Here is a 72,089-nt window from a genome sequence, read left to right as displayed (position 1 = left end):
TATTTTTACTTGGATTTTCTTTAAGTTAAAGGAGTTTTCTGCTGATTTTACGCATGACGTTTAGTTTACTTGCCACGAGGAGCTCTACTCAGCCAGTTAGTTGAATAATGAGTTGAATAATGTCTGTGTTTATATAAAGTATTGTAGAAGTATAAAGTATCATAAAATAGAGACAGGGTTTCAAAGTGTTACTCTGATGATGTCATTAGGGTCATACTGCAGGATCCAGTGTTTTTTAAACTTAACTCCTGCCATGGACTAAAAGGCAGGATTTCTTGGCCACTGCTGCATCAATTTTGACAGTTCTTTAAAAAAATCTGTCTAATCTGAGTGCCCCAACTTTATAAATGTGCAGCATAAAATCACTTATTGAAGCCCTTTAAGTTTCTCTCAGTAATATGTAAATATGTAAATGTCTACCTCTCTGCTGCTCTGAGACTTTTTTACTACCAAACCTGAAATATAAAAGCTTCATGAACTTGATTGAATGTATTTATAAAAGTAAGTAAACCGATACTGTTACATGCACATAAAAGTGCTTTGATTTATCTTCCAAGGATTCCATTTACACTCTCATCCGTCACATGTCAGACTTTAATAAAGAGTTTGATCTTTCTGTGCAGACAACATCTGTAGTGAGAACCAGTCTGGCAGGAACTTGTTTTCGAGCAGAAGTGTCGAATTGTACGAACCTGCATGACAACAGTATCACATAGCCTAGCTGACAAACGCTCTCATTCAGATGTGTGCACAGAACGTTATAATGAAAATGTGTGGGAGAATAACAGAAAAATGCTGATGAGCAACTTTTCTCACAAAACAGTGGGTTTTAAGGAGAGGTGGGAACACCTCACCGGCACTGGTCACACACTCCCATGTCGACTGGATGTGGTGTTTAATCTTGTTTACCCTTTCAATGACTGACTTGTACAGATGAGGCTGATAATGGACCCTGATCGGCAAATATCTGTGCCATGCTGAGCAGCAGCGTTGGAATATTCTGTGATGGTTAATAGCTTTATTGAATTGGAAGTGCTGACCCCATTAAAAGCAGCTGAACATCCTAGACTAAAGTCAACACAAAGCCGCGCTGCCATAGCAGTTTGTGTGTGTGTGTGTGTGTGTGTGTGTGTGTGTGTGTGTGTGTGTGTGTGTGTGTGTGTGTGTGTGTCTGTGTGTGTGTGTGTGTGTGTGTGTCTGTGCGTGCGTGTGTGTGTGTGTGTGTCAGAAAGAGAGAGAGAGAGAGCACATGTTGCTCTCATGAGGCACAAATTCAATATTGTCACCTACGCAAACCAGCCCTGTGCCTTTGTTCTATGTCACTCACACACCTCCTGTCACTGGGTTTCCTCATGCCAGGCCTGCTGTGTCACAACAAATAAATGGCAAAAAAGAAAGACCTTTAACTCTATTGGTCTATTTTTTTTTCACTGTTGTAAAGTTTTCACTGGGTTTTTTGGCCACCCTTGCACCACACACTCCTATTTTTCATGATGTGAAGTGACACAAGACCCATACAGGATATCACATGCCTGCCTCCCCATTGTTTGTTTTATCCAGGAAACAGGATATTCACACAGAGCTGACCGGCTGACCACATGAACCTGAACAGAGAGCATGCCCTATTTTACAGGGAAAAAAGTACAGAATCTTAATTTTCTCCCATCCTCTCTGCTTAAGGTGCATCACAGGTATCACTGATGTATCCACAAGCTCCTGTCAATGGGTTTAAACTGTCCCAGAAAAGAAAAGAAATACACAAAATACACGTTTTTGACCAGCAAAGCTCTCATGTTTACATGTCAACAATGCAACACCCAGCTGACATTCAGTCAGCAGACTTCAGATAAAAGACAGTCAGGCTATATGCCAGTTAAAGGGAGGCGTGGATCCATTTGTTTCATGAAACAGAGCAAGTGAACGCATCTTGCAGTGATAGTGATGAATAAGCTTTCTTCACAGGGATGATACAGGCTGTAAAAGCTCAAAAGTCTATAAATAACACAAACTGAAATGTGTCAAGTACAAAATGAGAGAAAAGTGCGCAAGTTGCTGTAAATACTGTCATTAAAAATAGATAACAAAACGCGTCAAGCAAGAAACGGTGTTCCAGGTGATCAAACAGCCGTATATTGTTTCATGGTTCAACTTTATCCAGAATAAGCTCCAATGAGCAGTGTTTGTGTGATAATCAAACGTTTCTCACCTTGTGTCTTTTGTTGTGATCAGATCGCTCCCACTTATTGTCTGTGAGCAGAGGGTCTCCGCCGGCACAGGGTCAGTGAAAGAAATCCACCCCTCCCCTTTTAAAAGCCGAAGCTCACACCGAATATAATATTTATTAGGATGATTGACGAGTTGGTTCCGCGGAGTTTCATCAGAGATCGGGGTGAAAAGTCCAGTAAGAGAAGCCGCTGAATGTTCTACACGTAATAACCTTGTCTCTCTCTCTCTCACTCTCTCTCTCTCTCACTCTACACAGGCAGTCCCGTCCATCCACACTCCCCGCCTCCTGCTCTCTACCGCTCGTTACCTTCCACTCAGTCAGGATGGGACAGATGAATTTCCCTCTGCCGATGCCTCAGCGCGCGGCTGTTGGCCAATGGAGGAGCGCTCTCTGCTGCGTAAACACACTACTGCTCACTGCAAGTAAAAGTGCCAACATGAAATTGTGTCTCCCAATTAACACAATCCACATTTTTAGTTTTAATGCATTAGAAAACGTGTTTGCATAATATGAAGTATGTATTTGCCACAAGCAATTTTAGGATATGTGAATTGATTAGTAGGAAATGTGCCTCTTTCATACATGCACACTATCTTCGTCTATTTGTAGAGTTATCTTCTATCTCTTCCTGAGATAGGTGTACAATGTGTATAAAAGTCAGTGTTTTGTGTCAGTTCAATACAATTCTCATTGTCTCCCATTTTTTAATGAGCCAAGAAAATGTGTTTTAGTTCAGGAGGGAATTGGATAGTGTAAAGGACTGGTTCACATTTTTTCAAGTCTGTTTTAAAACAACAGATAGATGCCCAAATGTACATTGGAATATGTTTTTGTCTTGCCATACTCTTTCCTCCTGCTCATGCTGAGTATTAGAAGATCCCTTCATAATGCACTTACAATGTAAGTGATGCATGGGGGACAAAATCCGCAGTTAATCTGAAGCAAATGTAAAGTGTATTAGTGTCAGACAAAGTATAATATGAAGCTGTCCAAATGAGTCAAATCAAGTCTTCTGTGTTTCAATGTTACAGTCTTTTTAGTGCCAACGTCCCTATTTTTGTTACTATACTTCCACCACAGCTCCACAGGGAAACACTGTCTGAAGAAACACAAAGAGGGAATTTGATGCTAAAAGATTGCAAATGTGGCAGATATCCACTTGATATGACTAACTCTGCTAAAGCCTCATATAAGCTTCACATCTACTTTTAAAGGACTCTGTGGACACACTGTGGATTTTGGCCCCCATAACTTACATTGAAAGCACATTTGAAGGAGATCTTTAAATAGCCACTATGGACAGGAGGAATGATTACAGCAAGGAAAACCTCTTTCACTGTTCATGTGGACATTTTACTCTTGAGACAGATTTGAAAAATTGTGAATCTATCCATTAATAATAGTATAAAGTATTAAAGCTGCACTGATCAACATTTTCACATTATAAATGGATCAAATTACTATGACTAATGTAAAATAGGTCACTTGTTGTGATGAGTCCACAGAGAATTATCTGTAAACTCTGCAGTTGCTCTCTGCTCTATGAACCAGTTCAGTGTCTTTCAACTCAATGCCGTCATCAATGCTGTTTCCAGCCACAACATGCAGCTGTTCCAGTACCAAACAGCAGATCAGTGGTCAACATAGTGGAGCATTTAGTAGCTACATTTTCCAACAGAAGTCAATGGATGACTAAATAGGCAATTGTTTGCTAGCAAAGCCTCCCCCTTCTGGCAGTGAGAGAAGTTACAAAAACACGGTTGACGCGCTTACGTTATAGGGTTCACTGTAGTTTACTCCCTCACTACTGTTGCAGCTGTTGAGCTTCACACAACTACAGCAAAATGACTCGTTTCACTATCAGAATTCACACTTTCAAATTACGTGCAATGCCTACAAAGAACCTTTCTGCTTGTAATTTAATACAGTTGGTCAGGTTTAGGCACAGGTTTCGGATGTCCAGTTGATGGTCTCAACACCCAGCCCGCATCCTCCAAATGAGCCAAAAATCACCTTATAAAATAAAATAAATAGAAATTAAATCACCTGCATGTGCAAAATGTACTGTTATGTAAGCACTGTACAGCTTTTGAAAGTGTAACATGATGTCATGTGTACACAGAATTTGATCCATCAGTCAGATAACAGTTGGAAAGTCTATAAAAGCCACACAATTCAATTATTTTATTTCCATTCAGGTTAGCAGAGAGCTAGCTGGAAGTTTGGAAGCTGTTTGGCTGTGCGTATCCTAGTGCCCAGCATACTCAGTACACATTTATCCAGCCAGCATGGCAATGTCAAACCCGAGACAGTGTAAAAAAAACTCCTGTATAATGTGATATACAGAGAGATTTATCTATTTGGTGACAGGCCTAATAAGCATTGAGTGAACTTGTTTTGCAAGAGCTTGAATGTAACAGATGTTCATTCATATGTAAAAGTTCTGCACTGTCTATTTCTAGTATTTTGATCCTATATTATGTCCTTGGTTTGCAATATTCTACCTCTGAATCTTGCTGTGCTGTCTGTCACTTTAAAGTCAGAATAATCAGACAGTTTTACAGGTTTGTTGGAACATTACATGCAGCATTTAGGATATAGTGTAGTTTTTCCAGTGAGTACCATCACCGCAAAGGGAAGGAAAGGAGTGCCACTTTGTTGTGGTTTCATGGCAGGCTACACAATGGAAAAGCCAAGTAATCCACAGAAACTGAAGCCACAAGGAAATGGGAGGGATGAAACTGTCCAGTTTATTATAAACCAGTTCAACCGAGTGGCAGGGCAGCTACAAGGTGACGTTTCCTCAGCTATCTCAGCTGTGCATCCACATGTATGAGAGAACAAAAAAAAAAAGAAAACAAAAGATGAGTCTTCATGTCGAGGGGTGAGTTAGTGGAGCAAAATTCTTTCTTCGAGGCCTAAATGAGTCACCCCAGGGACAGCCCCCATCCCCCCTTATTTGTGAGGATTTCTGCTAGCCCGTGATTAGGCTCACCCCTGTGCCATGTGTGCACCAAGTACCCCCCAGCCCCCCACATGCACACCAAATCTCTTCTTGGCCTCAGTTCCCTTTGAGATTAGCCCACTAGCTATTGTTCTGATGACACTTCATATAAGCTATACTCTCATTATGATAATATAAAGACAGCATTTCATTACTCGGCGATTTAGACTGATAAAATATGTGCAGTATTTTCTGGGAATTTCTTTTCTGCAGGAAATGGACTGCAGAAAAAAAAGATGGAAACATTTTAAATGTACTTAACATTTAGAATTATAATTCTTGGAAGTTCTATGAGTAAACGCAAAAGACAGTAAGGTTCCTGTTAAATCAAAATTAACAAGAAAACACACATTTTAAGCCAGAATTTAACAACCAAGAAGACAAGAGAATTCATTCTGCCTAAGGGAACCTTTGTTTGTGCAAAGGGAGGAAACTATGAATTTTAAGAACAAGGGGATTATGTTGTGCTCACATAACAGATGTTAACATGGAGAGGTCTACTCTCCTGAGAGTAGCCCTGACTGACACACTGTCCCGCAGTCAGTGGCCCATTGTCAATGTGTATCCTGTCTTCTCAGTCTTTAGTTACATATTGCCCCCACCCCCCTCCAGGGCAGATTAATTCTGCCCCCCTACCACCAGCCTTGACCTTGATGGACTGGTAATGTCATCTCCTTTTGTGTTTTGACAGAAATTGACTCTTGCCAACTTTCTGGCTTCCCTCTAAAGCAAACTTTATGCATTCAACAAAGGCTGGATTACAATAAATTACATCCACAATAAGTGAGCACTGACCCTCCATCCCATCTCATCCTCTCATCAGACCTCTAAGCAGGTCAACTGTTGTGCCGTTGTCCTCATGCCACCAGTCTTCATTCTTCTTGATAGCTTGGTCATTTCAGCGTGTCTTTAGTATTTTCCAGGTCAGGGTGAATGAATTAAGTGTGTGTTATCCCTCCCCCATGTCTGTGTGTAATAATTAGGGCAATTTTCCTGAAAAACTGGAGGGAAGCATTATTACAACCAACAATCTGTGCAGTTAAAGACAGTTAAATCTAAAAACAATAGGTAAATTGTGCAATCACAGCGCAAAACGTCTTAACCCTTTGTTGCTCTTTCCATTACACACTGATGTAAAAATTACCTTTGGGCATTAATAATAAGAAACTATTTTCAACTGACCACACAGGTTTAATGAGGCTCTACCAAACAATTGACCATCAGTTGTGCCTTTCAAACTTCCCCTTCTAGCACAACACATGCAGTTTACAATGTTAACTACAGCTGATTTACTTCATTAAAGCCCACAGTAATTTTGAAACAGTGGGTCTTGAAGTTTAGTGAACAAAAGCAGTCTTCTCATTTCCAGACAGCAACCGTGGGGTTTGTTGGCTTAAGTGCAGACTGTTTTTTATAAGATAAAATAATTAAATAGAAACATTTTAAAAAAGGAGCTTATAATTCAGTACAATCAAAAATAATGCTGGTAAAAATAACTAACCCCTGAAAACAGGAAGCATAACCCGCAGCAACATTCCTGGAAGGACATCACCCCTAAATACATCAGGTTCTAGATATCCCTTGATCAGGTTGAGGTATACACAATTACCTTTTTCAGAGGGATATCAAAATCTGCTCTACCACACAGTAGACTGTAAAGCGTTTGATGTCTTTTCAAGAGGACTTACAGGGATCATTATGCAAACAATATTTGTTCAGATATTCAATTTAATCTGAAAAATGTATACATACATATAACATCTGCTGAAATATAACACAAGATATCTTTGAAAACATTCAAGCACCATTCATCATTTTGTTATCAAAATATTCATTTTATCATTCATATTAAACCACATCCTCCTTTTGCCCTTTTCTACTCTGGAATATGTTTCACCTGATTTATGTCACAAACAATTGCCTTGAATGATTTGATAAGGCCCATAGCGCGTTTCCTAGTATAGATAGCGGATGCTGAGTCTGTGTCCTGTAGTGTCCAGATGTCTCACACTGACGTGGCATTATTACGTTATTGTGTAGTGAGAATGAAAGGGCAGACTACACGTGATGAGTAGGGCTACTGTACTGAGATGTGTAGTTTCTAGGCAATCAAGTCCCATGACTTTGACTACTCCTTTGGCAGTTTGCCTCAAAACATAACGTGATCACACTGTGAAAGAATCGAAAGCTTTACATGGTTTCCACATTATTAGGATACAGCTGGCATTGTGTGTTGCCAGGAAGCTGAGTAAGAATGTGTCACTTGTAAATGACACCAAACAGAAAAGACAGGTCTAAAAAAAATATCAGAGATCCTGTAGTCAAAACTGTTTTTCTTTCAGCCTCGTTCACTGATTTATTCTTATTGTTTCCAATAGTTGAAAGATCTGCTTTTTTAATTGTTTCAAGTATTTGAGTATTTTGATGTACTTATTTAAACTACTGCTTATGATGGTCTCTAAAGATATTATTTGCTGTTACAGTAGCACCACCTGAAAAGTTAATTTAAACACAACATCCACAATTCTGTACAGTGCATATTTGTAGATCTCTAAATATATATTTTTTTCTGATGCTGCATAAGGAAAGGTAATAATTTGGTAGTCATAAAGAATAAGAGACAAAAAACAATGTTTGAAAAGGGTTAGGTTAGGTTCTTGAATGTAGAATTCCTGTTAAACCTTACTTGAATTAAATAAAAGAAATCCTCAGTAAAGATTGACTGTATTAGTGATTTGGCTTCTTAGTTGTCTTTGGCGCCCTCTGGTGGAAATTGTCAGCTACAGCAACAGCTACACCAAACTGAAAAAGTCACATTTGAAAAATAAAAGGCACCAATAAATAGAGGCTGTATTTTTTTGGGCAAAGTTTCAGACCAAGTCCTGAGTGACCTGAGTGTCTGATAGCTCCGCAGCTGTAAGCTCCAAGGCCCCCGCCCTGTGGCAGTGAACGATATGTAACAAAAAATGTTTTATGATAGTTTACACTCTGTCTGTAGATTTATCTTATTATATTTTACTATCTTTGCCCTCCATCATGGTTACGGATGTTGGCCTATCAGATGAACTCTGACCACTCCATTATATATGCAGAGTGTGTAGAGTGCGAGAGGTAACTTGTGACTAACCCATGTGAAATAACAGAGCATATACCATGTCAAAATATACCTCATTTCTTTTCTACAATTTCATGCTCATTTTAAAAGACAAAGGAACATGGGAAATAAAACTACACATTGGAAAACAAACTTCCTCATTGACGTCATGCATTTAATTATAATCAAACCTGGTCATAAACTACATATGAGGCTGTATTCAAGCATGATTCTATTATTGTTCTCCACTCAGCTTGAACACAACACAAAGCATTTTATAGTAGATACTAATTGAACAAAAGAGACAAGAGGACAATAAGAAATAAAACAAAAACCATGTGACAACTAACTTTTAAAAGCTCAAAGTTTTGGAACTGCTGTCCTCAGACACACAGACAGGACTCTGACAGTGTGACATCAAGACAGGAGTATTCTAACAGGGATAAGCTGCTGGAAGAAGAAGACGAATAGGAAGAAGACATGGGTGAATGGGGTCAATCTTTTTGAGCTTTTCTGCAGAGTTCTGAACTAGTTGGAGACAGGATAAATACATTTGAGTGATGCCAAAATATAAAGAGCAAGCCGTAGTCAAGGCCTGTGGATGGGCATGGATGACTTTCATTAGGTAACAAACAAAGAATCCCAGGAAATGTTAAGAAATGCACTTCCACTTCCACTTACTTACTTGTTAACTTACTTGCATTTACACTTGCCTTGCTGTTTTACCAAGAGTAAGATAAGGAGACTGATAAAACTCTCATGTCTATCCGTTACTAAACTGGATTTGGGAAGTTGTTAGTCTTGCTTAGTGTAGAAACAGCCAGCATGACTATCTCAAAATTCAACAATACACCTATCTGAATCATTGCTGACTAATATAATGTAATGTAATATAACGTAATGTAATATATCTTTTGTTTTATGTACACACAACAGAAATGTGCTAGAGTTGTTGTCACAATGATAGCTTGAGATATTACAGCTTGAGACTCCCTGCACAGAGGTATTTGTCAGATGGATAAACTGTTGTTCATCAAGAAAAGGGTACAGAATAATACCCAATACTACTTGCATAACAAATTGATTCATCAAGCAAGATACATCATTATACACGTTTTAAAGATCCTGGTGCATTTTTAAAAGACTAGAGCTAGTTTGTTTTCCCCCGTCTACATATTTCTTTACACTAAGTTAAGCTAACCAGCTGCCGGCTCCAGCCACGTCTTCATTGTACAGACGATGAGAGTGGTATCATCTTTTCATTTTACTTTTGGCAAGAAGGTGAATAAGCATATTCCCCAAAATGGTGAACCATTCCTACAAGTTCTGTAGTCAAAATAATATATATTTGTATAATGTACTCTCATTAAGCTGGAGAAACTTCTAGCGCCATCCAGTCTTTGAGGACAAGGTTCTAGAGGTATAGGTTAATCTCGGTGACTATGGTGAACCAGTGGAAAGAGATGTTAGATAGATAAAAGAATAGGGCCACGTATAAGGCTTTGGGGTACCCCACAACAGATGGAGGTTGAGGGTGAAGAAGACAGTGAAGAATCTGTTGGGTTCTCTTCTTTTCAAGAATTCTATTTGTGATGTCAGTGAGGGACAGGGGCCACACAGTACATTAATATGTTGGCTCACAAAAGAGGTTTTTAGCTTCAATGGTGGGTTGACCAAATAGATCAATTGCAACAAATATATTTTTAGATCTTCGTGGGTGGTATTGTCCATTTCTGGACCACACAATACTGGGTAAGGGAAAGGAAGCATTATTGGTACTATTTTGCATTATACCCTGTAAATAACTCATTATCCTGGGGAGAGAACACAAGATGTTGCTTTGAATTGTCCTTTTGTGTGCAGACAACTGGCCTTGTAACAAGTTGCATCCTCGCTCATCAACCAGCAAAATTAATTTTTATGCTTCACCCAGTTATGGAGCGGAGAGACACAAGGAGGGGACAGGGGGGTCTCGTCAGTGAATCCTGAGGGAAGCAAAACACATCTGACAAGGCATATTTTCAACACTCCACACAGTCCCTGCCAGGCATTGTTGTTATTTGATGTGCTAAATGGTGATTTTCGCACTGTTCTGACAATTACAAATATCTCAAAACCTATTTCACTCTTTAAAAAAATCTAAATCCTTTATGACGTTTTATGACTAACTTATACTTGTGTGGGAATCTTTGCTCAGTGTGATGTCAGACATCCTAAAATAGCTCAAAAAGTTGACAGAATTATGTTAATATACTGCCAAAAATAAGTTTAGGACTGTTGCTATGTTGTGAAATCCTTTGTGAAGGTATTGAGCAGTCTCAACTCACGCAATTGGAGGAAGGTGATGAAACAGTCTGGAAAAGAGAGCCCCAATTTTAGAGCTAAGTTTCAAGATGGAAATGGTTGAATCACAGCCCATGCTTCCTGTTTTTAGTGGCTGCAGTTGCTGTGCTACATTTACAATCTCGGAAAATTCAAGTTTCTAAAGGAAAACTGAGGTTAGTCCTTAGTCATATTTATCAATATGTTCCATATGCATTTGTCCACCTGTATGCTTGCAGTCAATTCAGAGACCTTTGCATTGCTACTCATGTAAAATCTGAAAATACACATTTCACATATAATTATATTTGAAAGAGGTGTATATGAGAGGTGTAAACTGTATATGATGATAATATGGTACTGTAAATATAACAACATTCTTTTTTGACTATTATAACTAGTCTAATCTCATTCAATGTAAGACAAGACAAGACAAGCCTCTCTATTGAAGATGAGGTGAATGAGGACACTGACCCCTTGGAATAAACACAATTGTTGGTTTCATGGTTCAGAGTCTGTAAACACACTTATCTGTAATGGTTCAGCAGATACAGAAGCACATTTACTTATAATATTTATTGAGCCTTTCATTTTCAGTAAAGTTGTTCCAGAGAGAGCGACAGTTCCCTACAATTATGTTATTTGAGCATAATTTAAAAAATGCTGTGATCATAAACTATTTTATAGGTAGTTTATGAATCAATAAAACAGACTGAAAAGGAAATGCTGAGCTAGAGATGTGGATCTTTTCATGTTGCATTAATATATTAGTTACAAAGGTTACAATAATTTCTAAGCATATTTCCCTCTATTTTGCACTTTTGTAGGATTATAGAGCTTGTTTGAGTGTTTAAATAAAATTTGAGTAAAATTATTTAAGCCAGTACAGAATGTCAGATACTCCAAATCCTTTGAAATATAAATTTCCAACCCATTTTCAGAGCTCTTTTTGTCCAAAAACACAGCTGAGGTGTTTTTAGATACTCCAAAGGCCCCTGGAAACAACTCATAATACAAAGTATTTCATTTATTCATTTATTTATTTATTTTATTTAGTTTTTTTCATTTTCTTTTACCATTTTCTGCATCTGTCTTTCTTCCTTTCTTAGGACTGTTCACACTTTTCTCCAAATTGGGGAAGCTGATAGACTCATGGTCCTGGAGGCAAGGAGATAGTGTTTAGACCTTATAAAACATCTCAGCCCACATAATCTATAATCCACTGCTCACTTTGCACCGTAGCAGCAGTAAATGAAGACAGTGTCTCTGGATAAATGCTCCTGTTTCAAAACTACATATCTAGTCAACCTCCTTCCCTAAACCAACATGTTTTATCAAACCACAGAAGTCAAGACATCTGGTCTTCATCTGTGTGTTAACTTGGAAGTGATGCATTGTTGTGTCACACCAGGAAGTCTTGACATCCTAAAGCATTTTAAAAAGACCTAATTCCTCAAACCACAGCAATAGTGAAGCAGCTACTCTTGAGTCACTGTCCAGCATGAAAATGAAAAGGTAAGAATCTTCTGTTATTCTTTTGCAAAATTATATCTGTGGTTAGGGTTAGTCTGTTGTTACAGTCTAGAGTAGACACTGTTTCCTGTGTTCACATATTACTTTTTCCTCCATATCTAACTGATGGATGTTTATGAGTGACTTAGTAAGTGTCTCATGCTTAAGCTTGTAACATTTCCACATCCCAACAATTGGCAACACATCAGCGGTGTATCCGAGTAACACATGCATGCTAATCACATTCAGTGGCCTCTGTTAAAAGCCAACTGTAGAGAATTAGGTTTTCTGCGGTTTTTACAGAATCAATAACACATTGCTCGAATACACCAGGGTCATCTCAATTTCACAAACAAAAAGCCAGTTGGACTGATTTTGCTGTAGACACAATGTGTGGACTCATTTAAGCGCATATGCATATCACACAAAATGCATATGACATGATTGACACTATTAGAGGGTCAAGGCATTGCTTTTTGGTCAGGAAATGTTTCTTGTTTGCAATAAATAAAAGTTCTGCCTGTTTAGGGAAAGTATGAGCAGTAAACAGTCAACAGTAGTGTGTTGAGTCATGGTTAAGTGCAGCCACAAGTCTGCCAATCGGTTGCACATTCAATTCTTACTTGGTTTATACACTGGAGATATGTAGAATTTTATGTGACATTATTTTCTAATATAGATGTGAGGAACAAACTAACCACAGTGGATGTGTGCACAGTATGACTCATTTTATTTCTCTGTTTTTTTTCCGGTTAATTGTGCTTGAGACAAGAACATTTTCACATGCGTATATATTACATATCTAACACTATTAATGAATATACATCAAATTAATATAAACGGTTTTTAACATCTTTAGGGTTGCAATGATATGGTGTAAGTGAACTACTGAATGTTAGAAGGTTCAAGGTCCTGTTAATGCACACATAGTTTCACTTACTTAATGTTTCTAGAAATTGTTCGAAGTGTAAGTTGTGCAATCCTAAGCAGTGCAAGAAAGAAAGATTCTCCCAAATAGTATAGTCATGCTAAAGTATAACTATGCTGCTATAAGTATACACTTTGTAAAGTATACACTCATGCTGGCAGTTCAATAAATAATATTAAATATATTAAAAATATATTATTTTTCATTAAAAGTGAAATAAAACATCATAGAGTCTTACATGTTTCCCCATCTGACTTGATAACACACTGTTGTCTCAGGGTGTGGGAAGGTATAAGACTTACAGGTTAAGTGGCACTTGTTTGGAACAAGACGTGAACAAGAATTTTCACACTTACAGACAGAAGCTACAGATGTTTGTATTATATATTTGTGTAAAAAGAAAAAAGAAAAAAGAAAGATCATTGAGTTTTCCTGCCTGAAGCGCTGCCACTAGTCATGTTGAAGCAATAGCTTCAAACTAGATTTAACATGCCAGCCTAATTAGTGCGATTTATCACACAGCTGCACAGGCTGAGAGGATTTGAAGTGGTTTTATCAAAAGGATCATTTTCTCGGGGAATGCCTCATCCTGACAGCGTGTGCACTGCCAGATCCATTTCGGTTTGCAATGTCCACTCAAATACGCTGCAGGTTTGAAAGGTTGAGGTGAGACTCGACGAGATAGTTGAGGAAGCCTAGCATTTAGTTATTACTCACGGTATACATGAGTAAAGCTATGAGTAATTAGATGCATAGTCTTTTCCTGGCTTAGACCACACAATAGACCACTTATTGGTAGTCTGGTGGCACATAATCCACCAGATTACCCCAAATCATACTGTAAACTGGCAAAGCATGGAGGGTAAAATAAATTTAGGCTTAACAATGTTACCAAACTGATTGGCCTGTGATGGTGTGCTAATTATCAGGAAAAACAATTGATGTAATGCCTCAAGCTTTCCCTTTCTATTAAAATAGGAAATAGGCACAAAAAATGTGACCTAAGGCTGTTATAATCAATATTTTTATATGACTAATCAAATGACTTGATTGTGTAATGTGTATGTGAAAGGAGTCGCTTGTAATGACAAACCCAAGAGAATTATCATCCGACTCTCTAGTTCCCGTTCCCGTGCTAGCTCTAAGCATTTTGGCATCATTCAGCTAAATGTTTTGGCTTCATGGTCTGCAACTTTAATTATTTCATACAGTCAGATATAAAAAGCAGCTGTTTTGACTAAAAAAAAGCTTTAAAAAGAAAACTAATTCACTACCCACACTGCACAACATGGGCAACAAGCATTTAGCGCCTAAAGATTCAGACATTTCTCTCTGGTGTTGGTGGAGAACAAAACAGAGATAAAAGGTCTGAAAAACCTAACCAGCCCAGATTTCAAAATCCTAGATGACTGCCCCGTGCATCAACAGTGTGGAAGTTGTAGTAATATCCTGTTTATTAGCACTTTTGTCAAATTTGTGTCTCATTAAATCGGTCGTACACACCACACTGTCCGACCTCCAACTTCCGAAGTAAATGGAACGCAGCATAAATGAATGCTAATGTTGATCTGTATCTGCAGATTGTTTGAATAAGCAACAAGCTCAAGTTTTCAGTTTTCTGTGACCAAAAAGATCCATGAATGCAGGTTTAAAGACACATGAACTTTAACACAACTTTCTGCATAAACTACACATTTCAATACTTTTTATGTTATTTAACATATTCAATCAGAGAACAAGGCAGCACTGTTAATGTTTAATGCCCCTCTTGCATAACCTAAATACATCTTTCACCCTCACTTAAAGAACAATAACATATTCTCTGTAAAAGAATCTGTGGCTTCCCTCTCACTCAATCATCATATTGTACTGTTCTACAATACCTCATATTGCCTACTGATTCAGAAAAATGCCATTGACTGTGCAAATAAAGACCAGCACGTTGTTTAGCCTGGTTTGTTAAACTGCTCCCTCCTCTCTGTGCCCCTGGGTGGGCTGGGGTCTTCAGTGCTCCTCCAGACCTGCATGACCTCTACAAGCTCCTCCAGAGTCCCCCCCCTCTACCGGCCGTGACGTCACAGGTCCAGCTTCGAGAGCAGCCGGTGACTGCCCATCGCCAGGGTCGAGAACACAGGGAGGACCGAGAGAAGAGAACCAGGAACTTCCAGCATTACAGCTCCCGCCACACCTCCTCTGTCCACGTCTCGCCTCCCCCCAGGCAACCTGCTGTGAGTCTGACGTCCATGGAAGTTCTCAAGGTAAGCCTACCAATACACAGGTACACCTGTATGAGCCATGTAGCAACAATGTAACCATGTTCCAATGGATGATCTGCTGTGGGACTGATTGACTCGATTAGATACAGCGGTTCCAGGTATTTTTTGCATTAGGTTTTAAAAAATATCTTTAAATCATTGATTCAATTATGGACTTAAGAAATTCCTATTTCTGTGTCAGCTCCAGAGAGACAAGTAGAGCTCTCTGAGGGTGAACTGTGTTAAGTCCATAGGGAGGATTATCTCTTGACAGAATTCCTGTTTCCAAACATTTGGCATTCAACACATTTAATCCTATTTGCCCCACTACACTGACATATTTCCATTTGATTTGATTCCTGGTATGACCAAATGCACCCTAAAAACATGAGAATACAAGAGTGAGAAAATGTTTGTTTTAGAAGGCATAGAACCCTGCATATACACTAGGTATCAACAGGTTTTGAATCTCTCAGATGTTAACATTGATATCTCGTAGATATACAAGATTAAAATGTCTCTACTACTTATAATCTGTGCATTTTGTGGCATTAAAAGATCAGGACCAGGTATTAGTTTTCACCTAGTCAGCGAATTTCAAAGTATGTATGTATGTTTGTCCAAACTAAGTGAAAGAAAACTCTCTCAGACATTTGATATATAATTGTCTGAAACAGGTTTATTGATTTTCTGTGTGTTTACGAGATAAAAAAAAACTTTTATCATTTATGCCAATTATAACAGATATGCATGAGATATAGGTCAAATAAGTTCTGCAGGATCAGTGAGACGCTTCTGCCATTGTGTGATGGAGACACTCTTTGAAAGGTCATGGATGACATCAGTTGTCTTGTGTGAATTCCATATCGGCCTTTGATGTATCAGTGTGTTTGTAGATGGCAGAGTAAAGATCCTTTAGCATTATACCACAGTGGTACTTGGCACGTGGCCGTTTATTTTCACGTGGTTTTGTGTCTGTGCAAAATGGACACAAAACCACTTATTGTTACTTTGTTTTCTTGATAATAACATCACAGTTTTATTGGGAATATAAATATGTTGTTTTCTTGTCTAAAAGTTCTTCTATTATATTCTTGCATTGATAATAGAGTAGGAAGATTGTGTGGGGAAACAATGTGCAGAAACTTTCCTTCATGCTGTAGTATTTTAGAGTGCAGAATCCAGAAAACGCTCCCGACTTTCATGGGCAAACACTTTTTGACAGATTGGTCCTAACCTGTCTGTGGATTATCAAAGAACCCTCCAAAGCCATGCAGACAAGGCAAAATTAGCTTAGAGGTACCAGGCAGGGCTGCTGGACCATGAAAGTGAAAACATAAAGCTCAGATGAGGTTGCCCAAAAGGGAAGGGGGGCCCTTAATTAGCCAGGTTACCTCTGACCCCTGTGAGAATCAAGTTTAAAAAAAAAGAAAAAACAGTCCATGGCTCAAGAAAAAGGCACACACTCTACTCACAAGTCAGCGATGAATGCTTATAATTAGGTTCAATCTTGAGCTCATTTAAGAAGAAATGTGTACTCCTAAAATGCTGACTAGTTAACAAATAAGGTCCAAAATATTCTAGTAGTGAGAGAAGTTTCAACTGAACTACTGAGGTCCGAAATGTTTAAGGGTAAAACTAGTAAGAGCCAAAACTAATTGCACATGTTTTCTTACTAGTTAGCCGTGAGAAAACATGCTTCTTGAACAATCAATGTAGTACAACTCTACCAGAGGTATTGAGTTTAGCTCTGCATGAAAAAAATCCTCAATTGTTGAATAAGGAAATATCTGTACCTTAAAACGTTGACATGTCACATGATCAGTGAGAATCAGTTTGATATGCAGTATGCAATATCAATGCCATTTGTAGCATTATAACTGTTTTAAAACAGTCAAAGCTGCACCAATCAATGTTTCTTACATTAATAATGGAAACAATGACGTGAAATGTGAAAGACGTCACTCATAGTCACAAATCTATGGAGAATTATCAGTTAACTCTGCTGATCCTGGTTTAAAGGTCAAGAACTTTACTCACTGTTGTGAGGTTTGAAGTGAGTATGCTGTAAAAACTGTTCTCTTTGTCTCCATAGTGGAAAATTGAGCAGCTGAAGAGCCAAAATATTTTTCTCATTAGTTGGTGGAGACTAGGGCCATAGCCAGGGCAATTTTTTAACAAAGGTGTTGAGTGGTGGTTATGGAGAGAAATTGCTACAATTTATTCCTGCAGTCTAGAGCAGTAGCTTCCATCTATTCTTAAATGCGCATTTAATACATTTAATCGGATTCTCTGCGCTCTGTATCCTCGTCCTCTGTCTCTTTTCTTCTCTCACTCGCTTCTTCTCTCTCTGACACTAAAGGTTTTTTGGCAGAGAGAGGGATTTTTTTGGGGCTGTAATCCTTCATATGCTTCAATAAAGCAAATAATAAAGCCAAATGCAAGCAAAATGTATTACAGTAAATTGTAATGTGTTAAGTCCAGCGAATATTAAATTGGATTAAAAATGTTTAGCAGACTTCAATAATAACTTCACATTAATGACAGTAAAAGCAGGGTAGTAATATGATTTGATTATTTAAACAGTAATGGGGAAGACATCATCGTGTATTTGGATTAAAGGCCGTTTAAAGTTAAACTCCATGGTCTCTAAATGACTCTTACATTGTTAAATCTCTGACATTACAATTTCAATTACAATTATTACTTTGACAAAATGAGAGTACTTAGGATAGTGTCACTGTGGTGCTAAAATAATGAAACGTCATCATTAATACCATCATTAATACACGCTGAAGAAATCACTATGAATCCTAATGTTGCTCCATATCTTACTATCAAGTTAACTGCTTGTTGCACTGCTCTACTCAAGCAGCAACAAGGGAAGTCCCTAAATGTGCAATACCTATGATGGTTGCTAAAAGCTGGCTCCAAAAAAATCTTTGGGTCCATTAGACTCCCATTCAAAAAGTGTCAACTTCTCTCATTAAATATTAAGCCAGTAAATTGTCATTATGGTCTCAATCTCTAAATTTGGGCCCTCTAATATATATGCTGGTATTCATTTTGGAAATCATTTCTCCATTAATTAGATATAAAGAAAAATAGTAGCTTTGATGTCTGCCAAGGGGTCTTTGATTGACAGCTGTGACTGACATTTCACTCCACATCTCTAGTTAGTTAGCACAAGTCTGCACCACTCAATGTTCCTGCTAAGTTAGGGCAAGTTTTAGTCTGAAGTACCTCATACCACTTATTTGTAAGGTCCTGGCTCCAAATCCGAAAATATGGCTCTGTCCGTAAGAAGCAACTCTGGGCTTCAAACTGGCAAAACAACAGGTGACATTGTGCCTTGCTACTTCCATCTTCATATATGGTGGTACTACAGTTTGTTGTGTTTTTTTATATTCACTCTTGATATTATGATGATGTGATGATATGATTTGAACGTTAATTTTTGTTTTGTCTTTTTTCATTGTCATTTTAATTCTCTGTTAAAAGATACTATAGCTACTAACCCCTGTATTTCGTAGTTTCAGTCAGCACACATGTAAACTCTTGTACTGTATGTAAACCATCATTTTAATGAGGTTCTTTACTGTCATGACAATTTTTTTCCACAGTAGCTGCATGTAATTAAGTAAAGTTGACTACCACAGTTAAGTTATACAACAAATAACAGATAACGATTGCAAAGCTGCACGTGTAATCTCTGGTAATAAGGAAGTTGGTGACTTGTTTACTCTGTATTTCATGTTTTTATTTCTGTGCATACAGTATCTATTTAAGCAAAATTAGCTTCAGAGTATATTAGAGAAAAAGTCTGTCTTTTAACTCTGAACCCTGAAATGCATAGAATTGATTTGATTGACCTAAGAAATTTCATCCTGAATTGAGGCTTTGAATTAATTCAGCAGTGGGATCAAAGAGACTCAAATTAATTGATGGCCCCAAAAGGGCCTGACTTTTAAAAATCATCAGATTCAACTCCACGTGCAGACATTCGTGGTTTACACTGACCTTTTCCTCAAACTCCAGGCACATTGAGCGGAATAATGCTGCATCTTTGTGCTCTTTGATTTTAAGGGTAGACTCTGAGGTCTCAAACTTAGCTGAAGCCGAGCTAAGAGAGCCTTTTGTTTGCTGAACTCGTCAGACCTACAGCTCTGTTCTCAATTTCTAGTATCCATTTGATTCTTCAAGATAGCGTTTTTAAAGAGAGGGACATGTCTACACAAGTTTCAAAATCTACCGCAAGGATTTTCCAGTAGCTTTTTTTCCCCACTTTGTACGAAAATTGATATTATATTTTTAAATATGATAGTGGTTGACTGCTGGATTTGGTGACCTTTGGCCTTGCTGCTCATTGGTAACATGTTGTAACTTGTTTAAATCATTTTACAGTATCGCTTTGTTGCAATAAACCCAGCTTATAGATTGCATAGCCCCGCACCAGACATGAAAATGAGGCTCTGTGTGTTTATGTAGCTGCTAAATTAAGCTCCATGGTTTGTCATTTAAGCAAGTGCATGTTCATAATCCCACACTGACGGACAATGTGTCTCATTCTTGGAAGAGGATGTTACATTCTTGCTAATGTTACCCTGTAGCCACAGGCTAAGCAGCAGAGAAGACATGTCTTTGTCCCAAACTCCTCCTCTTCTCTCAGTGGCTGCTATTTGCTGCAGAGCAGTGGTTCCCAACCTAAGGGTCGGAAAGCTGTTTTCTAATTTCTGCTTTATTTCATCTGGATTTCTGTATTTTACCACAACAAGCCTCTAAAAGTTATTCAGCTTCTCAAATGTAATGATTTATTGGTTTGTCTATCTTTGGTGAACATGGTAATAAATGGAAGACTAGTTAGTCTAATATCTAATGACTAATCATTATTGAATTAGACATTGAAGATGTAACCTTGGACTGTGGGGAACTTTAATGGATATTTTTCACTATTTTCTGACATGAATTAACCGATGAATCAAGACAATACTCTGTGACTTAAATGGTAAACAATGCAACTTGTGACTATTCTAAGGGGTCATAGGCCAAAAAGGTCAGGGACCATTACTGTAGAGAATTATTACTGAGGGCATTAGGCAAGAGTGCAAAATAAATCTCCTCCTCAAGGCTTAGTACATATTGCTTTGGACCTATGGGCATTCAGTGCCTTCTCTGGTGTCAGTGATTTAAATGTCCTGGAGAATACACATTTTATTCTTAAAATAAGCAAATTGAAGTCTGTTAGAATATCATTATTTTAGTTTGAACCTGAAGTAAAAGAGAAGAGTACAACCTACTGTAAAAATTATGAGACGGCTTTTGTCAGAAATGTTTCAGTTGCAAGCCATTAAACAAAGAATTCATTCAATGTTGTATAAAAACAAATAGTTGTACAAAAGCTAACAAACTTGGTTTCCACCAGTATTTGGAGGCAGCATCTGTTTGCTAATGGGCACAGAAATATAGAACATTTGTGAAATAATACAATCATCAAATTACGCTACTCTTAGGGCCTGATTTACTAAGCTCCCAAATAATGGGTACTACTGTAAATTGCGTGCACAGTGCAATAGATTGCGCATTTCGTTTGCATGCGTCTTGAGGGTGATCTCCTAAGAATAACTGTGTAAATGAAAACAGGTGCAACAGGGCGGAGACAGCGGTATGTAAATGAGGGGTTTGTGTCTTAATGGAGAGTTTGGACGAGCAGAAAGCTGCAAGCACAAAATGAAATGTGATCAGGTTCTAGTGGAAGAGGTTAACAAATATATTGAGTTATAACAACAACAAATATTACCAGAAAAACAAAGACATATGGGAGAGTATTTGTGACAAAGTCAATGTTGTTAGTAAAACCAAAAATGTTCCACTCCAAAATTATAACACAGGCTGTCACTGTGCCTCCGTCTCCTCCTCCTCCTCTCCACAGTAACAGCAGTCATCTGTGCGCAGTGCGCATCCGGTTAATACCTGCCCTTCAAAGGTATTATTTATAGACGCAGTTTCCATCAGAAATAATACCTCCAGGTTTGGTAAATCACAATGCGTGTGCCAAATAACATATTTGCATTTTCTCCTCCATGTATTTTGCACACTGGGGTTAAAACACCCCATATTACATATTCATTACGGCAAATGTACTAAATGGACAGCTCGTATTATCTTGCACAGTTGATAGATGCAAACCTCAGTGCGCTGTGTTAGATCAGCTTGCACATTTTTTGCGGGTGATGTCAAGTTTGCACACGTTTTTAGACACGCAAACCTTTAGTAAATCAGGCCCTTAGTTCACTATTTAGTTATCTGCACACACACTTCTTATATCTTGCCCTGTTTGGTTTGACCGTTCAGCCTGATGACATTCCAACACAAAACTTCATATCATAAAGCTTGATTGGGTCAAATTTTGAAATAGCAGCCCACCATGAACTGAACCAAAACAAGTAATTTCAGTAAGGGATCTATTTGACCCACTGCAGGATAACAAACAGATACCCAACACTTTTTGGAGAAAATGATAATTATAATAATAACTAGAACATGATAAATTAGAATGATGTTATAACCGTAATTTTGAAATATCAGCAAAACAAATGAAAAGTAAGGAAATTGGGCTTCAGTTCTCACCAACCATGAAGAAAGTGTCGCTTCAACACTAGGTCAGCCTCACCAATGGTGTAACTTAATCACTCAGTGAGTCAGTCAGTCAATCAGTCAGTCACAGACAGACATTCAGGGTTATATAGCTGGTCCCTGGTCAGTCAGTCAAAAAACACTTGTTTTACCAAGTTGTAGTCCATCCACACACTGGTATTCTAGTAACTGGCTGTCTGCTGGGTGTTGACAGTGTCTTTAGCCTCAACAGTATGCTCAAATTGGTGTTGTGCTACAGGTCAGCTTCAACTTGGCTGTGCAAAGCAAGAAGGTTTGAAAGCCCCATTTTCTAGATGTATCCATTTAATTGGAGATAATCACTGCTTAAGTCAACAGTTTATTAAATATTCCTGTTGTTGATCTTCAGAGGACAGTCCCTGTCAGCCTTCAGGATGCAGTCATGGTTGGTGAAGTGGAGCATCTTGCAAATAATTGTATGAGGGAGTGTGGTGCCCTCGCAGAAGTTTCAACTTTCGTAATCTTAATATGGCGTTTGAAGCATTTCTGGTTCAATTTCTTGATGTTTGCTGGGCAGACTTAAATATGTCATTGGATCTGGTCCAATCTGCCCACAAAAGTTGTAAACTGTGATTTGACAAACAACTGTTGCTCCTTCAAGGCTAGTTCAATGAATGAAGTTTATTTGCTATCTGCAGCTGGCTTGCCTTGGATCACGCCATGTTCTTTCGGCTTTTCTGGTTGACAATAGGAAATTGTGGTTATCAGCAGTAACAGATGCTGACAATCACTTTATGTTCTAGCACCTATATGTTTTGAAAGCTTCTTATCAGTCTAGCTCACCCTTTGGTGGATAGTACGTGCCAGTTAGCTGAAACTGAGAATGATAAAGGTCGATCACTGGTCAGTAGAGATGAAGTAGGGAAGAGACTGGGTAGCTTGTTGCGAGGCTGCAGATTTAATTTATTTGTTAACTTGTTTGCCTTGTTTCAGCTTCATTTATTGCTTCTGTTTCATTATTATTTTTGTCAATTAACATCTCCTTTTTTCATCACCTGCTTCTTTAACAACAAAGTTTCCAGTGCCAAATAACATCATCTGACCTTTATATGGGGTGACAGCACTAAACAACTAAATTGATTGGACACATTTGTGTGCAATTAAGCAAGGTCAAAATGACACAAACATTTTTCTGTAAGAATACTATGATTTTGAATTGATTTTGGCAAATTATAAGATAACTAAGCATTTAATGCAAAGACACAAGATTAGATCTTGAAGTTTATTTTATGTATTTCATGAATGCCCAAATTAGAAAAAAGAAAACTATAAACAAGGCAAAGCTTGACCAAATGGCCTGAGGGCAAGTTTTTTTTTCTGTTGTTACCCTAAAACAAAGAACTCTGTCATTCTATCACTTCGGTGGTCCATCCACTTAAGCTGTAAATAGCTCTACATTGTGATACCAAGGCTTGATTCAATAATTAATTATTCTTCATTGTTTATAGTATTCAGTTTTAAATCTGTAAATAATTAATGACACATAATTTCACTTTTGATTTTATACTAAAGCCCCACATCTTAAAATTACACATTACAAGGCCAATATGACCTCTGTTCACATTAGAGGAAGTTAATAGTAATATGGGCTACTCTGACAAAAACCTAGCCTTTTTATTAGTCAGTTTTCCTGAACTAGTATGTGTAATGAGTCAGTTACAGGTCGTGATATCATTGGTGTGCCTCTGAGGAGCCAGTGACACCAAAAGTCAGGGGGACAGGGGAAGACAGGGGAAGCCCAGTCTGTAAATGTGTGCATTAATAACCTCCATGCAAATATGCTCTGCCAGTGATAGATCCTGTGTTTTTATCTAATGTGCAGGCTGGGGTCGGGGTGTCAAAGATTAGAATAGCTATAGCAGAACTGGAAAAAATAACTTTTGAAGAACAAGAAAGATGTTTCTACTCTATGTTATGAAATGAACACTGTATCTGTGGTATACAGAAGATGTAGATCTGTAAAAGTGGAGAAATGTTCAGAAGTGATATTTATCTTTATCTTTCTACTGTGCCAATGAGCATTTGTAATTTCTCTTAAGGCTGACTTGCTCTGTTATTAATCTAATACAATTTTAGCTTGCTTAAGATAAAAAACATAAAGTTCACATATGCTAAAGACCAGTTTTCATGTGTCTATGGGGACCTAGAGAAGCTGATGAGTGCATAGTAGATATCTACAGTAAATGTCCAACCCTGTTTCTTAAAAATCATGTTTATAGACAACTCAATTATGAATTATGAATTAGTGTATTTAATATTTTTTTATTTTGTTAAAGGATATAATGTCTTAAACATTCCTCCGGCTCACGTTAAATAGATCCACTGCAACTGGTCACTGTATATTAAATGTATATTACATCTGTGCAACCATTGTGATGTTTAAATGTCACAATGGTTCAGATGAGCTGGAAGCAACCAGGTGGTATCGTTGGAAACAGGTTGTCACTAGTCAAAATAAACTTGTCCGAACCAATATTGGTAATTTTTGTTATGAGAACTCAGAGTGTTTGGTTTTTCCTTATGTGCACGCAAGCCATTTAGCATTTTGTCATTCAAAAATAACATAAAACACAACAGGTGTAATCAGTGAGCTAAGATAATCTGCTAGGACGATGGAGGTCCGATGAACTTGAAGAGCCCTTAGATGTCTTGTAGCTTTGCCATGAGCCTCAATTTTACATAATAAGAAATATCAACACTTAATGTGTAGCCAAGACATTCAATTCACTTGTACCAACCTACTGTCACACGCAGCATTAGCTTCCCCAACATGTTGGACAGCATTAGATACCATACTAGGTTGATTTACATGTATATGGTTATTTGTTACATGTCATACACGCATGACTTATTAATGAGCCATTCATTTTCAATAAATGTTCCCTTTGATGTGATTTGAAAGCAAGACGTTAGTATGAAAATGGTGCTAGTGGAGCCGTTTCCTTACATTTTGACACACAGTAAATGTTTAGCATCTTCCTGAGAGAAGATGCCCCCAAGTGTGGCTGGTTATCAAGAAAGGAAGAAAGTGGAGCTGGTCCAAAGATATGAATGGATCTGTTTCTTTTCAGGGGTCAAGGAGTGACGACTATCTCTTGAAATGTTATTGGTCCTCAAGGCATAAGTCTAACACATGGACATGTGCTCTCCTTGAGAAGGTAATAAACCCCTGTCTCACAAAGAGTCTATGAATAAAGTGAGAGCTTGGCTTGCTGTAGGGATAAATGAAATACATCCCTTGTTAATAGTTCCTTCTCCACCCAAAGGTTTGGCTAAAGGAAAAGGCCACACTGCAGAGGGGAGACAAAGAAACGTTCTACTATGAGTTCACAAAGAATGCCTTCTCTGTTTTATCATACAAGACTCTGTAGAGCCAGAGGGCACTTCCCCTGTGTTTGTATTCACCTCTCCAGCTCCTAGTGAGTTTCCAATAACCCAGACAAAGCCGTGGTGCTCTGTGTTCTAGCAGCGTTGCACGAGATGCTGCAGCAGACATCTTTATTAATTAGCTACACATGAGGATCCTGATAAGCAGCTTAATACGTTGGATAAATGTTTGATTCTGGGGATGGTTTACAATTCATCATCATGAATAAAGAGGCATTAAATCAGCTTTCAGTGCAATGCATTAACTTTTTAACAGCGACAAAATGTATGTTAAATTCTGTAAATAATCAATGTTTCAGTTTTCGCCTGCGCAAAATATTTGATGTACATCCAGTTGAGTGTATTAGTAACTGGCAGTACTGAATCGAAAATGGAGAAGAGTTTGGCGTGACATTGATGTTATCCCTCTGTGGAATAATAACTACAGCCTAAAAAGCTGCTATTATTGCGTTGGAGGCATAAACACACACACACACACACACACACACACACACACACACACACACACACACACAGTATAAACAAGTCATGAATAAATGATTAAAATGCCCTAAATAAACATTTACAGTACAAGTACACACAAGGATTTTTAAATGGACGATAGACACATTTAATCCTTTAATGCAACTTGAAAAGTAATTTGAATTTAGACATCTTAACAAATACACATAAAAGTCAAACACAGGCTTGAAAATATTTAATGGTAGATAAAATATTACTGGAAAAGTAAAAGAAAATAACTTGCCTGGAAAAGAAACATTTCATAGAAGAGTCACATTATCATTTTCAACAGAATTCACTTTTAGACCATTTTAGTTTTTTCATGCTAATTATCATTAGCATTTGTGAAACTTTGAAGAGAGTTTCAAAATAAAATCAGTTTCTCCCAAGGCGTAGGTACTAGGAACCTTTTACATGGTATTAAAACTTGTAGCATATTGTGTAGTGGCTCCTGTGTGGATAAATGTGAACTTTTCATTAAGAGTTGGCATATCGTAGTCCTGTAATAAGCAAATATAATTGTTAACACTGTCTTGGTCAAGGTACCTTTGACCAAGACATTGAATCATGCTATGAGCTATCACTCTGAAGAGGACTGCAGACTGAATAACCAAAATGAAAATTAAGTGATTAGTTTGGTTTATGCATGGTTGACATTTATCATTTATGCACATATTGCTACCCAAATGTAATCAATCATTTTTATTAAAGAGAAACTGTATAACATTCACTACCATTGACCACATTAACAGTGAATTTACCATGACTTACTATCTACATCTACATCTTTTCTATCAAATGACTTATCTACATTTACAACAACATGGTTTTGGCACACTGCCTTTTTTAGAATAAAGTACATACAATCCATGGAAACACGAAGGAGAACAAGCTTCACAATACAAATCATTGTGACTGAACTTGAACCCAAACACTCATGCAAGATATTGGCTTAAGCCATGTACATTTTTATTGGTACTTCACACATGATATAGTACTAAAGAAGATATAATGAAATGATTACTGTATTATATTATATTTTGAGAGGATGAATTATGTACAGGTCAATCTCTCTTTGGGTCTGTTTGCTCAGAACTCAGAAATAGCTTCTGGGTAATTGCCACTGTAAGGCAACACAGAACCATCTACAGTGTATGTACCATGGTGACGTTATAGCTACATACAGTATTTGCTGTAAGGAGTAGTGGCTGGCAAATTATTGTTGCATGCTGTTCTGTTCTGACTTTGCTGAATGTCACTTAACTCTTTTACTTTATGCAACCAAACATGAAATATTTTGCTCAAGAAATTTTGTGCTCAGATTTTGTTTTGTTTTTGTAATTGTGAAACTTTTACTGCATTTTAAACGGAACCAGATGAGTTGATGGGTTATGTTAACACCCTGTTTCAAATATCACTGCAGTCCCACCATGCATTTTTTTTTTGCCCACATTTTTTAAAAGTCCATCACCACACCCTCTGGGCAACATGCAGTGCGCCATTGACTGTGTTTGGCGCCATGATCAACTGATTCACAAAAAGAAGCCTATAAAAAGCTTTGGAAGATAAGAAAGATAAACTCCCTTTTGATTGTTTCTTTGTAAATATAGGGCTTCATATCAAATGTTTCCCATAGCAAAGAAAGCATGTGTCAAACTCGACAAAACTATATTTGAATCATCGAATTTAATACGTTTGCTGGAACCCTTAAACCCAAAGATACTTCTAACTCCTTCATCAACCCATTCACTTCCTTAACTCTCAGTAATGTGACTGTTTAACGATAAATAGTCAAACCTAATTAACCTCTAGAAGTCTCAAAAAGTGGGTGGGGTTCTTAAACACACCATACATTTGGGTTTTCATATGGTTAGTTTGCAGTGGAACACTGGTGTCAATTGTGTTCCTGGTGCTCAGAACAAATAATGTTTTATATTAGATGAGCAGAACTAAAGATTAAACGTTAGTTGGCCTTAAGCAAGTTTCAGTTCGTAGACTACTGGCCAACCAGTGAAAAGACTTCTTTGTCAGTTGGAAGTGGTGACGTCAAATGGGCTTTATAAAGACATAAATTCATAGTTAAGCAGGAACAACACAGAAGTGGGAGGATGAGTCTCTGTGTCCTCCTCCATTTCTTAACTTGCATAACTAATGAGCCTCAAGCCCTTGATAAATTAAGCAGTGACTAGTGACTGCTCTCAGATTTGCACATACTAGCTTGCTGTCCACACTATAGGCCAACAATATAAAGGGATTATATACTGTATTTATATACTGTATGTTTTTATCCATTACTAAACAATTAACATGTTGGAGATGCTTGAATACAGCCACTATCAGGTGAGATGGGTTTATTTTTATTTCACAATAGATTGATTTCTGGAGTAAAATATTGTTTGAAAATGCCGCTAAAATTTTATATTTTGTATTTATGTTGTTTATTTATGTATTATTTAATACTGTGCCCCCATCTCTGATAAACTTCACATAGATCGCAACTTTTAATGCTATGCAGTTCATGTAGTCTAGTAGTTCATTTTTATATTGCTGCATGAGATGTTGATGTTCTGCATGAATCTAAAGTTTCATGTGACCATATGTGGAGAATTTTAGTAAATGACGCTATAAAAATATGCATTGCACTACTGAGATAGGCCCTTCATTTCCCTTGTAACCTAACAGTTTGAAGTGCTCTGTAACACAGTTCAAGAGCTTAGCCTAGTAATACAAAAAACAAGCTTGCATCAGCCTAGAAAATGTGGCTTTTAAAATTGTGTTTTCAGGTCCAATGATCAGCATGATGAAGTAGAAATGAGTCATTTAACTGCAGCCCAATAGTTTGATTTCATGGGTTTATAAGCTTTTGATTTATTTGAATTTAAAATAAAAGCACTGAACATGAAACTGAATCAAAGACATTTTTATTTTGATATTTTTTATCATTTTGCTCAGTGTATCATCACATTCAAACTGCATTGTGAAGCATTATTCCAAATCAAATCCACACGGGTATTCTTTGGTTGTAATGTTAACCTGTTGCCCATAGGTGCAGTCACACCTGGAGAATCCTACCAAATACCATATCCAGCAGGCTCAGAGGCAGCAAGTGAGGCAGTATCTGTCCACCACCTTGGGTGGTAAAGCCGGCAGCCAGTGTCCCAGCCAGCCCCCCGAACACGGCATGCCACCCGGGCCCGGCAGCAGTGCCCCTAATAGTCCCATGGCCCTGCTCACCCTTAGCTCCAACTGTGAGAAAGAGGTACACTACTTTAATCACATTAGATGTGGGTGCCATGATATAACACACTAACACACACACAGAAAGATTTTGTGGTATATTAATCTAGGAAAAAAATATGTTTCTATGTTACACAGATGGATGATGTCATTGATGATATAATTAGCTTGGAGTCAAGTTACAATGACGATGTTCTTGGACTTATGGACCCAGGACTCCAAATCAACAACCCGGTAATTTGTCATGATATTCCCTTCTTTGAAATGATGAATATGGTATTAAATAAATTATATCCATGTATGTGAATTTGACTAAAAATCAAAATCAAATCCATTTCTAAACATACATTGTAATGACACTTTTGATCATTTGCTTGTAGCTCCCTGTGTCTGGTAACCTTCTGGATGTGTACGGCAATCACGGTCATCCTCTCCCGGGCCTCGGTATCAGCAACTCTTGTCCACAAAACATTAAAAGGGAATACACAGGTAAACAATTGAGCAAAACCTTTAACACATAGTCCTGATTATCAGTATTGGCAAATGACTTGTATTGTTGGTTTACTATATCATTTGGGTTAAGCTTAATTGGGAGACATGGACAATACAATTAGTGCAGCAACTTGACTGTGAAATCAATTTAGGATACTTTTCAGTGAGTGATATCTGAATTGACTCTTTGCAGACTGTCTTGGTGAACCAAACCTCACTCCATATGTCAGATCTGACTAAAACACACAGTTTGTGAGGGTATAGTTTGTGCAGTATTTTGGCAGGAAGACTGTAAATTATTGAGTTTATGATCACTAAATCCAAATGAGGGGAAAGTCAATACATTTCTAATGGGATATTGAAAATAAAAGCATAAGTGTGAGCAAATGTGGATATTGTGTGCCATTTGGAAATGCACAAGATACTATTAAGTCAATTATTTACCAAATAATTACTCCAGCTCCTGGCATGAAGCAAGTACTGGACAAGCCTGGATCCTGTGGCCAGTACGAAAACTATCAAAGGCCAGAGGGCTTTCCAGTAGGTAAGCAAAGCAAAGCAAAGCAAAATGAAATGAAATGAAATGTAAATTATAAAAGATGTTTTCAATCTGATTTTTAGAAACTGTATGTGATATATTTTGTGTATAACTAAATTGCACACAATATGAAACAAACAGGATTGTAGAAATCAAAACTAATATTTTAGCTTTTTCTCCTACTGTACTCTTCATGTAATCAATTTCTTATTAGCTTAGCTAGCTAAGTGTGCTAGACTAAGTAAAATTTACTATGATTCTATTCATTTGTAGACTGATGTTATCTCAAAGCACTTACGTTCACGTTTCTCTTTGCTTCACAGAAGCTGAAGTTCGTGCTCTTGCTAAAGAAAGACAGAAGAAGGACAATCACAACTTAAGTGAGTCCATAAAATCTCATTTTTGTAGCAGATTTTTTAGTGATTCTCTTAATGCATACCTACAGTCTTTGGGACCATACTTGCTGTCAAGTATCTAAAGGTTTCCTTTAAAATATCAAAGCAGCTTTGATTTCCTGGGAGAACTTGTGTTCAATGTAAAGAAGTTGTAAAACATTAAAAAGTGTGATTCATATCAATTTTTTCTATGACCTGTAATTATTCCTTCATAAACTACAAAGACTGGTTTACCAGGCTGCTGTACTTACCATATATTGTATTTGATACATGTCAAATTATAGTTGAACGAAGACGGAGATTCAATATCAACGATCGCATCAAAGAGCTAGGAACCTTGATACCTAAGTCAAATGATCCGTGAGTATTTTTTCTATTTTTTGTTTGTCTGTTTGTCTATTCAGGCAATCAATCATTAACTTTGTTTTTAACATGTCACCCTTCAAGCATCCTTAAAGTGTAATGATGTAGTTGTTCAGAGGGGCCATGAAGAATCCTGTGCTGTTCTGGTCAGCTGGTCAGCTGACTCTGACTTTAGACTTTTGTCCCTGTTTACCCCAGAGACATGCGCTGGAATAAGGGCACCATTCTGAAAGCCTCAGTGGACTATATCAGGAAGCTGCAGAGAGAGCAGCAGAGAGCCAAGGAGCTCGAGTGCAGACAGAGAAAGGTGGAGCATGCAAACCGCCATCTAATGCTTCGTATACAGGTGGGTCATCAAGAGAAATCAAGCAAGAAAACAATTTTAACCATCTCTTCATAGATGCTGCTGATGTAGGGTGGTTGATTTTCACATAAAATCCAATAAACTGAGTTTCAGCTTATTTTTCATGAGTCTTATACCCAGATTCTGCTGTCTTCATTCAGCGTAGCCTGTATAACCACAATGTGTCACTTTTACAGATTGGTCTTTGTGTGGATTGAATGCGTTAAGTAGTGTTTTAGAGTTGCTTTGAGGCAGCTTATGCAGAACAGAGTCAAGCTAAGCTGTTTTCCCCTGTTTCCAGTTTTTATGCAAAGCTAAGCTAATCAACTGCTGGCTATAGCTTCAGATTTAGCGTACAAACACAAGGATCATATCATCTAAATCTCAACAAGAAAGTGATTAAGTGTATTTCACAAAATGTCAAATTATCTGCACTATTAGAATTAGTACTTTAAGTTTATAAGATGAATGTATTTTTAAAAATCTGGTGGTGGAATTAAGTTTAGGTGTGTTATATACATCATATTTTCTTCTTGTTTTTACATCCATAGGAGCTGGAGATCCAAGCCCGTGCTCATGGTCTTACAGTGGTGCCATCCCCATCTATCTGCACGTCAGAGTTGATGACCCGGGCCATTAAACAGGAACCCGTGATCGGTGACTGCCCCTCAGACCTCTACCAGCATACCTCGGCTCCTGACATGTCCCCTCCAACCACACTGGACCTCAACAACGGCACCATTACCTTCGACCAGATTCCCTCAGACGCCGGGGACACTGGCCCCTATGGAAACTCCAGGACCTGTAAAATGAAGGAGCTGGTAAGGGACAACACCCTGTCACCAATTTCCCATAGCGACCCTCTGCTGTCCTCCATGTCCCCAGATGGCTCCATCAACATGAACAGCCACCACAGTTCCAGCTCCAGTATGGAGGACAAGGAGCATGGCTGTTAGCATTATTTAATGCGGAAAGCCACAGTGACACTTCTTATCTGTAGCATCCCATCAGTGAGAGACATCCAATAAAGTGACTTAATGGCATCCACATGACTAAGTGGATAAATGAACTTATAAGTTATTTTTATCTTGATTCCATTTTTTTTCTTCCTTTATGCAGGTTTATTTTATGACCTCTAATGTTCAAATACTGATGTGAGTGTGACCATAGACATTTCCATACTTCTATGGTAGACATTATTTATACAGTACAAGCTTCTTTTCTTGATGCCATGTAAATTGACAGACCGATTGAAGACCACGTGACAAAAATATACACAGTGACTGAAAAATGTAGCATTACTGCTTTCAATATAAACTGGTCATATATAAACATTTATTGGTAATAGTGTAAAATGTTTACTCAGACTGTCCAAACCTGTTATATTACAGTGTTTACTTTACTAATTGTCCATAGAATGTTAGATTACTGACTCAGTCATCATTTGTACAACATGTACTATAAATCCTCTTGGCTTAAGGTTTGAACCAATAATCTGACAGTGTTTGAACTATGAAGCATTGCTTATTATTATCATTCTTATTCTAATCTGGAGAAATAGAAGATCAAATATTGACCAAAAGTTAAATATTATTATTATATCATCATTTATTTATTTTGTAATTATTATTGCTATTTTTTATTTGATTTGATTCACTCTTCATCTTATTTGAGACTTATACCAGTATTTGAGAGATTTATTTTCTCTGAGAAATCTTGTCATTTATAATGGCTCATATACATTTTGTATAATTCATATAAGATCACAGACACCTAAACTTTATAATAACTTTATTTAGGTATTAATTTTGATGAGAAGTAATTACGCAAAGGCTAATAGAAGGCATGGTAATATGACAATATAGTAAAATACATGGTAAATTATTATTTATACTTATACTGCAGTATTTCTTAAACCGTGTCTCGGCTGGCAGCAGTCTGTGGTGTGAATTCAAACTTTAAAAAAGAGAGATTTACCAGGCGTTAATAAGCTTAATCAGCATTGTGTGAACTCATTTGGCGAGGGTTTGAATGTAACGGATGATCATTTACATGTAAAGGTTCCGCACTGCAGGTTTTATTAAATTGATTAAAATGTGGTTTATATGCTAGCAATAACTCAAACACACTTTGCACCAAATGTATCACTTGCTTTGTGGGCACTGATCAAGTATTGATTCATCTTGCATAGCTCAGAGTAAATGTTATAATGTATCTTTTTCATGTCTGTACAGAACTGGTTGGTACCACACATGACATTTTTTTGTAAATGTTTGTTATCTCTTGCCAATATTGTAAATGGAAACGCTTGAGATGTTTATACACTGTATATATTCCCTTTTGTAAAGAAAAAGAGGAAAGTTGTGTTTTTTGGTTCATGTTTGAATACTACAGGGTCGGTCCACTGAGTGCAAGAAGACAATCCTTAACGCACTGAATCAAGTTCTTTTTTTTGGTATCATTACAGTCATATGTTTAAATGTAATTCTAAAATATTGTAAAATACTATTAAAATTTATTCTTAAAGATAATGAATCATATATACACACACAGATATAACAGACAAGACACTTCTTAGCATGAAGTGTTGCAAAAGTCAAGGCATGCAGAGAACACATTTGCCAAATTGCAGGGAGCAGTTGTAATCATTGCGTTGTGATTGTACTGGAAAATGGACTCAACTGAAAACAATAAATATCAGTAAATGTAGAATGACATATTTGCAGCTGTCATTGTATTGATGTAAATATCAATCTACACATTTGTGAATAATGTTTTTTGTGACTTGAAATTTAGAAGAAGGCTGTGTGAATATTTTCTGAGTCAAACATTCAACATACAAGGTCACAATTTTTCTACAAGCTCTCATGTTTATTTCAAATTCAATTTACATACTTGTGTGAATGATTTATACAAGTGAAATTTTAAACACGTTTGCACAACAAGGCTACAAGCTGCAACAAATTTACCTTGATGATCTGCAGCCCCCCTCAACTCGATGGAGCTTTAGACTCTGATAGCTCCATTTGGACTTTACTCCATAATTGTTTTTGGCAACAAGTTCACGCTTACTGTACACTACCAAGCAAAGTCGAAAAAAAGTGGTGAAGAAAGTTAAATGTGACACAGTAGAATTTATTTCCCTCAAAATTCTGTACCAAAACAGAGTGAAAAAGAGAGTGAATGTTAAACCTACATTTACAAGGAGGCCAGAAATATGACCTCTAGTACGCTAATGATGCTTTCAGTTTGATGTGTAATGTTTGTTAATAGCCTTAACTTTATCCATCTTATTCCTATCCCCATGATATCTAGTACTAATTATAGTATGAATATGTTTTTCAGTAATTGTTACTGAACCAGCATCTGTGAGAGGTGGCAGTATTCCATGGGTGTCCTCACTCTTTCTTTTGTGGAAAATAAATGATGTGGGGAATACAACCTGTCACACCTTAAACAAGATAACATGATTCACTTCTGCCTTCTTCTACCAAGGGATGAGAAGCCTACCTGAAGAAGTGGCTTCAGATAATGTAGCCATATGTTGCTACTTCATTGATGCTGTTGGTACTGACAGTCAGATGATGGACAACCTGAGAAGCCCTGAGGCTCTTCAGTACTTCTCTTCAGATAGAAAAGAACCTTGTCTATCTCACAACAGACATAGAGCCAAGTCAGCGCCTCAAAGTCTCACAAAACTCAGCTAACACAAAGTTATTGTTTTATAACTGGTATATTAAGCCACTTACTCAGGTTGAAATCACATCCCTCAGTAGTAGAAGATAGAGGTGGGATCCTATTAAGATAGGTATTGTAGTAAATGTGTTAATTTATTTTACAAAGCTCTTGTGGCAGTAAATATGAAGCTACAGCCAACAGCTAGCTAAGTTAGCTTAGCATTAGCACTGGGAACAGGGGGAAACAAGCAAACTTTGTATAATTGGAAATGCAAATAAGTGAACAAGTACACTGTTCATTATTCCTGCAGCTCTGTTTTCACTGTGGGTTTGTGTTAAAAATGATATAGCTTTATGATATAGCTTTGCTTAATGAAATGTGCATCCTTGTTGATTTAGCTTAATATTAAATTTGTCTAATTCCAATATATAAGCACTGACCTTGCCTTATTGTTGAAAAACTGGAATGAGACACATTGGATATAAATGGTAGAAAAGGTAGGGAGGATGAAATCATGATCATATTTGAGTCTCCTATATTACTAAAACACACATACAGTACACACTGTAAATCAATATACATCTTTATTCAAGCATGATTATATTTCATTAACAGAAAGTAGTTATAAAAATATGTGTTACATTAATTGCCAACTGGGGCAATACATACATGGTAATCAAGTGTCAGTGTTATAAAAACATAGCTTATCTCATTTCATCAAACAAGTTTCACAAAATGTATCAACAAAGCAGGCAGCATCTGGTACTGTCACCATTTGTATAGAAAGGATTATGGGAACACATGTTGGACAGAAACTTGTAAACAAAAACTTACAGTAGGTCATAATGCTGGTATTTCACCTTTGGCCTTTGTTGCCATATTTTGAGAATACATACTACACCCACCCCCCTCCCCCTTCATTAATATGAACAATGAAAATCTAGAGAACATATTGTGCCAGTAACATACGTTTCCTTACAAAATGTAAACAAATTCTCTTAAAAAGACAGATTAAACATATGGAGCTGTGGTGGGTCCAGGTTGAAGGGAAACTTAAGTGCAGAGGTTTCTCTCTAAGGGTCACAGTTGCTCTCCGAGGATATGCTCAGTTCATCACACCATTTTTCGTACGCCTTGAGCAGTATCTCATAAGATGTGTTATTAAAAATTTCTGCAATGATAGAAGAGAAAGAAAACATGCCTTAGCTATACTGCACATATTACATGAAGTCAGAACAATATGAGAACTAGGTCATGCCACAAATTCTATATGAAAAAGAAAAAAAAAATATATGAGTATTTTGCTGATCTAGTGATCATTTTTTCCTTCAGGGCCTCAACTGCTCTCTAAGGGTCTATTCAGACCAACATTTACAACAACAGAATTTGGGGGGAAATAACCCTAAACCTAACCCTTACCCTAAACCTTTGTCTGCTTAGTAACCAAATTATGTGTTTGTGAAAGTAAAGAGGACATCATACTTCTTCCTGTTAGCTACAGTGAAACAATTTAGGCTGTTTGAACAAATTACAGATCCTGTCATTTTGAAGCTGAAGACAGCCTCACTCTTGTGATTCTTACCTGCTTGTCCTAGACCAATAGGAAGAGGCATTCTGACCAGGCCACCTGAATGCTTCAGCCTGTCCTGCAGAGACGTCTGGATGAGCTCCATGGTACATGCTTGATGCCAGACAGGCAGCTCTAGGCTGACCATACAGCTGATGATCCTCTGCTTCTCTTCTTCACTCAATAAACCACTCTCCTGGGACACGTAAACCATGTAAGCCATATCAATGTTCACTGCTTCACCGTGCAGCAGAGATGGAAGAACTTTCTGTGGCAGTAAACAGAAAAGTGAGACAATGTGAGGAAAAATTTGAAAAATGTTGCATGTACCAACAAAAGATTTAAAGATAAAAGCTTAGCTACATCCTACCATCTCTAATGCTGGGCTGATAAGGTGGCCAAAGTCCACTAGTCTGTTTAGGTCATCCTCCCAAAGGTTGGGGGCAAGCTCCTCCAGCATGGTTGTGATGGCTATACGAGTTGCTTGTGATGGAGCGTCTAAGTGGTTGTGCCTATAGTCACTGTTATCACCCTGGAATCTAGTGTCCAGCAGCGAACGGCCATGTTTCTCAAGAAGCTCAAAGAGTCCTCTGTGCTTCACCAAGGCCATCTGCAAAGAACCATCAAAAATATAGAAAACTTCAATAAGCAGTTCAAATACGAAAGATAGATACATAAAAAGCATGGAAAAGGATTTCAGATACCACTTCTGTGTGTCTAATCTGTGCTGACCACTTGTCTCCCAGTTGTCTTGAATAACTGAGGTTTTCCTTTCTTATGAAATATTACATATGAATAATCATGGTATGAACTGTTGATCTCAGTGATAATGGGATTGCCATTCCCTGGGGAATATCAGTTTAAATAAATTATGTAAATATTCCACATACAGTAAAAGGGCTTTAACATACCTTTAACATCTCTGCCAGTCCATTGGAGATGTGTCGCCGAGGGACAGTTTGTATGAAGGACAGGTCAAGGAAGACAGCAGTGGGTGGAATGTAGGCACCCAGCTTGTTTTTGCAGTTTGCAAAGTTAACCCCTGTCTTTGCCCCCACGCTGGCATCAATGTAGGAGAGCAGTGTGGTTGGGACCCTGATGTAAGGGGTGCGTCTCCTGTAGAGAGAGGCAGCCAGGCCAACTATGTCCAGGCAAACCCCTCCACCAATGGCAATGATAGGCTCTGTACGGCGGTCCAGGGAGAAGTTGTTGACCTCTTCTAGGATCTCCAACGCCATCTCCATGGATTTGTTCTCTTCAGTGGTGGGTAGAGCCAAGATCTTGTACTGGACATTGCGGGCTTCTAAATATTCAGTTAGCTTGGAGCCGTAGATTTTGTAGACCTCCTGGTCAACAACCACAAAGCGTTTGACTGGCTTGTTTGTTTTTTTAATGTCCTCTATCTGCTGTGAGTCGGTGATGTGGCCCAGCAGGAGTGTGTCATTGCTTGGATCAAGCAGGCCCATGGACTCAGTTACCTTGTAAGTAAAGACAATGGGGGTGACCACTGTCCAACTGGTGCCCTTTTCTCTGACGCTCTCATATCTGCCGCAAAAAACACATGAAAATGATATTCATTATTGTGGTTTAGCCTACCTTCATTGATATAGATTGGGTGGACAAAATATGAGAAATACAGCTCAGTTAAACAGGATACAAATCAATCAAATTGTTCTTTCCATAGAATTATGATGATCAAAAACAGTTTGCTTCCACACACTGACATTGCAATTTGTGAAAAAGAAGCACAAGTTACACAACTAGTGAAAAGGGTAAAAAATGTTAGTTACACAACAGGACACTTGCAGTGAAATCAATACTTACGTAAAAAATGGATTTAAAAAAACAAAAAACTTACAAGACAAAACTTACAATAAAAAATAAGCATAAGCTGGAATGAGTTTAATAAACTACAGCCAAATTCAACAGAAAGTTGAAGTTGTTTACTGATATCAGCAACCAAGTAACCAAGCTTCCAGCTTGACAAAATCTCACCAAACTGTAACTATCAAAAACAACAGCTGATATCTCCAGGGTCTTTGTCTATTCAGCATCAGTTTTTTCGTTTTATATTAGACAGAGGCCCTGTTTGACTCTCAAGGACTACACTGAGCTTGAGCACAGTTAATATCTCACTGCCCCCACAAACCTAAGAGATAAATGTCATTGCCTCCAACATTCCGTGTCCTTGTTTTGGCTAGAAGCAGCACAAACAAATTATCATCACCCCCATACAGTTCATCTGGAACAAACATGCCAAACTTCTGTCTAATATTCCAGATCAACAATGCTCAATATGATATGTCTCAACATTGAAGTCTTTTGTACAGTTTTTTTTCCTATGAAATGAACTGTGTGATTTTGGATAGGACTTTAGACATCGGTCATATCATAGTTAAAACTTCTTCCCCCAACAGGAACACTTCTCTGTAAATGTAGTTATTAAGTGTTGTATTCCCTCAAGGCCTCTACATGGAATTTGAATAGTTTTCTATAGGTGTTAGGTTGACTGACAGCCTAATTGCTGCATGTCTACTTTTCCCCCTGAAGACTGTTTTGAGCTGTCATAATTCACATGTAACCCGACAAGTCAGAGGGTTTTGCAACAGAACCATCTCAGAAAGTAGAAGGTTATTGGATGAATCATCTATCTATGACTGTCTGACTTCTCATGGGTGTCACTCCTAAATCACACCTGTAGCTGCCACTAGTTCCATACAGGAGGCTGATTGGTACAAACCACGTTGAAGCCTGACAAGATAGATTCTTGTGAGATCTCGTGATCTTGTGAATCTAGCCACCTCACATGGTAAATTATCAAGGTATGGTCTTTTGAAAACTTGAATAACTTAAGGCATAATCCATTTTCTTAGAAATACTGGAAACACTGGTTCAGACAATTGTCAAAACTCCATCAGCCTGACTTACTGTACGTGCACCAGGTGCACATAGCACGTGGATGCCAACAAAACATGCACAACAACAGAAATGCTGCAAAAGCTTCAGAAGAATTGCTACTTTCATATTCATATTAAGATGTTTACTATCCAGTGCAGAAGTACAGAGCATTTTGGCTCTAAACATGAGTATATATCCCCAGAATCCTGATCAATCTGTTAGAAGAATAATGAAAGTGGCCCTTCATGAGAAATTACACTGAGCAATGACTGCTAAAAAATTACACTTAATTGATTGTTTGATTAAATGTTAAAAACGACTTTTACCTATCGGACTTGAATCTTTAGGTGAGAGGTCACAGTTATTGGTTTGTGACTGAGTTAATATCCTACTACCTACCATGGTTTTTATTTTAAACAGTGAGGGTAATCCACCCTTAACAAGGACTTTTAAACTAAACTAAACTAAATTAAATGTAACCTTACTGGCCTTTTTCCCAAACCCCTAATCTAATTACTGAGACAAGGGTGGAACTGAAACTTAAATCACAAAGTAGTCACTGAAAAGAAAAAAAAAGAATGCAAAAAAAAGGATCAAAATGAATTAGATTTGATAATTGTACACAGCTGTATTTCACTTTTTAATCTTCATGTTTTTCAAGACAAGTGATTTTAATCAGTCCATGTTTTAATTTGAATGTCAGTGTCCAGTCAATTCAAATTGTATAATGTAAAACAAGTTCATTTTCTAGATGTTTCCCAGAGGCTGTCTTAATTTACATTAACTAAACTAAATTCTTATTCAGAACATACACAGCCAAATACTAAAAAGGCATACATCCAAAATACTTAAAGTTAGAGCAACCACACTACATGTTTGACTATGAGTCAGACAGTGTCCCCATCAGGTCAATTGGGAAACAGCATCCTTTTCCCCAAATTTGCCATTTTCAAAATCTAATCAAATTTAACTTTTGGAAAGATGGTCCTGCTCAAAATCTATTCAGTGGAGACAGACAGACAGACAGACAGACAGACAGACAGACAGACAGACAGACAGACAGACAGACAGACAGACAGACAGACAAGACAAATGTAAAGTAAAAGCAAACATAAAATATGATCAACTTAAACACTGTAGCATACAATACTTCTACAACTTCAATCATACTTTATCTATGCAACTGTAATCATTTAGATCACTATGACGAAATAACATGTTAATACTTACATTTTTGCTGCAGAGACACAGTCAACTTTGTCCTTATTGACTTTTTTTCCCAGTTTGCGGGTCCATGTGCCTTTGACCCTTACTAAACTATACTCAGTTTTCTCTTCTTTGGTAACATTGTCCTCAATTTGAACCTTTCCCATTCTTAAGATGGTGACTGTTAGTAAAAGGTATGACCAGAGCTTAATACAGTCTTTCCGAAAATGCATCAGATGAGTCTTTAAATAGGGGAGGAGCATTTATACTTCTTCACATGCTAAAACATGTGGTGATCACATATAACATTTTGTATAACTGTGAGGTAACACCTCCTTGAATAACTGAACCTGGAGCTGCCATTGCTCACCTGCAGAATTACCTAACTCTAACATTTTGATCATTTTTAACATTAATTAAAAAGAAGATCAGTGTAGTTCATGATGAAGTTAGAATAAGTAAGGAAAGTGATAAATGCTCTTGCTGTTTAATAAATCCTTTAGCTCAAAATGCCAATATTTTTACAAATGAAGACAAATGACATTGTTTTGACCTTGACAGTCAAATCAAACATTTTCTTTTTTTTAAGCCCAAAAGATTCCAAAAAACTCACAAAATCTCTATTTAAATATGAAAACATGAAAGGACAATAGTTATGAGATTCACACCACAAAAATATTAATATTACTTTTCAGTGATACTGAAGGTTTACAGCAAAACTGCTCTGACATTAGTGTAGCTGAAGTTTAAGCTTTGGGCAACAGTGTGACTCAAATTCAGTGTTTCTTATCAAAGCTTGCTTCTTCTTTACCTTTGCTGGTGCAGTTCAACATTTCTTATTACATTATTATTGGCATCTGTCAATGAGAGAAATAATGTGAAAGCTTGAGTAGGCATGTCTGTACATGACTAAAAAAACTCCACAGTTTACATTTAGAAACCAGAACCAGAATGGATTGATTTATTAATAACTATAATGAAATGATGGATGTATACAACTTTAGTACAACTATCATTAACATCTGATATGGCTCAGTCTCCTGTGCTTTTCTCAGAACTTGTTTGACTTGGTTGCAGAGCTGGAATATCTGGATGTTACAAAATTCTTCCGACTAAGCTTACACAGGTACTCCTCTTACATACAACCAGTGTAATTGTCTTTAATCTGTAAATTGGATATGCACTTTCGGGTAGTGCATATATATTATAACTGTGTTTTAAATCCCTTAAATGTGAAATTTCTGGTTTAGCTAAAAAGTTAGACAGAGCCCAATACAGTTTTTGTTTGAATACCAGTGTCACCTATTGTTTTAACTTTTGTTGTTGTTTTCACTGCTTTATATGTGCAGTCCATCACAGGGCTTTTTCCCTCTGTGCCATGGTGTATAGCAGTTCTACCAACCATTTCTCATAGGCATGGGAATTGATATATAGTTCAACTGATTTTATTGTATTGTATTGTACACTATCCCAAATTTATGACAAAAAGTAGTCAAATAAAAGCCTATAAGTAGGAAAAAGTATTGGGATATAACCTTCTGACTGTGGAAGCTACCCAAAATCTGGCCAAAAAAACAAATGTACCTACCCAACACACATTCACTGTAAAGAGAAAGAACTGAGCTTGATGAAAGAAACAAGGCCACCAAATGTGTGACATCCTTTCCAGACATAGCTCACATCTTTTCTGGGTTATCTCTGGTGAACTGAGGTTAAGGTCCTCACTAAGTCTTCCAAGCTAGTAGCAACAAGACACAAAACAAGAGATATAGTAGATGTGGCGGTTGCTAGAAATCACTTTAAACTGCATGTTGTGGATTTTTAGCAGGGCACAATTGATGAAAATACACAGTATAGCCTTCAATGCAAGGTTGCATAAAATTACAGATAAAAACTAAAGCCAAATAAAAAAAACAGCCCTTTGACCCAGTATGATGAGATTAAGACCATCAAATGTCTGATGCCATTGTCTAATCCTAACCTCCCCTAACCTTTCCTAATGTGAATGAGGTTTCTCATAGTGGCAAATACACACCAAACTCTGCAATTCTCAATGGAACCTTTTTAGTTTATTTTTAGTATAAGTTTGTTCTTTGTTTTGTTACCCATAAATCAGTCCACTGATCCTGTTTTAGCACAAAAAAGGAGGAAAAAAGCCTCACCCAGTGTGCATTACTTGTGTAATATGAAGTCAAGTATTTTTCACAGTTGACATTACAATAATTATATAAAATATGCCTCCAGTGCCAGAATGCACAATATGAGGGATCTGAAATTGCCTAAATGGAAGGCAGATGTTATTGAGTCAATATTTGAGTTAAATGTGGTATGGTTTTTTATTTATTCTTTTTTTTAAGTATTTTAATATTAGTGGACATATTTCAAAACAGGCATGCACTTTTGTATCAATAAAGAAACAAGTAGGATTCAGTTAAAACTCTCACTACCAACCAACACCAATATTGGCACCTGCTATTTTTCTGACAAGCAGCGTCTTGAAACAAACACTCTCATTCATGTTTCCTTGTGGTGAATAGTGCACGGATATAAATAGCAATATCATTTCAGGCACTCCAGTCATTTCAAGAACTCCAACTGGTCATGGCTGCTCATGTGGTTTCAACACCATCAGCACCCTGGTCCCCCTCAAAGAAAAATATGAAATCATTTTGAAGCTCACAGATTGATGGAATTTCCATTAAGTAAGCCTGTTTCATAATACACCTGGACCACGTTTACTGCGTTTCTCACAAGTTATGAAAATCCACAGTAAGGAACGCGCATCGAGCACGTGCGACACTGTTGGATAATGCCTGCTCTCTCGCGTTGTGCAAGTTGTCAGTTACTCCCCTTTCATTCAACACAGTTGCTGTGATATAACACAAACTTCACCACCGCGAAATACCCATTTTGGGCTGAAAGCTGTGGACTTCGTCACGCCCATAAACGCTCATCGCACCATGCCAGCAGAAAAAGGTAAGTTAGGATTGTTATCTGACTTTTGCGTGGTTGGGTTAGTTAGAGTAGCCTAAATATCAGAAAGGCTTAACAGGTAGTAGTCCAGTGAGTATCGCTGCGCCTTATTTCATACATATCCACTACATGAACTTAAGGAGATGGCTGTAGGCTATGCTGTAACATTATATGTAACCTATATAGGTATCTATGGACGAAATCACAGGGAGTTCACAGTTTATTGTTAAACAACACACCAAACATTTGAATTTTGGGAAGAATGGTGTTCATCGCTCCAGTAGAGTAGAGACTAAGACACCTGTCTGTCACATGTCTCCTGTCAATACGGTCAATGGCCACTTCATTAGGTAAACCTGTGCACTCTAATTCAATGCAATACACCAGCTCAGCTCAGCTCAGCTCAGCTCAGCTCTGCATTTCCAGTTGGTTTGGTTTTTTTTACATTGTCAAAAAGGTGATAATTCTGCTTTATATTTATTATTGAGGTTACAGTGGGTGGTGGTGATGTTCAAGCCTGTATTATATTGAATGGTGTTTCTAATATTTTGTCCATTCCAACATACATGAGGGGGGCAAAATATTAGGAACACCATTCAATATAATGCACATGCACCCCAGTATGCCATCACTACTTAGTATAACTAGAATTATCACCTTTTCTGACAATGTTAACAAAAACTGAAAAAAATAAATAATAAAACTATATATATATATATATTTATCCACCATATGCCACCAGAACAGGTTCAGTGCACCTTGACATTGATTCTACAAGTCTCAGAACTCTACTGGAGAGATGAATATCATTCTTCCAAAATATATTCCCTCATTTGGTGTAACATATGATTCACATCATTTTCGTACTCGTCAAACCATTCAGTTCAGTGACTCTTTGTGCCCTTTAGATGGGGGTATTGTCATCATGAAAAGGACCCCTCTCATCAAGATAGAAATGTTTCATCATAGGATAAAGGTTAAAGAACACTTAAAACAATGTATTAACTTTCAGTGACCCTCCCCTCTAAGGTGGCAAGTTGACCCAAGCTATGCAAATATGTGTGCATGTCATTTGTTACAGAAACCTTGAATTTGTCATTTTCCCCCTAGGGCAGTGGTGAAAAAACTGAGACATAATATCGTTGAAATTGCATCTCAGGCTGTTCATCTGTTTTGTAAATAGATGGGTTATTACAGTAAAGTTTGAATATATATGACATGTATTTATGTGGGTTATTATGCAATGGTTGTACTGGTATGGCTCACTTGAGATCAAATTGGGCTGTATGTAGCCCTTGAACTTAAATGAGTTTGACACCCCTGACTTAAGAGGATCAATAAAGTTTATTGTACCTTACCTTACCTTAAGAAACTGTAGGAGATATGGATGTGTAATGCAAATAGATTTACTGACAAACACAAACTTAATTGGACGTGGCGATAGCAGTCACAATTCAGAGTGTCAGTGTTGAGCCAGTGAAATGCCACAGCAAAGTGTTGAACCACTCTGTCATTCAGACAGTGCCCAGGCGACCTTGTCCCTGTTCACGACATCACAATAAGATTGTTCACTTTTATCGCTGTCTCTATGGAAACAATCATAAAACCAGGTCAGCTTGACAGGGAAGAAGACAGCTGTTTGTCCCTCACTGCTGTTATATGTGACACATATGAAAATTGATAAAATTGCCTTGTTCCAGCCTCTTAAATATGAGCTTTTTTTGTCTCGCGTGAGAGTAAATGGATGTAATGAAGTTTTGGCAGTGGTGGAAATTAACTAAGTAACCTTTGTCCTTTACTTTAGCATTTCCATTTTATGCTTCACTCCACTAATTTTCAGAGGGGAATATATATATTTATTTAACAGCTTTAGTTACTTTTCAGATCAAGACTTGACAGATAACATAAGCTTTTAAAATCCAACACATTGTTAAAGATTTAGTCTTTTGACGTCTTACAAAAAGCAGAAATTTTCCTTCTAAACTTCTTAACTCACATACTTTTTATTTCAATAAATATTTAAATGATTCAATATTTCACCAAAAATACTACAGAAAACTAAAAAAAACTGAATACAGATGTGTGTATCAGAACTTTGTTTTTTCTTTTTTCCTCTCCTGTTAATCTCCTGTAGCGCTAAAATTTGAGTCTGCCATGGCTCAGGGAAGATACATGAATTTTATAATGAAATCGGTATCTGCACCAATAACAATCTGGTAGATCAGATTGATAGCCCGACATCATATTGTCTGGAACAAGAACGAGGTCCATTCATTACTTAACTGAAACTACATTTTGTTATTCTACCAGTTCCTGATACCCCAGTGGAAGTTCTTGTGGATCTCCTGACAAAAGCCAAGGAGATAGCTGCAGCAAGTGGTAATGTCCCAGATGAGTTGGCAAGTCACCTGCAGAAGGCTCTGGACATAGCCAGAGGTCTGGATGACTACCTGGAGATAATGACCACGCAGGAGAGTGAACCCCTGGCAGAGCTTTACAAGTATGTCTTTGCTTTGTACACATTATCATTAACTCCAAATAAAAATAAATAAATAAATGTTGCTAATATTTGTATTCACACTTGATTGTAGAAAAACAGTCTCTCATGATTGGGATCAGGTGCACAAGGAGGGCAAAACTATGTTCCGGCTCCCCAAAGAGTGCATCACTGGACACGTTGAAGGTTGGATATCAACTTAAGTGCTGTTCATATTCTATCACATTTACTAATTTAACATGTGATAACTTGTCCTCTGGTTTGTTTTTGACAGGCCAGACCCTGAAGATGCTAATCCACATGAGTCAAGCCAAGAGGGTCCTGGAGATCGGAATGTTCACTGGTTACGGAGCTCTGTCTATGGCCGAAGGGCTTCCTGAAGACGGCTGCTTAATTGCCTGCGAGCTGGAGCCATACCTTAAAGAGTTTGCTCAACCCATTTTTGACAAGTCTCCACATGGCAAGAAGATAAGTGTCAGGACTGGATCTGCAATGGACACCTTGAAGGTGTGAGAAAATAAATAATAACAATGCTGACTGTCAGAGAAGATCCTTTTTAAGGTCCATTCAGAAAATATTTGCTAAGCAGGGCACCATCAACTCTCCCTTTTTGGTGGTAGTGAGTTAATAAACTTTGAGGTACATGATCAGTCTCCTAAAATCTATGTGTCCTTTTCAGGAGTTGGCTGCTTCAGGTGAGCAGTTTGACATGGTTTTCATCGATGCTGATAAAAATAATTACATCAACTACTACAACTTCATCCTGGACAACAATCTGCTGAGATTGCAAGGGGTCATATGTGTAGATAACTCACTCTTCAAAGCCAAGGTTTATCTTAAAGACACCACAGATGAGAACGGACTGGCTCTTCGAGAATTCAACCAGTTTGTCTCTAATGATCCTCGCGTGGAACAGGTATCTTTTAAACTGTTAAATACTGCTGTATGTGTTTGACAGTTGTTGCTTTCTATGTTAACAATGTCCTTCTCGTTTCTCAGGTCATCATCCCTCTTAGAGACGGCCTCAGTGTTATCCGACGGGTATCTGTGGCTTCTGAGTGCTCCCGGTCACAGGTAGGCTACTGTTTAGAGAACACCAGTGATCACAAGTCAGTGAGCCAGTATGAACATAGACTCACACTGTCATTACATCTGCACTGATAACTGTCTCCTAGTAATAACATCACTTTTACACATGCTTGTCTTGTTTCTGTGTTCAGAGTAAAATAACAGATGATGAGGTTTTCCGTGGGGTCAAGGGGCGCCCCATCCTCGAGCGGATGCGTCTTGATGGAAAGGTGGCCTACGTAACAGGTGCTGGGCAGGGCATAGGCCGAGCATTTGCTCACGCTCTGGGTGAGGCCGGTGCGAAGGTGGCTGTTGTAGACCTGGACCAAGCTAGAGCTGAAGCAGTGACCACAGAACTCACACTTAAAGGTAACATGCACAAAACTTACACAACTTAAACATACTCCTGATACCATCAATTCCTTAAAGGATAGGTTCAACAGTCAAGCACCCAAGAGAACATTGAAACAGGCTTTATTTGCTGTAATCAATTATGCTGTTCATAGACTATCATCCAGACCTTATCCAGTGCAAAAATGTATTTAAAAGTTTATCTGAATATAATATGAAACTTCAGGCCTCCAAAACACTCAAATCAACTAGATATTTTCCAACTTTACAGTCTTTTTAATGTCAAAGTCCCTCTTTTTGTTACTATACTTTCATTGCAGTTGAACAGGAAAACACTGTTTGGGGAAACACAAAGAGGTGGTTTGATACCAAAAACACTAGTTTACATTGGAAGATATGTTCTTTGTATGACTTGTTTTGACTGGATGGCTGAAATCAGTTTCAGATAAGCTTTTAAATACAGGTTTGAACAAAACAAGAACTTGCTTTTTTCCCCCCAAAGGAAGAGATCTCATTATGTCCAGTATGAACAGGAGCAAAGTGAGCAAAAGCTGATCCAGTGTGCATATGGGCACCTGACTGCTGTTTCAAGACAGACTTGGAAAAAATGTAAAACTGTCCCTTTAAGCGGGAGTGAGAGATTTCTGTCTCCCCCTTCTGGCAGAGAGAGTAAAGGGGAGCCCTTGGCTGTGATTGCCTGACACAGGCATGCAGACACATGCACACCCCGAATCACAGGCACATGGAGAGGGCCAGTAAAAACATATATATGGTCCACCAGTGCAAAAGTATATTTTGATGCCAATCCACTGGGATTTATCCCAATATGCCCGATGGCCAGTACACCTCTGAATGTAACCTTTACTGGTTGTGGCTGTGAAAAGGTGGCTCTAATGTTGATCCATTAAGTTCAATATCATTTGGAATGTCTAGAAGAACCACACGATTAATGGCTAAATGGCCAGCGCCAGATAAAAAACTCTGTATACTGTGAAATACAGAGGGATTTATGTATGGTGTCATCTCGCTTGGCAAGGGCTTGAAAATAAAGGACTTTATACGTAAAAGTTCTGCACTGCAGGTTTAACTCCGTGTGAACTGTTTTTATTGTATTCAGCAAGCAGATTTCCAACCTAACAGAAACATACTATTTGACAATGATTGCCATGTGTTTACATGCTGGCTAGTTGAACATACATTTCTTCCTCAATCTTCAATGCCCCAATACAGTAGCTCAGCAGTATCATACAGTTGAGCCCATTTTCAGGTTACTTTGATACAGTTCTGCTAGTTTTAGTATAAGTCTACATTAACTTCTTGCAAGTGGCCTATTCCCATAGTCACTCACTTGTCAATCTACCATGAATGCTGTTGACTAAATTCATAATTTTTAGTATTTTATTTTACTAGAACAACATTGACATTAAAAACTTATTTTGCAAGAATATCGTGGCCATAAGCATGCTAAACAAAAACAACATAAAAAAACAAGTTATACAGACAGATCTTTGACAAACTCTTGTTAGTCACTATAAGATGATGATGAATAAAATTGCAACATAAGAGTAAATGAAAATACAACTTTAAACCATTCATAGAATTGGACTGAAAAAGCAAGCATACATTATTAGATATTTTTCTTTATTACACATCCAGAGGTATGTAAAGAAAAAGTACATCAGGACCATGCTAGCTTTCCCCTATATTTAAGGCAAATAACTTTAAACGTTGCTGCATCTCTCAGTCCTTCATTTCCAAATCATTTGTCTGCCGGTGTGATCTAATGAAGAAAAAATAATCACATTTGGAGGAAAGTATCCTAAGACTGTATAGCAGGCTAACATCTGAATTATACAATACCTTTCCTGAAAATATATTATTTTCAAAGCGGTATTATCATGATGCTCTTAAAGGTGCTAACTGTTTAGATTTAAAAGATTACCCTATGGATGACTGACACAGTTCACACTTCACTTAATCTTTATCTTTAATATTCATCTCTATGTAATATAAATGGTTGAGGCAATCACTAATTTGACATTAACATAGACATATATTTAATTAATAATTAGCATTTTCACTATAGCTTCATGCTTCTCCTGTAATGTCTATCTGACAGCCTAGGTGCAGTTGTTGTAAAAGCTGTCCACAATAATCTCACACTGACGTGATGTTATTATTTTGAGACAGTGAAGGACAAAGAAGAAATATTGGTTTTCATAACAGTGCTTTTATTTTTTTGTTTTTGTGATTTTTATGGTATCTACTCTTGTTTGGTGTCATAACTGAAATAGTGATCCATAAATGGCTCTGTAGATGGAGTAATAAACTCAAAGAAATACATGACAGCTGGTAACTGGAGGGGATGCAGACAGTAGAAAATATCTTGAGACTCCTGTGGCAAGATGAAACAACCCCATTGTCTCATGTTAACCCTCAACTATACTATACTATATAGACATACTAAATACTACTACTATCTCTATCCATGACATGAATACATTAGAATAGTGTCTGTGTACTTAAAATGTGTTCAAAGTATCAGGAGTTGTCAGTGAGGTGAGTTTTAGGTTTTCAGCCAGCAGATGGCAGTCTACTACAGGATAAAATATACTCAGCCTGGCCAAACATGCTCTATGAAGACTATGTATATGACAGAGTGAAATGCCCCACACCTTTTAAAAAAAGAAAGCAAGAGCCCATGTAATAGCAGTAGGTTTCATTAACTTAGTTTATTTAACATGGTGTGCATTATTGTTATTCTTAAAGTAGTTTTTTTTTTGCTTACACATCCCAAGCTATTCAGTTCATATTATGCATAATGACACATGTACATAGTATTATAACAGACACTGCTGTTATTTGTCTTTTTGTTTTTTTTAAACAGGTATCAATGCCATATCAATCACAGCTGATATAAGCAAGTCAGATGATGTCCAGAAGATGATTGACAACATTGTGTCCAAATGGGGAGCGATCCACATCGCTTGTAACAATGCTGGCATCAATATGAATTCAGCCAGCGAGGATACCAGTCTAGAGGAGTGGGACCAAACTTTTAATGTCAACCTGAGGGGGACGTTCATGTGCTGCCAGGTGTGTATCACCTGCTGTAAAAGCCTTGTATGTGTGTGTGTGTGTGTGTGTGTTTGGTAAACTATGGCCATAACAGAGACAGTTTATTCACTTCACTGTTTTGTTCAAGTGTCATGCACAAATGTCATTTTTGAAAAGGACAAAAAACACATTGAAATGGAAATATTACTCAAAATCCTGGTATAGTTTTCTTAAAAGTCAATTAATTAATTAAAAAAATTAAGACGTAAGACTTTCATATACTACCGTAAAATTAGCTGCTCTAAACACTTAAACGCTTCACTGTTGCTTTAGACAAATGCTAACTAGATTTGTTTTCCAGACCAGACGTACTTCTATAGGTTTTAGATAAAGGAGACATTTTTGACTATACAGCTGAAAGACTTAAAGTTGTGATGAAATTCAGCATGATGTTACAATTCACTTCAGTGATTTACTCCTAATGTCTTGCTTGGATTACTTTTAATAATATGCTTTCTTTGGGTTATCTAATACCTTTGGGAAACTTGAATTATTGCACAAATCCAACTAAGTTTCCATTTGAACAGAAACAGCATATCAAGCAAAGGTAGACTAGGGTGGATGTGAAATAAATGGGGATGATGATAATAGGGAAATTACTAACCCTCCTGGACTGATTGATAAGTTTTCTGTCTGAAAAATGTAGTTCATTTAATGTGATCGTCACAAGGTCTCATCACTTTGTCCACACGGGTCATCTGAACGCCCAAAATAAATTTGGATCACTTTCATTAAAATTTTTGGAGGTTTTATTTAACTTTTGTACAGCTGTGGTGTTCCCGGTCAAAAATGACCGGTTATTAGAAATTAATGGGTGAGACTAGAATTAGTGAATAAAATTGAGTTCAAACGCATTTCCCATTCATCAGATGGACACACTTCCTCTCCCAGAACCCCACATGCATGTGTGTTTGAGCACGCACACGCAAACACACACATGCACACACCCACCTCACTTACCTCTGGCAAATTAGACTTTTTTAAGGCCTTGCTCACAATTCATTGTGTGGCAGCATGATGGCCAAGTGATATACTGTATTTGAGGCTCTTGATCATATCTTTGATCATGATTGGATTTCAAACAAATATCCTTGTAAAAATATTACACAAAATGATAATAAAACACAAAATGTTCCACCTGAGTATTTGTTATAGTCAAAATAATCCATACATTAGGCTTCTGTTACGCTGCAAAGTTGTATAAATTCAGGTCAATGAGGCCTACAATCCACAAAAGTAAATAGAAGTTCAAAACATGTAGTGTTCACAAGAACTCAAGTTGAGAAAAGATCTAACACAATAGGTAATAATATATGTGTTATTATGGATTTATAATTCGCTACAACGAGGTGATCATTTTGGACCAGGAACACAGAGTTAATGAACATGAAACAAAACAAAACACCAGAAGGGTTAAGTCAGACTTTTATTCAAACAAATTTGCTTCGATGTAGCCAGAGTCTCCAAATGTTTACACATGCAGCCTCACTGTTTTCCAACCTATTAAATAGTATTCAACAATGCACATTATATTTTGAATGAACAATGGCAAGTTTGTTGCCAATTACAAATCTTTCTGTAATGTCATCATATTTGCTGAAAGAACCAAATTGGTTGTGAAGAATCAATTCCTTCACTTGTCTTTTTCTGTTAAAACTAGTAAGAATTTGACCTAATTTCTGATGGACTAACTAGCTTAAGCTGCTCTGTAGTTACTAAAATTAGTCCTGAAGTGTCTAGTCTCTGTCTGATGTCTATATATATATATGTGTATGCCCTGCCAGCCCTTGTTGCAGCTTTGTAAGCCAGTCAAGTACCCCAAATGTTGTTAAAATGCTGTTGCTGTCTCCGAGGATAAACTAACATGTTTTTGTGTTGGTCTGTGCTTGAGTTTTTGGTAGCATATCAATGCCATAATAAGGTGTTTAATGTGTCTCTCTCCCCTGAATCCTTGCCTTAGGCAGCAGGTCGAGTGATGTTAAAGCAAGGATACGGCAAGATTATCAACACAGCCTCCATGGCCAGTCTAATAGGTGAGTGATGATTCTATTCCCCCACCTTCTCTCTGGAGCCCTTCCATGTCTGCTTTTAATCTCTCCATTTGGCGTGGAGTGTTGGGCAGAGAGGAGGAGGGGGAGGAAGTTAAATACATTTGTACTATACGGGAGTACACATCACATTAAATATTAACATTAAATATTTTTTATCATCAGGCCGCAAGTCGTCATATCTGAGTTTAGATCGTTACATCTGCAATGTTGAAATAAGAAAAAAGAAATCAGCTTAAAGTGTCCTACAGTGTTGCTGTTTATGAGAAAACTTAAGGTGAACCTGCGCCTTTTTAAACAGGATTAACCAGCTTTTCTCCTTAGCGACTTTTACCCCAGTTAAAGTGTTGTATAGAGATGCATCCACCCCCTGCATACGGTATAGCTGCAAACACAAAGTGTTGTGATTGCGTCTCGCCGAGCCAGTTTTGCATCATAATAAACATCCCCCTCTCTGCGGAGCTGTCTGGAGGATGTGGAAGGCAACCTGAGGTCCAACTTGGGAGGGGAGGGTTCCTGTGCAGCGGCAAAACCCCAGCCTGTGCCAGCGGCCTTGTTTGAACAGCGGAAGACACTTTTTCGAGTTTAGTGAGAGCCTAGTAAAAAGCTGTGTAATTCGCAGCTCGGTGAAATGTTCCTCCTCCAACAGGTTCCTCCAGAGGAACAGCAACACTTCATCAGCAGTATAGTCAAATCGCCAGTAAACCACTGTGCCATATGGGCCCCAGTCCCGACTGCAGGGGCAATCTGTAAAACAGGAGCATGCTGGCAAATAGAGGCCGACATAAAAAAAATGATCAATTACTCACATTACGTACAGTCCTTCAGGAATTTACTTTATTGGTCTGGACATCTGTTATAATATTGTCATAATGTGTAATCAGATGGGACCTGTTCTAGCCAAGTGGAAGCCCAAAAAGCTGCCGTAAATGCCCAATTAAAATGCACAATGACAGCTTTTTGTCCATCTGCTGAATAGAATGTGTGTGTGTCTGCTAACCTCACACCCCCCCCCCCCCCCCACCCCTCTGCACACACACACACACATACACACACAACCATCAACCACTATTTTGCTGAATGATGGCCAAGCAACTCAAAGACACCCAGACAGGAAAAATATCCAAGTTGATACGGTCACAACTCCGCTTTTTTTGGCTACGTGATGACCTTACTGAGAGATTAGTGACACTCTCACACTCATACCTGCAGATCTCCACCGCATATTAATGCACATTACAACAGCAGCAGCATCCTGGGGAAAAAGAGTGCATCATTTGAACTCCTTATCAGCTCCGAAGAATTCCAAATGTAAAAGGCGTGCCTGATAAAGAGCATGTTTTCTACCACTTGAAATGGGCAATAAGTAGCAGGGTGAATGTTAAAGAGGGCTTTGGTGAATGCTCTCCTTCTACCTCCTTTTCCCTTCTCTGGGGATTACTGCTCTTTAAGACGGCGAAAAACATCAATGCAGGTTTATTTAAAGGATGAAGGCATTTTCTGAATGGTATTTTGGGGCCGTATCATCAGGTCTTGAGCGAGGATTAGTGCTGTTAGGCATTTTGAGCTGTGTTTCCTGTCCTGATAAGTCGGATTTCACCTTCAATCTGCGTGTAAGCCCTGGGCTCTGCTCCTCCTCGCCTGCTCCTCTGAGGTCCTAGCCTACCCTTATCCAGCCCAGCCCAACTTTACCTTCCCTCCCCTATCTCGCCATACTCCAGTCAATCCCACTCAACCTTACTTTCAGCTACAGGCCCGTCGTCCCACCCTTTACATCTTATTTCCTCAGCAGTTTCCAACTTCTACCACTTTTTGCCGCACGTTTTTCCTCCCTTTTTTTTTTTTTTTTTTACCCGAGCAATATATGCGGGATGCTCCAGCCTTTCTCCCCAGGATCGGTCCCTGCCTCTCCGCAGCTGGCCGGTATTTATCATCCCGGTCTCACATTGAAGCCATTTGGCAGTCAGATCGGCGGGTGACGAGGTTAACTACTAAAGTTGTATGTAACTTGGAGCCTTTGTTGTGATGATTAATCAACCAGCAGAAAATGAGCCCCTGTCTCGGCAGTCCCATGCAGTGTGCAGCATCTGTGATGGTCAAGGCAAACAAATGGCTCCCTGCCTTTGTTGCTGAGGACAGAGCATAACTGGACATTATAAGCAATTAATTTTATATAGCTCCATCCTCAGAGTCCCCAGCAGCTAATGGAAGCTTTTATGTAGAATCTACAAGAAACCACATCTGCTGTAATATAAAATCTATAAGTTGGCACCTTTTTCTGAGAAAAGGAACTATTGTGTTTTTGAAAAAAGAAACCCTTTTCTTTATTGATTGCTTGCCAGTAAATGTTATCTTTATTAATCGCTTGGCTAACTGATTTTCTTGTCCTCCCTCCACCTTGCAGTCCCCCATCCCCAGAAGCAACTTTCCTACAACGCCTCCAAGGCTGGAGTGGTCAAACTGACTCAGACTCTGGGCACCGAATGGATCGACAGAGGAGTGCGTGTCAACTGCATCTCGCCGTAAGTGCTGTCTGTTCTCAGCTTTAGTCTTCGTGCCAAAAACGCGCCGGTCCACCTTGAGTGTTGTACAGCACAGAGCTGCGAAAGAAAGTGGTGATTAGTGTGTTTGCTTTCATATGAAGAGCCCCATTTGAGAATGATGCGCTAATTTAAGTCCTCAAACAATGCATCAGTGCTTAATTAGATGACGTCTTGAGGGATGAATCAACCAAACACTTGCTCTAATTGTTCTATTCAATTAGGGAATCAAATTTGCAACCTCACTCCAAGTGTCGGCGCAACAATAGCGCCTTGTTTGTATCTATTTGTCTGCGAAGCTGAGCAGAAGGAAGAAAAGAGGAGAACACAGGAAGGGCTGTGTGTGTGTTGGAGGGTGGGTGTTGGGGGGGTGGTGGTGGGGGGGGGGGTTGTGTGTGTTAAGCGGAGCATCCCTTAGCCCCTGCCATCCTTGAGCAAATCCGTCCGGTGGCACGGGGCGAGCCAGGCCCAGTCACAGCCCCAGAACAAAGCCCTCACACACACGCGCCGCACTCAGCTTTATTTATCGGCAGCTTGTTTGCTAATTTTAATTTGCAAAGAAGCAATTCTCTTTTCCCCTCGCTAACTGGGTGTCTCAATGGGCCGCTGATTTCTTTGAAGTGACAGTCGGTAAATATGCATAAAAAAGGGACACAATTAGCGCTCATGAGGTTGACTGGAGCCTGATTCCATTGGCAACTTTAGCCGCAGCGGTGATAAGCTGCATTATCTAGAAAATTGGCTGAGGGAAAACAGTACCTCTGATTGCCAGGAAAGGTTCCAGATAACAGGGCAGCTGAAGAGAAATATAATTGAGGTGGAATATGTTAACCAAGGTGTCACACGCTCCTTGGAAGTGCTAATTTAGCCAAATGTTGGAATTCCATATCAAGGCGCCGGGATACATAGACAGTGATTTGGGCCTTACGGCTTTTAGTCACTGTCACGTCGATTGTTTGAAAAGTCAGGAGTCGTCTCGCATTAGGCGCGAGCAGGCGTGTTGACATATTTATTTAAATGTAAGCTCTGTGATGTTTTACTGCATACAGAGGAGAACTTGCATTTGTTGTGACTGAGTAACAGTGTCAAAAGCGCTATTAGACACCAGTAGCAGCCACCAAACCAAAAGCGGCACACCTGTTTCCTTATAAATTCAACCAACATTAAGTCCCATCTCAGCATGAAAGTAGTTCAAGCCCATTTCAATTAGGAACCAGAGCAGAAATACGAGGGAGTTGCATATAATAAGTACTTAACCAAAGGCTATGAGCAAATTATACCAGACGTCCCCTTTATACCCGTGGGCTCTTCCTGAGATGTGCCAGTCATTAAAGTGCCAACAGTCCCACAGTAAATATCATCAGAGATGCTATGCCATGCCCTTTCTTCAAAGGATAATTGGGTTTATTTTTGTCACCAAAGTGGTGGCTCTGAAACTACGCTGTCAGTCCTGGCTCTGAACTGTGATGCCTTCTGATTTCATTGTGGTCTTTTTTTTTTTTCTCCCTCCCCCTTTTCTCTCCCTCACTTTCTCTGTCGTTCTTTTCAGGGGGATTGTTGACACCCCTCTCATCCACTCGGAGAATCTGAGGCCTCTGGTGAAGCGCTGGCTGTCAGATATCCCTGCTGGTAGACTGGCTCAAGTGACAGACCTGCAAGCTGCAGTGGTCTACTTGGCATCTGACGCCTCCGACTACATGACAGGGCATAACTTAGTCATAGAGGGTGGGCAAAGTCTGTGGTAGAAGGGGGGATAGATGAAGAGATGAGAACTTTCTGGGGTTTATTTTTTTCTTCTTCCCTCTCACTCTCCTGGTGTTAGACTCAGAAATAGCTGGCACCCCATGTTACTGTATTTCCTTTTGACACATTCACAGCAGTATTAGTTTAAATGTTACTGCAGTGTCATAACTTTTGGTCAGTTAAATACCTCAGTACGATGACATGATTTTGTCCTCTGTGCGTCCCGAATAAGTTAAATTCTGTCATGTGTGCTATGACTGTGACTGTGAAGAACACTTGTCAACTTGAGAAACTTACTGAGAAAATATCTGTGAAGTTCGTGAGATAGAGAAAAAAGAGTTACTTTGCCTTTAACGTCCGAATTGTTTCATCACAATTTTTTCTCTATAGCATGTTATCGTGATAGTATTTTATACATCAAATATTGTTGAAACACACAACTTATCTGTTGAATGTAACTGTCAGTGTCTATCTTACATGTCATTGAAAAGAAACTGATCTTTTTTATTGTATCTATTGCAAAAGTGCATACTTGAAAAGTTTGGTTTTGTACTTTTTTTTTACTGCATTATTGCATTGCATTTTCATACAAATGCAGTTTAAAGTGCCTTACATGACAATAAAGGGAATGACATTTAACAAGTAACATGCATGACTGACTACAAATGTGTTTTTTTACATAACCAAATGAACTAGAATACAGTATATAGTATAAGCTATTGTATATGTTGGCACCACAAGTAAAACCTTGTAGTTATTGGGTTTAAATGTTCTAACAAGATTCCAGAAATTACCTAATACAGTGATTCAGTGATGGCCACTGGTTACCATTCACAGCAGAAAGGGTTATCAGTGAGACACAATGTGCACTTTATGCACCTTGACTCCCTCTCCCTCTGGTCTAAGACTCTTGTGTACCATACGCGGGGGTTACAGCATCCCAGTCCGCCTCTTTCCGGCTCTTTCTGTCCAAATGGTCCTCACAAGTGGTGCTTGTGAGCGCCATCTTAATTGCTCCATTAACTGTTTGTGTGCTGAAAAACAATACTTAAAGGAGAGGTTAGCTGAGGACGTGACCCCAGTCGCTGCAATTATATGAAAAGTAGTGGCCAATTAGCTCTCTCTGCAATGTGACACTGTTGCTGTTTATGTGAACAACTTCAACTTCTCACTGTTAGCGACTATTCTCTGATTTACATAATTGGGGGATTGGTCATTAATGGGAATGGCATGTGAGAGGATCCCATTAAGATATGGAGTGAGATCTGATCATGTCCTCTGCTCTGTGCTATTTATCTCCAGCTGCATTGGCACATTAGAAATTATTGTGATTCTTATCCTCATATTTTATGGTGAAATATCCAACTTTGCCACGATGTGTGCATGCAAGATTTTTGCTGAATTTGTTCAGAGGAAAGCAACTTCTAGGTCACTTCCCCGTCTTGCCACTGATGGGCAGTATAAAGGCAGGCAGAGAAAGCACCGACGCTAAGTTACAACAAGAGGTTATCACATTATTTGCTATCATCTAAAGGTAATAACAGTGAACTCTGCCTTATGTGTATGTGGAGAGATAATTATGAAATAAGAATACCTCTCCAATTCTAGTGTGCAAACAGCTGATCATGGCAAAGAAATGCTGAATAAATACTAATATATTTTCAATTAAATTAGGTTTGATAGTGGACAGTTACATTTCAAATGCATTAAAAATTCATCAGTCCATCGGCTGTCAAGAGGAGATTGAGGTAGTTGTTTAAGTGCAGAGGCAACGAAGTGCAAATATTAATCTATAACACGGGTTGGTAAAATGCAATATCCATTTGCATCTATGGACCAAATCTTTACTAAAGACAAACAGGACTTAGTGTATTTCATTACAAGTTGAATAAAGGTGAAGTTGGGGCACGCAGCATGGTTTATTTTGACTTTTGAATGCAAATAAAAATGCTTGTTGCATCCCAAAGTCTACCAGAAGGGAATCAAACTGTCCTTCACAGAGACCAAAAGCTTCTTTTACCTGCAGTGCTATTCACTATCATCAGTCAGTGGCAGTGTCTAAACTGTTGTTTTGCCGTCCTGTTTTGCAGCACATTAAACTCTTTCAAAGGCCTCTTGGAAAGGTCTTGTTTTGTTTTACAATTGCAGCCGAAAGAGGCAAATCTATAATTTGAGAAGCAAAATATGATATCCCCTCGAATGCCATAGCCTGCTTCATGAGGTGTAAGTGATCTTGAATCCATTATTTATGACCTCCTTTTGCTACCATTACACTGAAGAGTGGAACCCTGTTGTACATAGCGCTGTTGTGCTAAACAGTTCCCCAGCAGAAAAAGGCACTTGTGCCCTCGCACTTCAAATCAACTTTGATTAATGCTCAGGTCTGTCACGGCATGCAACGTTTTACAGCGGAGGGAGACCCGGGTCGATGCTGAACAACACAGTGAGGCAATATGTGTTGCTGAGCGGGCTGTGTCCTGGTGACAAGAGGACCCAAGGGTTTATGGATGACATATTAACATTTGACAATATCAATACACTTTTATCGATGGATCATAGTGTGCTGGTACATACCTACTCAGTGAGGTGTTTGAAGATGAAATGTTACCCCCTTATAAATTGAGTTGAGCCCTCTGATGCTATCATCAGAGGTGGGGCTGCGCAACAGCAAAAGGAAATGTCAACATTTAGCTTCTAATAAGGCCTAATATTGCTGTATGAACATCAAACTTAATGGCCTAAGACGGTTTGATTTGGCTGATTACATGATAGAAAATCAGATCCAAATTGCTGCAAAAACATTGAATCATTTTCCCTCAAAATACATGTAAAACTTTACTGTGTCAGGCATTGCTTTAAAAACTCATTTATTTGAAGAAAATATCTAAGATCCATTAAAATGAACAAAGAGAGTAGCTTGAAAACATAAACAAGCCATTTTACTATGCAGCAGTTACAAACTGTGGACTGAGACATTTCAGCTTTAGTGTGTAAACAGATCTGTTATTGATGATGTATGCTGTGTCTTAAAGGAATAGTTTGACATTTTGGGAAATTTGCTATATTGCCAAGAGTTAGATAAGAAGATTGATACCACTTTTCTGCACATACATACAAGTAATCTTCTCATCTTGGCAAGACGGCAAATAAGCGTGTTTCCTAAATCTATTCCTCTTAGATAGAAATGACAAACAAGACAAGACAAATAATTTCATAGTTTATGTCCATTTAATGAAGTTAAATTTCTCTGACAAAAGCATTGAACCGACTATTGGCTGCAGTTTCAGTATGTTCATGAGGGGTTGCATCAAGTCTGATTAGCTTGTTGTGTTCTCACGTGAGTGCACATGTGTGCATGTTGCTCTTGATTCGCTGAAGGCACTGGATCACTGTCTACCAATATTTGTTATCTCATGTGTTATTCATTGAAAAGCTGTTTTGCTGTTTGTGCTCCTCATGCTACCTGCTGACTTCACATGAGGTCACTTTAACTGGCTGCTGTGTGTACTCAGATGGATTGCCAATAAATAAAAGTGTGAGGACTTTGTCAAGCTGCATTATTACATTACATTATGTTTGAATCCATGTGATGTTACTTGCACAGTGCATTAGCATGCATTATTAAGAGGTTTTTACTAAAACCATGTTTCACTCACTTTTGTTGTGTTCTCTTTTAGCATCTTGGCTTTAAAACACAGAATTTCTTCATCATCAAATCAAATATTTGATAATCAAATCACAACATATCTGATGTGTTTTACTTTCATTATATGCCAGGACTGCAGTAACACACATGTGTTCTTGTTGTTCTAGCAATGATAGATTGGTGCTTTATTTTTGCTTGACTGCTTGTATCAGGTTTGATACTAATGCATTTAGCCAACATGAATATGATTGTGTTGGGTTTTTTTTAAAGATGCCTCCTTTGACATCTCAAGAGGTGTCTACAAAACAATTCAAATGTCCAGATCCTGTATCCACAGTGTAAATGTATCAGGCTTTTATTCAACATTAATACTGAGCCGGGGAAACATTGCACTCCGAGTTCTCTAATTACAATGCAGCTAATGTATTATTTCCTCCCCATGTGGGATTACTTTCATCTTTCCCATTAAGATGCACATTTTGTTTGGATACTCAAATTACAAACCCCATATTAAATCTGACTGTGCAAAAGGCATTGATCATAGCCCCGATAGCTGCACTCCAACTTTGATTTAATTTGCACTTCCATTAATATCTATGAGACGTCCGATTGTCGTCTTGGGCATATTGATGGTATTGTAAGCCCTGCCTTCATATAATGTTCCCCAGCGGCAATGAGGAAATGTTACAGAGAATTAGGCCGAGAAGCAGGCTCAGTGGAACTGGCACTGCAGTCGGAAATTCATTACCCTAATAAATAGAGGGGGAAAAAAAGCGAGAATCTTAAGAGAAATTTCTCTCGCTCTCTCTTTCTCTCTCACCACAAAAAAACCTTCACTTTGGCCTGAGAGTGGACGACTGTAGCTTAGGTGCTTCTCATTATTGCAGCTTGTGCACCCAAGGGTCTTCTTGGGACCCTGAGAAGTCTTTAAAATGTGCCCGATGATTCAATAGAATCACAGTCACTTAGCAGTCCATCGCGAGGCTTTATATATACATACAGTGCTATTTGGATTTATGTGGCTGCATCTCTTTGATTTTTACATTAATGTGAATGTAATATTCACAACAGAATGAAATGGACGTCATTAAAAGAAAATACAATGTGACTTCAGTTGAGGATTCAGCCAGAGCTAGATGAGTGTCAAGCCGTGCTGATTTCCTATGTTGATTAATGAAGTGCCAACTGAGTATATGTACTGTTCCCTTCCTTTGTTGAAGCCTTGACATGCTGTTTTCTATGGGGAAAACACTACTGGAGCCAAGAGACATGAGTTATGCTGTAATTAATGCAATCATGAAGATGAAAATAGCTGTTGTTGCAACTAGAAAACGACAATGAAGAACGTGTGAATCGGGGAGGCAGAAGATTCATTGTTAGGTGACTGCATTCACAGCCTGTGCTGTCCTCTGAGACGGTGTATCTTTCAGTAAGTAGCATCTCTGAAACAAATATGTTTTACTGCATCCTTTACTTCCAGTAGCACAGTTTTTATTCTAGACACCGGCAAGCTTTTCAGAGGATGGTACAATTTTCCTTTTTTGTTTTCAGAAAGGGGGAGGGCTCCACTTCTCTTACGATTCTGCCAGAGTGATTCATTTGCAGGTCATTAAAAAACTCGTCTTTTGAAAGCATTAGGCTGCTCAGGTGGCGAAGCCTGTGCAGGGGAGACATGTCGTAAATAAAGGCAGCTACATTTCGAATGCCATAAATAGGGGACACCTAAGGACCTTGCATGATTGCAGACATCTAATCATTTAATTTATGCGTGTCTAAAGGAGCCCTCATTAACATTCAAGTAGCACTCATCTGTCTAGCAGGATCACTCCGAAGGCTGCATCACTCTCAGATGGAACGTATCTATTTGGGCAACACAGCATGGCTACACACTCAGCAAGCACCTTCTCGCCTTCTCCCTCAATGTCATGAGAGACACAGCATGTAACTCCCATAACTTACACTGTGTGATTTGTGATCCAGTGATTGTGTTGCTGTTAATGTGGAGAACCTTTGACAAAGTTAAAGTCATATTCTCTAGGTCATAGTACAATGTTGAGACTAACACTTCTGACTGTGTTGCACCAAATCATTTAACCTTTTCCCAAAGCGGTCTGGACAAAAGAACCTGATCTCACAGACAAAAAGGTGCACATCAGACTGTATTTGCAGAGGATCAACAGCAGGCTTTTGATGAAGACAACTGAATCCTGTGATGTTTATTTTTGAAGACTGTCTGAAGTCTTTGTTAGCATGGCGATACTGTAACACACCTCAGTGTCTGCACAGCAGATGCATGCATGACAGAAACTCAATAAAAACTGGCGTGGATTGTTTTTGACACGTGCTGCTTGCTGACAGCTGCTTTGTTCTTTGGTCAGATTTCATATTTAACACATCAAAGAGTTGGGATACTTCACACTCTGCTAAGGACTGATAGCAAGTCTGACACTTTGCTGTTATGAGAGGAGAGAGCTGATCTTTCTCTGGCATAGAATAAAGTCAAGTTGCATTCAGCATTGCCTTTTTTCACTTCCCTGCCAGATAGACTAAATGAAGTTATACACAGGCAGTGTTTTTTATACGAGGAACACAGTAAACATCACAGAGGAAGTGTCATGTTTACAGTGATAATGAAAGAATTATTGACAGGAAATTCCTGCAGCATGAAAGCATATTTAAAACGGTTGTTTGTATCAGTACCGTAATCGTTATGCATGTGGATTTCATAACTTTTGTGAACATGACATGCTCCATGGGCGATACTGTGGAAGTGTCTGTTCAGAGTGACTTTGCTGTTAGATGATTTACAGCAGTGGGTCAGTGAAAAGGGAAAGAACACACTGTTAGCTAAACATCTCACTCAAACAGTGATTATCCAGTCATAGCTTAGCAAACAAATTTCATGTTGAAGCGGCACACGTGGAGCTGGAAAAGTGATACTTTAAAAGAGTTTGGAGGGTGGTTTTCTAAAAAATAAAACAAGAGCAAAAGAGTAGGCTAAAGAATGGATTAAGTGTGTTAATGTTATCATAATCATCTGGCTAGCTAGCTTATGACCTACTTTTTATTTTATTTTTTTGTTCCAAGCCCAAGAGTTGGTATTAACTAATTATACTAAGGGTCTAGTTATTATACATGGTTCACTTTAGACAAATAAATATCTAAATAACTAGAGATTAATACACAGTCTTAAATGTTTAAAAAGGTATTTCATTAAAAACTGTAAATTTGAATGTATAATACAGTTCATTTTAGCAGTGTTTAGCCTAAGGTCAGGGGGCATGAGGTTGTCCATCATGATATTTCTTTAATTGCATTGGTTGTTACCAACACGTCAGCCAATCAGAATAGTAGAGGGGCGGGATGTACAGGTGACCCCTGTAGATGGAATCCACCAGTTATTGGCACAGACTGTAGGTTATTAGACAATAAACAAGAAGAGAAGCTCTGTGAGAATTATTTGTCAATGAATAACAGACATTTTTCTACTTAAAGAAAGGTAAATATCTCTGTATGTGTGTTTTTGTGTCACTTCGTCATGTTGCAGTGTGTAAAATACAGATGCTAACACATTAGCGCGCTAGTTATATTAGCACGTATTTCACTGCAGTAGCAGCTAATGTTGCTAGTATGTGTCGATGTTGTGAGCTAGTTTAAAGCTCAAAATGAACTCTGCATGACAAGTAAAGGAGCTTTAGGATGAGTGAAGTGACTGACAAACACTGTCATGTATATTTATTAGACTGAGGACCAGGAAACACTGCTCCTACTTTAGACGTGTCGCTCAACTTCACTTCATCAGGACTGTTGTTGCCACCAACCTGTAACCTCACTCATCTTCCCTTCATCATGAATCTGCCTGTTCCTCATCCGTCGGCCATGTTTCAGCTGTGAGTAACCACTAACCAGTGTACATGCTGTTTTATTTGATAGCTTACATTGGCAAGTGAAGCAGTCATTTGTTTTAGGTCCCTAACCACGACTCAGGCCTGCAAGGTTTAGTTTTTGGTTTAAATGACAATATTTTATGTTGTGTTGAGTGTGTGTGTGGGGTTGTTTGGGCCCTTTTAGTTAGGAGCTTTACAATTGGTAAATAAGATAGAGAAAGGTCTTTACTTTTCATAAAGGTTAAGTCACAAGGGAAACACTTCAGTTTCGTTCAATATTTTATACCTGCCTTTTAATTTTAAAAGCGGTCTAAATATTGTGTTTTCATTATCTAAGTTCATTATTTGCATTTAAATTACTGTGTGTGTCCTATTTACATTTCAATAAGGTGTGATTTGAATGTAAAACAGGAATAGTACTTAAAAACATTTTATAGTGGGATTCAAAATGAGTGATTTATACTATACAGTCATGCTAAGTGGACACACTGTTATTTATTGGTCATTGACAATTAGGTTAAAAAGCTGGTAATTTAATTTCTCTTAGATAAGTTAGCAGAGCCAGCCACGGGTAAGTGTACCCAGGGCCCTGCCCATAGTACTACAACACGACATGGGTCAGGTGCTACAAGGGTTAGGGATTACATTAAAAATATAGTCTACAAATACTATATGAAAATGTATCCATTCACAAGTAGCATATCTGATGTACATAGTCCATGAAAACTGTGCCAAATGAGTAGCTTTACTAATTTTTGAGACAATATCTTTTTCTTTTTTTTCTTTCTTTTTCCATTACTGCCCTACAGTATCTGCACAGTGGGTTTGCAAGATCTTATTTACCAATATATGCAATAATGAATTTTGAATGATGTATATAATTACAAATGCATATATTGTAACATATAGGCCTAAACAAATAACATAAAAGGTGAGGAGAAAGATTCACCTTCAGTCAAATTCCATGACAAAACAGCAGACTTTCTTAAGCATCAAGAAAAGTAAACCAAACACAAAACAAGGAGGTGGTCTTAAAAGCAGGTAGAAATCTCTATGGGCATATGATCATTGTTTGTAAAGTAGACATCTTCACATTAAAGATGTCCTGGCCCACTTGGTCCATTGCCTTGGGCAAGACTCTTAAATTCAGATGGCTCATTGTGGAAAACTAACAAGGCTGCTCTTGCAAGAGAGTCAGAGAAATCAGCATCAGCAGTTGAAAATACTGGAGAATACACTGCATGTATCCCTGATGGAATGAGCCTTGTTCAGAAACTGAAAGGTGGTGGCAAGACCTTTGGAGAGATTGCTGGATCTGAGCTGAACCTAACATTGCACGAAGGAGGAGAAAGTAAGCAAGCGGATGGATGTGGTGTTTGATGTGTGCTGGAAAACATCAATCAAGAATGCTGAGAGATGCAGTCATGGTTCAGTAAGTAGCACTCAATGGAAGAACATTGCCCCGGGACACAAGGTTGTGCAATAGAGAAAGCTGTTAAGTAATACAGACAGCAAAACAGCATTGATAACATTCGTTGACCTGTAAAAAGCAAGCAAAAATCTGGATAAAGCTTCAGGACAAGCAGCTATTGGCAACCTGTGGAGAGAGATGCTATTGTCTGAGCAAAGAAGACTGGAATGTTGTTGAAGAGCTGAAATCTTCCCATGAGGAGATAGATATAAACATATGCCTCCTACATGTAAATCATGCCAGCCAGACTCGCTATGAAACCACAGTTAATGTGAGTGAGTAGAGGGATGTCATGATGCTCTGTCTTGGATACTGTAGGAAGATTAACTGACCAATGTGTCAGGAATGTGGTACTCAGAGTTTGTACATCAACACCAGCAACTTTGCTCAGCTCCTTGGAGATGACATATGTGATGCTCTTGTAGATGTAAATGCTTTACAGGTTGTGATAGTGTAAGTACTTTTGCAGGACAAGGAAAATGCAAAGCTTTCAATCTTGTCAAAGGAAACAGGATATTCAGTCCTTCAAATCCCAGAGAACAAACTAGGATGTATCAGAGGAATTATACAGCAATCATTTGAATAATTTGTCTGCAGGATGTATGCACCATCAACTAGTGTATGTGATGTCAATTATCTGCCTTACCCACTGTTCTGCACCAAAAAGGGTTGAAGTGGAGTCCAGCCTATTTTTCCCTCTCAGAGACTGCTTACAGTTTCAATCAGTGTGCCAATTATCAGGCAGCAGTCTGGTAAGACAGCTAGACAAATCAGAGTCACGGATGTACAACTGATGATAGACTTATAATAAATACAAAAAAATAAATGTTCGAATGTTAGACTGGATGTGGGGACCCCCAGTACCAGTGGCTGTCCTAGAACTTATAGTCAAAAGGTGTGATTTATGATTGATAACTGTGACTAAGCTACCACTTGGGAAAGCTTATTATGTTGAAATATCATCTAGAGATAAATACTTTTTCAAAATACACTAGAATTTACCAGCTTGGGTGGTACCAGTTAGTTCAAATTCTGGCCTGGGCCCATAGACTAGTACCTATTTAACTGTGTGGTTGCCAGTTGGGGAAGCTATCGATAATTTAATGTTAGCAGTAATGTCCTGCTCATTGTTGGATTTGAGTCAGAACAAAGAAATCCTCTATTTTTCATGTCACCTTAATCTAGTCTTTAGCATCAGTCTTTTAGCATATACAAGACCACTTTTACAGGGTTATCATTTTAATACAACTGAAAACAATGAACAGTCAGCTGGATGCAGTGTTCCCAACTATCTCATGGAGTTAACATTAGTCCAATTATCTAGCTAGCTAGCTGATAAATCTGCTAGCACCAGCTGTTATTTGAGCAGACACAATTAACAGTTACTGCCTCTGAAGCATAAGCCCCCTCTGTTTAGCACTGTCTGAAGTCAAGACTCATCGTTTTACAAATTGCTGAGACTTTTGTGCATTGAATCTGCCATTGTTAAAATGGTAAGAATGAAAAGCTTGACAGGTGTTGCAAATGCGAGGGTGGAACTTAGTGAAAGGTCAATTACTTCACACATCTGCAGCACAAGCCTTGAAAAATAGGAAAAGTATAAACTCGGAGAGCCTGGAGGAAAGTCGAAGTCAGGGCAATGTGAGAAGTCCCATCAGTGCAGAAGACCTGCAACACCCCCACTTTATAAGGTAGGCCAAAACAAAGTGGGGCTTTTTAAATGACTCGCAGTTAAACAACACATTTTAACTAAAGCACAAGGAGTGAGAGAGCCATGCTCTTCCATATAGTCAGTATCCAGCAGCATTTTGATGTCTCTAACAAGAACACAATAAATTGTTCCTCATTATTCAGTAATTAACTCCAATGTGCCGGGTCCCCATCCCCCTGCGCCACGCTCTAAATCACCACCCTCCTCCCCTCTTCTCCTCCTGCTACACAGCTCTTTAATTTCCTCTATGCTGTGGGGGGTGGGGGCAAGAGAGGGTGGAAGGCGGGGGCACACACAGCTTGATGCACTCCATCATCCCCTTGCCACCCTCTTGTCACCCCCTCACCCTATCTGCGCCACATCCTCCTCCTCCTTCCTGTCCCATCCCCATGCCAGTTCCTAAGCAATGTGTGCTGTCCTTGCAGCAAACCACCTGCTTGAAGGAGGGAGAGGTCACCTGAGCTGGGCCGACAGGCTCCGGTATCTTTCCACATAATTACATAGCAGCGTCTTGTACTATCAAGGCATCAAAACTCTATTCGCTGCTTTTTTGTGGGGCTTTCCCCTTTCCTCCTCTTAATTGTTAAAATGAGGTCATTAATTGGAGGCTGAGTCAAATCACCTGTCATTTCAGCTGGGAATCATCCACTGATTGAAAGGTATCATAAAAACCTGCCCAGGGCCTGGTTTTTGCAGTGCCTGCTGGGAGCTCCCTATGTGCCTTAACTATCTCCGCCCATGGGCACACAACTCACTTTACTTTCTCTGGCGGAGATTAGGCGGGTAGTCTTGGGTGACACACATCCACACGCGTGGCCCAAATATAGATTCAAGAGAGTCAGTAGTGTCAGGCGCAATTCCTAGAGGATGTTGTGGGGAGTGTTCGTTTTCCACTGTACTATTAACGCCCCTGACCTAATTGAGGATGATGCTCACACACACCACTTCCCTATATGAGAGTGAGGTCAGGTTCATTTGAGGGGGTAATTGTGAAATTGGCATGTAAACTAGGACAATAGAACAAATGATGAAAAATGAGGACAGATGACAAATTTCTAGATTTAGATATATCCAGATGTAGTGCGATCGTCCAGCAACTGAACTGAATTATGTTGGGGAGATGTGTTTACTGGCTCCTAATGTCATAATTTGGCAGAGCAATGTGTTATTTTCTTAGACATCATGGTATTTTGGTCCAGCGGCGCTCTGCATCCTGGGTGTAACTGCAAGAGGAGCTTATGAGAAACACATGCATCAAATATTTGAAGTGACGTCAACTTTGAACAAGCACAAACATTATTCACCTTGTGACAGCTACACTGCAAGCTGTAAGGTACAGAAAGCAGTACCCTGTTACTTAAAGAACCAGTGTGTTGAATTTAGTGGCATCTAGTGGTGAGTGTGCAGATTGCAACCAAATGAACCCCCCCCCCCCCCTCCCCCCACACGCAATAATGTAGGAGAAGCTACAGTAGTTGCAAAATCCAACTTGAGATGATTGTCCTTCAAGTCTGAATCACATTTCAAGTCAAATTTTTCCTTTGGCTGGGACACATTTTATAAATATCTTTTACCAGGGGTACCCCTACACGGTTGATTATAGTGAAGGTATAATATGTTTTTAATATGTGTGTTTGGTTTTACTGGTCCAGCCCACTTGAGATCAAGTTGGATGGTATGTGGCCTCTGAACTAAAATGCATGTGACACCCCTGTTCTTGAGCCAATTTGTGGTTTGACTGTTCTGGGCCACCGTAGAAACAAGGTGGTACAAGATAGCTGACAAAAAGGAGCTGCTCCCTGTTTAGATGTAAAGGGCTCATTCTAAGGTAACAAAAACACAACAATTCTTATTTCCAGGTGATGATGTTTATAATTAAAACATACATAATATTCTATTTTGTCTGCTCTGCCATCTGCTACTAAATTCTACACACTGCACCTTTAAAGAAAAATGCTCTGTATACTTAAGAAAATCACAGTGAAAATGTTTTGCAATATTAACACAAAAAGACCATTAGAAAAACAGACCTAAATAATTCTGAAGGCACAATGCTACCTAAAGCTTTGGGACCCCCGGTTCTCCACATGGACTTAATCTTGAGGAACAGTACATAAGATGCTGACAAACCCACTGTTTGAAATAAAAAAACCCTCTAAACACATGGCATTAATATTTAATGGTGCTGCTTCCTCGGGAGGCCACTCTGGGCTGCAGCACTGTGTCTGAAGGGAGATGGTATTAGTGCAGTACGCTCTGGAGGAAGAGCAGCTTCACACTAATGAAGCGATCAGGGCCTGAACTCTGAAGAAACCTCATATCCGATTAGTGAGAAGAGATGCATGTAAACATGGCGAAGCGGCGAGCGATAACATCACTTTTGTAAATGTAAGTCTTGTGTCACTAAACACAACAGCGGAGCGGCGTGCAGCGTTTTGAAGTGTTTTGCAAGTAACAACACATTACTCGTTTAATCATTTCAATATTACCATTTCTTTTTTTGACCCTCTACACAAGTGTTTTGAATTACGATGGGAACTAGAGGAGCTGTATGCAAGCTAATGGGTTAACACTATCCTCTGAGCATCCATTAAGGTGCATGCACGTGTTGTGCAGCAGTGAAAACCACCTGACCTTGTCCACATCCGCTCGGCCGGGATGGAATGGCGCTTGAGCCCGGCCAGTAAAGGACAGGCCATTTGGATGTTATTAAAAAACATTAGAGTTCCTGCAGCCCGTGCTACTCCCACAGCCATCAGGTAATTTGAAAGAGATCCAGCGAATTTAAGATGTGCAGATGTTTTCGCTTTAAAACTGGCATCTGTTTATGCAGACACACTTTATGTTCGTGAAAACCACAAAGGACCTCCAGTAGGTTTTATGGAGCAGTATCGGCTCGAGCACTCAGCTTTGTAATTGTGCTGCACCAGGTAATGAGAAAATTGGACACAAGCGGTGTTCCCTGTAGACGTAACCCACAACATACAATTCTGCACAGCATGCGCGGTATCTACATTTATTTTTTCCCCCTAGTCTGTGCAGTGTTGTCAGAGCTCCTGTGCAGCTTTCAGGAGGTCAAACATGGGCACAGTTTAGACCCTAATTCATATCAGAGGACTCATTCCATCTACAAATACAGGTGTAGATACAACAGCTTTCATTTAACTTTATACAATACCTATAAAACAGCCCATAAAGTATATAGAAAGTTAACTTCTTTGGATTTTCGGTAGAGACATGTGAATAGTAGCCAACAGTCTCTTGTAAATTCGTTAGTGATGAATAAACCCTTTCTATTAAAACCCTCTATTCTAAAAGCAAGTATTACCAAGTGGAGGTGAAACGTTTTCAAAATGTTTCTGTCTGGTTTTCATAAAGTAACAGCACTGAAACAGCCTCTCTCAGAGTTGCTGATCATTTCCTGACGAATGCAGGCTAATATTTGTTGTGTGACTAAAATGCAACTTTCAGCACAAATGATCAAAGGATTATAATTAAAAGATGGACGGTTTGGTTTATTATCTCTGTAGCTGCTCTGGTCTGTTTTTAATTTAGCCTTTCAAACAACTTTCAGTCACTAATCGTAAATACTGCATATGCACAATATTTCTCGACTATGACGTGTTTTAAGGCTCAGTTCTCAGGCCAATATAAAAGTACTGACCAATATGTCAAGTTGCACAGATTAGAGTTGATGATACTTTAACAAATTCTTGTTACTATTTGTACAGAGTGTGGACAGCATTCAGGAGAAACATGCTGTTATTCAACATGTTGGACATGGTGGATTAAAGGCTTCCTTAAATGTCCTTTCCTCAAAATTTAAATACATTTTTGAAGCTCACATGTTTTTTATTAAGACTGTAAAAGATGCCTTGATTCAACTGTAGTTTTTTGCAGTTAGGTATCTATCTATTCTCTGTAGACCTCTATATGTGACCACCTCAGTATCTCTTTACTTGGCACATGCTGTCATAATTTTATTTACAATATTATTCATACTGCCACATTTAAATATGTACATGTAGCAATGATTGTATCTGATGGAGCTATTTGCCTATCTGAAAGTCCTAGGTGGTTAAAACACATGCACAAGTTAAGATTGGCATGTCCACTTTAGCATGTTAGTTATGGCAGTAGTAATTTGATACACACTGATGATTTTCTTAATTGAGTATATGTCACTGATGTGTAGCTGTTATGTTCATTGTTATTCAGTATTAATTAATATGCCCAAATACCTTTTCTCTCTTATACCAAAGGAAATATGTAACTGCAGGGACTGCAGTTGAAAATTAGCCAAGCTGGCTAAACTGGCCAGAAATGTTTATTAATGTGCACTGGCCCTGTAACTTTAAACTGAATAAATAAATAAATACATGTGATCCATGAGAGCTTATTACAGTGTACAATAGCTC

The 72,089-nt window shown here is 38.4% G+C and overlaps 3 protein-coding genes across 7 annotated transcripts; 2 read left to right on the top strand and 1 right to left on the bottom strand.

Annotated features, from left to right (window-relative positions):
• The first annotated feature begins 28,209 nt into the window (after positions 1-28,209).
• Positions 28,210-32,226, top strand: mitfa (melanocyte inducing transcription factor a). 5 transcript variants are annotated; one of them, XM_053315236.1, is made up of 9 exons: positions 28,210-28,242; positions 28,949-29,161; positions 29,278-29,373; positions 29,520-29,628; positions 30,092-30,175; positions 30,496-30,549; positions 30,849-30,924; positions 31,126-31,273; positions 31,822-32,226. In XM_053315236.1, exons 1-9 carry the CDS (start codon positions 28,210-28,212, stop codon positions 32,224-32,226), a joined length of 1,218 nt encoding a protein of 405 aa, XP_053171211.1. The 5 variants fall into 5 exon arrangements, with proteins under 5 accessions (XP_053171211.1, XP_053171210.1, XP_053171208.1 ...); XM_053315235.1 differs by having other exon boundaries at positions 30,493-30,549; XM_053315233.1 differs by having other exon boundaries at positions 30,083-30,175; positions 30,493-30,549.
• A 3,795-nt stretch (positions 32,227-36,021) lies between these two features.
• eevs (2-epi-5-epi-valiolone synthase) lies at positions 36,022-40,786 on the bottom strand. The gene is made up of 5 exons (XM_053316454.1): positions 40,644-40,786; positions 37,427-38,060; positions 36,886-37,125; positions 36,531-36,783; positions 36,022-36,119 (listed from the first exon to the last, which is right to left on the bottom strand). The coding sequence occupies exons 1-5, from the start codon at positions 40,784-40,786 to the stop codon at positions 36,022-36,024; spliced, it is 1,368 nt and encodes a 455-aa protein (XP_053172429.1).
• A 2,793-nt stretch (positions 40,787-43,579) lies between these two features.
• zgc:113054 (uncharacterized protein LOC541322 homolog) lies at positions 43,580-56,958 on the top strand. The gene is made up of 12 exons (XM_053315478.1): positions 43,580-43,595; positions 45,727-45,785; positions 45,896-46,092; positions 46,184-46,275; positions 46,364-46,596; positions 46,769-47,005; positions 47,089-47,163; positions 47,310-47,526; positions 50,396-50,604; positions 52,586-52,658; positions 55,078-55,195; positions 56,763-56,958. Exons 1-12 carry the CDS (start codon positions 43,580-43,582, stop codon positions 56,956-56,958), a joined length of 1,722 nt encoding a protein of 573 aa, XP_053171453.1.
• The last annotated feature ends 15,131 nt before the right edge of the window (positions 56,959-72,089 follow it).

Source organism: Scomber japonicus, chromosome 3 (genome assembly GCF_027409825.1).
Source record: "Scomber japonicus isolate fScoJap1 chromosome 3, fScoJap1.pri, whole genome shotgun sequence".
Classification (NCBI taxonomy): Eukaryota; Metazoa; Chordata; class Actinopteri; order Scombriformes; family Scombridae; genus Scomber; species Scomber japonicus.
This window is presented reverse-complemented; position numbering and strand designations above follow the sequence as displayed.

Bases quoted from the DNA above. Each gene is read 5' to 3' on its own strand.
- mitfa (XM_053315233.1), top strand. From the start codon at position 28,210: ATGTTGGAGATGCTTGAATACAGCCACTATCAG. The intron at 29,374-29,519 runs GTAATTTGTCAT...ATTTGCTTGTAG, and splicing joins GACTCCAAATCAACAACCCG to CTCCCTGTGTCTGGTAACCT. The intron at 29,629-30,082 runs GTAAACAATTGA...TTTACCAAATAA, and splicing joins CATTAAAAGGGAATACACAG to TTACTCCAGCTCCTGGCATG.
- eevs (XM_053316454.1), bottom strand. From the start codon at position 40,786: ATGGGAAAGGTTCAAATTGAGGACAATGTTACCAAAGAAGAGAAAACT. The intron at 38,061-40,643 runs GTAAGTATTAAC...TTTTTGCGGCAG, and splicing joins TGTGTCTCTGCAGCAAAAAT to ATATGAGAGCGTCAGAGAAA. The intron at 36,784-36,885 runs GTAGGATGTAGC...TTACTGCCACAG, and splicing joins TCAGCCCAGCATTAGAGATG to AAAGTTCTTCCATCTCTGCT.
- zgc:113054 (XM_053315478.1), top strand. The intron at 47,527-50,395 runs GTAACATGCACA...TTTTTTAAACAG, and splicing joins CACAGAACTCACACTTAAAG to GTATCAATGCCATATCAATC. The intron at 50,605-52,585 runs GTGTGTATCACC...TCCTTGCCTTAG, and splicing joins GGACGTTCATGTGCTGCCAG to GCAGCAGGTCGAGTGATGTT.